Source organism: Erigeron canadensis, chromosome 6 (genome assembly GCF_010389155.1).
Source record: "Erigeron canadensis isolate Cc75 chromosome 6, C_canadensis_v1, whole genome shotgun sequence".
Lineage (NCBI taxonomy): Eukaryota > Viridiplantae > Streptophyta > Magnoliopsida > Asterales > Asteraceae > Erigeron > Erigeron canadensis.
In genome coordinates, this window is record NC_057766.1 from 942,105 (window position 1) to 1,003,052 (window position 60,948).

A 60,948-nucleotide genomic window follows, 5' to 3' on the forward strand; every position below is an offset into this window, starting at 1 on the left:
ATTAATCCAGGTCCATTTTTCAGAGACTCGCATTAGATGCGGAGGTTTGGGGTGTTCAATTCCCATGGTGTTCACATTTTGGTAATTATTTACTAAATTTATTAATTTGGGCTAATAAAAAAACTAACATATACTGTTAAAAAAAAAAAATGCTGAGATTAAATAATGCATGTTCATAAGTTTAAACTAGGATACTTTCCTAGATAATATCACAGCCCGGCCATCAGCGTGCTTTTGTTTGACTGATTGAAGCAAGTGTACTTATCTATTAACTTTGGAATGCGCGCATTTTAGATACGAGTGTCTTACCTGGACTTTGGGTTACGCTGTATGAGATTTTCGACAAGATCGAAAGCTTCCGGAATATGTTTTACCAATGAGAGATTGATGTGGTTGCAGAGATTGTTGGGGTTGCAGAGATTGTTGGGGTTGCAGAGATTGTTGGGATTGTGGTTCTTAATGTTTGTATCACGCTCATACATGCCGTCACCAAATGAGTGTCGACCACCAGTGATGCAGAAGAAAAGCAGGCAGCCATAACTGAATAAATCCACAGCTTTGGTTTGACGTTCCTTGCAAAGTGTTTCTGGTGCTTGCCAACCCGAACTGCCATAACCTATGGAAATGTGTGCCATAAAGACGATAGACATTTACAATCTATATATGTAAAGGTGTGCAACTGATACACCATCCATCAATGTTACTACAAGTCAACCTCTATGGCATAGGAAATGGTTCAAGACATGTCGTTTGATTTAGTTTTACTTGAAGTGAGATACATTTTTGTAGACTTTTATACTGTGAGGGTGTAATATGTAAATATTAGAAAGTTATTACAGTAGATGGTTGTTAGTATGATGTATATATAATTGTATTGATCTTCATTTGTTAGTTAGATGGTTGTTAGTATGATGCGAGTATACAAAACCTTCTCTCTCAATTCTTCAATGGCTAATTAACTGCCATTTTCAATGTGTATGAATTTATGTTTGTCATGTATATACATGATAAAACATAAACTAAAAGCAAATCTATTTACGTGTACTCATTTAACATGCTATTTGTTGGTTTAAATTGTGTTCATCCTATGGATTCTACACATTTTTAACAAATAAACATATGACTTGCCTGTTGCACTGGTAAAAGAAGACATATTGGGTGGTAAGACTTCACTGATTCCCAAATCTGAGATCTTCGCCCTGAGAACGATAGAGCTAACTTTGCTTATAAGCACGTTTTGAGGCTTTAAGTCTCGATGAATGATTCGACGTTCATGCAAACGATCAAGTCCAGCAACTATACCCCTACATTTGCCAATAAATATATATATGACGAGATCAAATAAAAAGGTCTTATTTACCAGCAAAATGAAACAGCTTGTACTAACCTCATTACTTTCAACAACTCAGGAGTAGGATGCTTATTGGGCTTCTTCTGTAGTTGAAAACTCTGGAATTCCGATTTCAGTTGTTGCAACCGATGGGTATTTGGATTCGTTTGTGACAATATAAACTCATGTAAGTTACAGATGCAACACTCCAGAGCAATGTAAACGAAGTCTTTACCATACACAACACCATAATATTTCACAATATTATCATGATGCCCAGATTTAATCAAATTCTCTATCTCTTTTGAAGAATGATACTCATTCACAATGCGCTTCACAGCAATCGGTTCTGTATTACGAGCATTATTTGTCTTATATTTTCCCTCCAGCACAATTGTACCGTTCCTCCCCCTGCCAAGATCTCTCGAACAATGTCTTTTACAAATGCAGACTCACCCCTCCTGTACACACACACATATTAATTGCTTGTTGTTAGCTACACGAATCAACACATAAGTATAATTTATTCATGTTTACCAGATTGAGTAGATCTTTACCTATTGTCTGGCGGGATGTCAAAAATGCCACGTAAAGTGGGATTTGTAGCTGCAGATAAGGCATTCCTATACCTATGCAACGTCACTTGTCCACAAATAACCGATCGATGGACATGGTAATACACTAGTAACACCCTCTTCGGGCCACCGTTCTGAGCATGGGATTCCATGATCGTGGAAAGCTCTTCCAAACACAAAGAATAGGTGGCATAGTTTTTGGAGAAAACAACAACAGCAAACCTTGATTCTTTGATGGCTTTGACAACATCTTGAGATATGGGTTGCATCTCGTTCTCTTTGAACTCTTTGAACACACGTTTTCCTTCCCGAAGTAGAGCATCATTAAGATGATCAGTAAAGTTGTTGCCAGTGTCCTTCTGGCTGAAACTCAGAAACACATCATATGTCCACTCTCCTGTTGTCGTTTGTGCAACATTGAAATGTGATTCATCATCAGTCTCAGGCGCTGTACTAGTCAGATCGCCCCCACTACTAACACCGCTAGGTGCTGTACGGGCTGAAACTTCTCCGACAACTTTGTTTATAGATGCAGCTAGACCCCTGTACATACATATAATAACAGTATAAATAAATATTTTACTATTATCGGCATGGTTGAATGCCTATATATGATTTATTGATGAATTTAAAAGAGACTTACCTATTGTTAGGCAGGTTATGTTGACCAGATAAATTGGCAGCGGCAGTTAAAGCATTCCTCCACTTGTTCACTTTATCCATCTCTCCCTTAAACCTGTCTTCATGCAACAGGAATGCCGCTGCGAAATCTCCATTCTGATACCGAACATTGGACGGATTGACACCGTAGAACACAGGTATCACGTGCGGACCCATCATCTGATTTTGGCATTCCATGATCATCGAAAGTTCTTCCAAACACCAAGAGGAGTTGGCATAGTTCTTAGAGAAAACAACAACAGCAACCCTTGATTCTCTAATTGCTTTCGGAAGTTCTTCTGAGATGAGTTGCCCCACACCGATCTTGTCCTCTTCGAACACACGTATTCCTTTCATAGTTAGAGCAGCGTAAAGAGGACCAACAAAGTTGTTGCGAGTGTCTTCATCACCTCTGAAACTTAGGTACACATCATATTTCCATACTCTTTTTCTTGTTTGAACAAGACTTGAAGAAGAAGCCATTGGAATTGGATTGAAGTCGTCAAGTGATTCGCCAGATGAGAGACGTGGGTGCTGGTATACCTTTGTCGGTTGTACAACACTTGAATATAAATCATCATCAGTCCCAGGCGCTGTACCAGTCAGATCGCCCCCTCTACTATCTCCTTTGGTCGTTTGTTCAACATTGGACTGTAATCCATCATCAGTCTCAGGTGCTGTACCAGTCAGATCGCCCCCTCTACTATCTCCTTTGGTCGTTTGTTCAACATTGGAATGTAATCCATCATCAGTCTCAGGTGCTGTACCAGTCAGATCGCCCCCTCTACTATCTCCTTTGGTCGTTTGTTCAACATTGGAATGTAATCCATCATCAGTCCCAGGCGTTGTACCAGTCAGATCGCCCCCTCTACTATCTCCTTTGGTCGTTTGTTCAACATTGGAATGTAATCCATCATCAGTCCCAGGCGCTGTACCAGTCAGATCGCCCCCTCTACTATCTCCTTTGGTCGTTTGTTCAACATTGGAATGTAATCCATCATCAGTCTCAGGTGCTGTACCAGTCAGATCGCCCCCTCTACTATCTCCTTTGGTCGTTTGTTCAACATTGGAATGTAATCCATCATCAGTCTCAGGTGCTGTACCAGTCAGATCGCCCCCTCTACTATCTCCTTTGGTCGTTTGTTCAACATTGGAATGTAATCCATCATCAGTCCCAGGCGTTGTACCAGTCAGATCGCCCCCTCTACTATCTCCTTTGGTCGTTTGTTCAACATTGGAATGTAATCCATCATCAGTCCCAGGCGCTGTACCAGTCAGATCGCCCCCTCTACTATCTCCTTTGGTCGTTTGTTCAACATTGGAATGTAATCCATCATCAGTCTCAGGTGCTATACCAGTCAGATCGCCCCCTCTACTATCTCCTTTGGTCGTTTGTTCAACATTGGAATGTAATCCATCATCAGTCTCAGGTGCTATACCAGTCAGATCGCCCCCTCTACTATCTCCTTTGGTCGTTTGTTCAACATTGGAATGTAATCCATCATCAGTCCCAGGCGCTGTACCAGTCAGATCGCCCCCTCTACTATCTCCTTTGGTTGTTTGTTCAACATTGGAATGTAATCCATCATCAGTCTCAGGTGCTGTACCAGTCAGATCGCTCCCACTACTAACACCGCTAGGTGCTGTATGGGCCGAAACTTCTCCGACAACTTTGTTTATAGATGCAGCTAGACCCCTGTACATACATATAATAACAGTATAAATTAATTGTTTACTATTATCGATCGGCATGGTCAAATACCTATGATTTATTGATAAAATTATAAGAGACTTACCTATTGTTAGGCAAGTTGTGTTGACCAGATGAATTTAAAAGAGACTTACTATTAACGTACAAAACCTTATTCTTTTTAACATAGTGAAATTTGAATGGTTTTTAAACATTCGAAAAGTCATGTACAGATTATAATTAAGACACTAGTTATCGATTAAAAGTCGGCCAACTATAAGTTTATTTATACCAACCTGTTTTTATAATACTTCTTCAGGGTTGGTTCTTGGTTACCATATGGTACTAGTACTTTGTATACTTCCATAAGAAGTTTTGGAAACCGGCTACTGAAATACTCATCGACTCCTGTGGGAATATTCACAAATGCACGTTGAATGTATGCTGATTGGGTATTGTAGTGATTGAACATGTTTCTTATGAGCCGTATCAAGTCGCGCACGCTATCATACTTGTACTTTTTGTGTCTCCCAGTAGCAATCTTATTGAGGAGCGTGCTATCTAACTCGACGTCCCACGTATCTCCTGCATAAGCAACTGTACCAATTTTTTGTATGTTTTGCTGGAGATCGGAATTTTCGTTCTTTTCATACTCTGCTTCTATATAATTACTGCCATCTCGGAAAAACTCAAGACGCCTCTGGGAATTCCAAAATAGAGGGTGATGGTATGCTTCTGCTGCGGTTGGTCTGGGCAACATAATACATGCAGGTCAGCGATTAATTAAACAATTCCAAGTTCATTTATTAGAGACTGGCATGTATTGGGTCATATATGTATTGGTAGGCTACCGGTCAACACTATGAGTCAAATATATACTTTGTTTAAAGATAGATTACCAAAAAAAATAACTGTAATGTCGTTAAGCCCTACCGTACTTTCTTAATAATTTGATTATATTCTCAGATATATATGTATCTAACTCCATTTATTCATCGAGTCGCCAATGGATCCTTAATGGACCAAGCTCATTCGAGACCCTGGCATAGACTAAGCTGATTATGGACTTCATACACACCAGGGCTAGAAACGAAAGTACACTTTTTCCTAGCCGGTACATCAAGCTAATGACAATTTCTGATCGAATGTCATCACCAGTTTGCTGCTTGCATTACATTATACACTGTGGCTTTACTTAACAACTCATTTTCCTCTTCTGGTCTCCCATTCGTCTCCATAACCATCAAACTAAAATTATCAGTGGGTTCCAAAGTCAGCCAACTGTAAGTTTGTTTATACCCTCGGTTTAATGTGAGATTATATAACGAACTTCAAACTTAACAGTTAAAATTAACTCTTATAGACGAAATAGAGCATGCGTTTGTAATTTTGTTATTCGACTGATTGAAGCGAGTGTACTTAATTACCTATTAACTTTGGAATGCATTTTAAATACAAGTGTCTTACCTGGACTCTGGGTCAGGACGTATAAGATTTGAGACAAGATCCAAGGCTTCCGGAATATGTTCTACCAATGAGAGATTTTTGGGATTGTGGTTCTTAATGTTTGTATCACGCTCATGGATGTCGTCACCAAATGGGTGTCGACCACCAGTGATGCAGAAGAAAAGCAGGCAGCCATAACTGAATAAATCCACAGCTTTGGTTTGCGGTTCCTTGCCAAGTATCTCTGGTGCTTGCCAACCCGAACTGCCAGAACCTATGGAAATGCATGTAATAAAGATGATCAACATTTACAATCTATATATGTGTAATGTATAAACTACAAAGAATGTACATGACGGATTTAAACAGCCACTTTGAGCTTATACAGATGACTTGCCTGTTGCACTGGTTAAAGAAGACATATTATTGGAAGGTAAGCATTTGCTAATACCCATATCTGACACCTTTGCCCTGATAGAGCTATCATCTTTGCTTATAAGCACATTTTGAGGCTTTACGTCTCGGTGGATGTAATTAATTTTGTGCAAATGATCCAGTCCAGCAACTGTATCCCTACATTAGCAAATAAAAATATGACGGCCGGGATCAAATACAGTTCCTAGAAAGGTCCTATTTACTAAGCATAATTAAGAGGCTCGGACTAACCTCAATAATTTCAACAAATCAGGAGAAGGATACCCATTGACTTCCAATGTCAGTTGCAACGACTGAACACTTGGTTTCGTTGTTGACGATATTAACTCATGTAAGCTACAGATGCAACGCTCCAAAGCAATGTAAACAAAGTCTCGATCATACCCAACATCATAATATCGCACAATGTTAGGATGATGATCGGATTTAATCAAATTGTCTATCTCTTTTGAAGCGACATCATCATAATGATCTTTCACAATGCGCTTCACAGCTGCAGGTCGAGTACCATACATTCCCTCCAGCACGATTGTACCGTTGCTCCCTTTGCCAATTTCTTTGTCAGAGACTAATACCTTAATTTTACGTTCACTTATTTCAAATTTGGCTAAGATCTGTCGAACAACCTCTTCTACATAAGCAGACTCATCCCTGTACACATATATATATGAGCATTGATTGTTGTTAGTTACATGAATCAATTAATACATAAGTACAATATATTCATGTTAAAAAGAATAGATCTTTACGTATTGTCTGGCGAGATATGGAGGCCCGGTAAATTGGTAGCTGCAGTTAAAGCATCCCTCCACTTTATTACTTGATCCACCTCTCCTTCGGCTTGTACACGAATATCTGATGCTTTGACATGGTAGAACACTGGTATCGCCCTTTGACCCATCAGATCGTGGCAGTTCATGATCATGGAAAGCTCTTCCAAACATAATGAAGAGTTGGCATAGTTTTCAGAAAAAACAACAACAGCAATCCTTGATTGTTTGAGAGCTTTCACAACATCTTCAGTGATGGTTTGCCCGGCATAGTCGTGTTTGAACACACGTGTTTCCTGAACTAGAGCAGCATAAAGATGATCTGAAAAGTTGTTGCCAGTAGTATCTTTAGCACTAAAACTTAGAAACACGTCATATGTCCATTCTCCTTTTCTTGTTTGTGCAACACTTGAATATAAGTTATCAATTGAATATAATTTATCAATTGCAACATGAGGTTGTATATGGGCTGAAATCTCTTCAGCAATATTGCTTATAAATGTAACTTCACCCCTGCACATAACATATAATAACAGCATTGATAACATGACTGTGTTTTGAATACCTACGATTTATTTGATGAATTTTTGAAGAAATTTACCCATTGTCAGGCAAGATATGTTGACCAGGTAAATTGGCAGCTGCAGTAAAAGCATCCCTCCACTTGTTCACTTTATCCATCTGATCTCCCTTAAACTTGCGTGCATGGGTCTCGAATGCCGTCGCGAAATCGCCTTTCTGGTTGCGAACATCAGACGGATCGACGTGGTAAAACACAGGTAACACCTTCTGACCGCCACCAATCTGATTTTGGAGTTCCATAATGTTTGAAAGTTCTTCCAAACACCAAGAAGAGTTGGCATAGTTTTTTGAGAAAACAACAACCACCACCCTTGATTCTTTGATGCCTTTCACCAGATTTTTAGAGATGGGTTGCTCGGCACTGGGCATGTCATCGTAGTTGAACACATTTATTTGTTTTTTAATTAGATTAACGTAAAGTTGAGCAGCAAAGGTTTTGCGACTGTCTTTACCTCTGTAACTTATATACACAACACTTGAAGTCATTAGAATTGAATTGAAGTGATTTTGCAAAGGTGTTGCTCAAATTAAGATGTTGGTGGTTATATATATATGTATATACATGGAAAAGAAAAAGAAAGAAGAATAAAATATTGATAAGTATAAGACCATGGGTATTAAGTATATTACTCGTATAAATTATGTAAAGCTGTAAGGCAATACCAAAAGGAAAATGTGTATGAATACGTGAATATTTAAAGGAAATTCGGAAAAGGAGTGTCTGCCAAAGTGATTAGTATTAGGTAGAAAGTGATTTAAGGTTGCAAAGGATTAGTTGTTACAATAATCAGTTCGCCGGTTCTTTTAATATAACATAATATATTTTTCTCTAATAACTTATCCACCAATCACAATTTTTGATTTCTTAAAATTGACTTTTGATTTTAATTTTGACTTTAATTTATATTTTTCTATATTCCATCACAAATTTACATTTTTTACTCATAAATAACTTTAATATAATAAATAAATAATAATAGCTAATATATATCAAATAGAATAATAGTTAGTATTTATCTGGCCATTAGAATAATAACTGATATACATCCAATAAAATAATAGATATATTAATTAATTCAAAATAAATAAAATTTAATGTAAATATATTAAGATTTTAAGAGTAAATATACTATTATTTTTCATTAAAGTGCTTAGTAATTGTTTTTCAAAAACACAATCAATTCATATAAGTTTCATCAAGTATAATCTAACACAAATAAAGTTATTTACAGTAAAAGTTTAAAAGGTTAGACTTAAAAAATTCAAAACATGACATTTTAATGGGAGGGGAGGATTAATATTTAATTAAATATTTAATATAACCACAATATGGACTCTAGATACCTATTTCAAACACAATAACATATGACAATATATAACATCTTTATCCTAAACACATAAGAATCACAAAGTATGGGACAATCACAAAACAATGCACTATTACCACAGAGAGTTAGTTACTTGAATTCTAAATCCAAATCAATTTGAACTCATCCATTCAAGATTCATTCTATCTTTAAATAAAAAAGATACAAAATTCTCTCATTTATTAAGTGGTTTTGCGTATTTAAAGTTTCAATTGTCACTTAAATCAAGAGTCTTAATCGTTATCAAAGAATATGAAAACAATCTTAATTGTTATCTAATTATCATAGGACATGTGATTAAAAATAAACTTATTCGTGTTATGGGTCCGCATCATGACCAAGGACATATACTTGAATGTCAAGTAGAGGATCACAAATATGTTTATATTTTAATTCTTAATTATCTTTCGTGATAATATCACATTATGAGTACAACTGGTTTCAAAAACTATATAATAGAGGAATTATTGTAACATGTGCTTTGTGGAATGATTACGACAAACAATTCATCAATATTTCTCAACTACAATGACGAACATGTGATTATTGTACTACAACTTGCAAAGTATCTGGAACCGTATATTTCAAAATTATAAGCTTTTATGACTTAAATGTATGAAGATCTAATATTGATAATATCGTAAGTCTCATGTCCAGTGTTCGATCCCGGTCTAAAATCTAGTTATTATATAACTAAAAGAGGATATTTTTATTCTGCAAACTTAATTGTTATAAAACTATAATTTTTGCTTATTTTTAAAGATACAATTATTTATTTAAATTTAAATAACATATATAATTATACTTTATTTATTTTCCTTGTGCTTAGTTAGCATCCGAAGTATTCTATAATCAGATGAACACTATTCCGTAAAATTATGTCGTAATTTATTAAATTTATATGGAATAATAATACTTAAATATGTTAAATATATATTTTTACGGATGAATATACATATTGACTATTTTTTTATGTCAATTTTATCCTTGACTCTATCTATTCATTGAATTTGCTTGATTTCATTTTTTATATAAGCTCGTTCCCTCTTTTTCCAAGAATTCATGCACTTCCCTATACTCCATAGGGCCTTCTTTAATAGGTTCATAGTCCAAAGCCTTCCATTTCCGTCAAATGACCCGGCCTCCCCTGGTTCTTCCACCGTCCGGGCTCCCCACGCTTCGCGCCTGTAGCATTTTCACCAGACGGTCTTTGCCAGTAGTGCTATCCTCCCCGCTGGCTGTATAGGCGGGTTGTCCCTCGCTGCTGCGTTCTGTTAGGCTATGGATTACAGGAACAAATGTAGTTGAATGGAACAACAGGCGGGTTACACCTTCCAATGTGCCGAGTTGTTTAAATACATTATCGATCAATCACAACTATTTTTTTATGTTGACTTTTGCTTTCAATTTTGACGTTAATTTACATTTTTTTGTTTTCCATCACAAATTTAAATATTTTACCCAATAGTTTTAATAATATAACTAGCACATTATGTTGGAACCACATTAAATGTGACCGTTACTGATCGTTTATCATTCGTGATATGATAATTGACGATAATTGAAATCCCTATGTCTAGTAACTATACGATGGGCGTATTTACTCTTAAAGACATAATATAGGGTTTCCCATTAGAACTTCAGGGACTAATGTAGCACATAATAAACACCGGGGTTAAAACTGTAAGTTCTCTTATTATAAATAGAGACTTATGAGTTACATTTTAATCTTCTAATCTTTCACATAGTCCCAAATTCTAATCCCCATCTAAGAACAATCATCTTGTTTTGGGAACCCGCAATCAATGGAAATAGTTTTTGCTCTCACAAGGTTCTCTGGATCATCAGGTACACATTATTATTATCATGTTTTCATTATGTTTACAATACGAATTATATTAATTCCAACATGTGGTATCAAGAGCCAATGGTTCTTAATCGATCTATTGATTCGTATTGTTTTGTTTTATAATTGATCTGGAACACTAAAAATCGAAAATATGTTTTAATAATGATCTCGCATGATTCGTTTGTTATTACTCCCAAGCGGATTGAGATCTCACATAATTAAACCAATTGGTTTTGTTTGTTTGTTATTACTGCCGAATAATCTTGAAATCCAAAAAAAAAAAAAAAAAATGTTTTTTTGTTTTTTTTAAGATCGTCAGCCACCACCAAGTCTAATTAATATGTATCCTGATCACAATCATTTTGATCATGAAAATGGATTCTTAAAGTTTAATTAAAATAATCGGATTAACTTTTTGGCTGCACATATACATCGGCGTTTGATATTTGTTCTCATAATTGTTGAGTTCGACAATATATTTTGTTGAATTTGATTTATTCTAATTGAATTCAATCTTATTGCATTATTGTATAAGACCTTATATTACGATTTTTGATTTAGACTTTATTGAATTCGATGAAATAAGTTAGTTTTTTGATTTAGACTTTATTGAATTCGACGTTATTTTAAGTCGATTTTGATTTAGTCCTTATTGAATTCGACCTTATTTCAAGTCGTTTTTTGATTTAGTATTTATTGAATTCGACCTTATTTCAAGTCATTTTTTGATTTAGCCTTTATTAAATTCAATAAAGTTGAGAGGGTGGGGAAGAAACCGAACACCACCATCATCACTTTGCTCCCCACCCATAAATACCTATAGGGTGTGGCGAGCTTCCACCCTGGTTACCTGTCAATCGCTACCTTGCTCTCTTACGTATTTCGTCCACCCTCAATGAGCCATTTATTACACTCTAGAATGAAGATACACAAACCTATTCCGATGATATTCATCAACAAACACAAAGTTGACTAAAAATTTTGGATGTTTAACCCAATTTACACTTTAACCAATTTTAAAATAAATTTACACTTTTTTATTTTTCATCACCAGTTTACACTTTAACCCAATTTAAAAAAAATTAATTATACTTTTTTGGTTTTCCATCACCAATTTATACTTAAAAATAATTAGTTTATACTTTTTGGTTTTACATCACCAATTTAGATATAACAAATAACTAAAAATTGTTGTTTATGTTTGTCTTAAGTTTAGACGAGAGTAAGTAACCGCACGTTGTGACGGTGAGATGGTGGGGTGATAAGTCATAAAGTGTGATAGCCAAATGCCTTAACCGTATGGGTTCCGCCCTCGGATTTAAAAATTCATCGAAAGTATATCGAATGACATATCTAATGAAAGAGCATGAAATTTTAAGAACATCTATATAATTTTTATAATTTATCGATGTACGGTTTGTGAAATAAAAGATTTTAAATGAATTGGAAGAATAAATGATTTTTGGAGGAGAGATAAAAAAAAAGTGATTGGTTAAGATACGAGGAGAGAGAAAGGGTGTTTGATAATATAGATTGATAGAAGGGCATTTCGGGGAAGTAAATGTTAAAACTTAAAGTGTTAGACATGGACTTTGTGCTTTATAATATAGTATAGATATAAGAAACTGAAAAAAAAAAATTTTAAAAAGGGTTAACTAGATTCAATATTATATGGAGTTAGTTTTCATATGTTTTTTTTCTTTAATTTTAATTTTTTTTAACTAAAGTTGAAAAAAAAGGGATTAACTAGATTTAATATTTATATGGAGTTATTTTTCATATGTTATCTTTTTTAATTTTAATTTTTTTTTAACTAAAGTTAAAAAATAAAGGGGTTAACTAGATTCAATATTTATATGGAGTTAATTTTCATATATTCCTTTCTTTAGTTTTCGTAATTATAGTTTAAAATTGTTGTTTGTGTTTGTCTTAAGTGTAGATATAACAAAATTTGTAATAAAGATGAACGTCCAACCAATCGTACAATGAACGTAGTTTACAAAGAAGTCCTTCAAAATCTGTGACGATTTGAACTTCACATAAGTCATTTACTTTGTATAGTGAATACTACGAATTCTCTATTTGTGAATACATGTTTTCAATTAGTTAATTTTCGTTCTAATTATAAACATACTTCTTCAACTTTTTGACTTATTTGATTCGTTTAATGTTTTTTTTTTAGGAAATTTATATTTATTCGATATCTACTTAATATACTTGAATTTTAATTTTTTAGTTTTGATTAATATATTTTAAGACTACTCGTTTATTGGACGGGTCTGAACACTAGTATAGATATAGATATAGATATAAATATAGATATAAATAATGTTTAATGGAGTGGATCATCATTTGTCTCACCAATCAAGTGACTCATTTGTTTGAGCAATCGAATGGATGTGTATCAACATATATTCAACAACTAAAAGAAAGCGACTCATTTAAGTATATTTGTTTCCAAATCAAGTTTTCTCGCACGTAAATAAGATAACACGTTACGACGAAATACTATTCCAACGCATTGTATGTATCATAGAAATATTCAACGTCCAAAAGTAAGAGGGTTATTAGTATATTGTCTTTAATATAATAATCTATGTATTAGTATATGTTTAGATTAGATAAAGTTCTAGGAAGTTACATAAAATTCTATTACAACGACTCCGGCTGTTTGTCCAATCAAGTGTGTTTATGTGAGTGATCTACCAAATATAAAGATATAATCCAATAATTGTTTATAGGACATCAATTTCGTAGTGATATAGATGTTAGGTGAAGTTCATAGAATCAAATATTCTATTGGAGAACCAATTAAGTTCGTAGAAAGTTCATACACAAAGTTCATATGGATGAACCATGAAATGAGATAGAGATCGAGTTCACCAACGTATTTTACACTACTTTATACTTTTAATCTAGATAGAGTTTTTTTTTTTTTTTTATGTAAAAAAGACTTCAAGCCAAAAACACCTCACATTTGTGAACGGAAATGGTTGTCAATTTGTAAGAAAAATAACCAATCGCTTTAAAATTAAAGATAATCTAGGTTTGACCTCCTGACAGTATGTCTTTTCATACGAGGTTTTGCTCCTTGGCTCTATCGTAATTTCCAAGTGAAAACTTCGAGCATCCTTAATGAGAAGTCCAAAGAAAGGTCAAGAGTATGACGAGATCCATCTTTTTATCAAGATATCTGTTTTGGTTGTTATTGATTTGATTAATTGTTATTGATTTATATGAAACACATTTTTAAAGATATATAGAAATCAAAATATAAAAGATGGTTTTAAAGATAGACATAAGTGGTGATTGATATTTCTAATTTCCGTGTTCCTATTTTATTTCTAGAGTAAGTTGTATCATGTGTTTCTTCCTTAGAGTGATAATTATTATAACTATAAATGAGATAGGTCTAAAATTGTATATTATTTTTTTTTTTGTGCAGTATAATATGTAAGTTTGTTGTAGATGACAAAAAATTAATGTAAATATATCATTCTCCTTTTGTTAAAAAATACCTTAGTGATTTTTTATAAGTATATAACAAAAACAACTCATGATTACAAATAAAGCAATAGTGTATCACATTAGTTCAAGGGTAAAATTACACTTTTTGTCAATGAACTTAGTACATTTTTCACTTTTAGTCACTAAACTTCAAAAATTACATATTATATACTAAACTTGCCACTTTTTTCACTTTTTGTCACCGTGTCAACTTTGTTACCTTTCCTCCGTTAACTTGTCCAGATTCGTTATTTTTTTTTTCCAGTTTTTGTCCTTTCCATTTATTACATTATTAAAAGTGATGATCGATTAAAAGTACATTCAAAATTCAATTATATTATATGATATAGCACAAACAAAAATATTTACGGTTAAATCATAAGGCGTTATCGATTATGTAGAGAAAAAAAATCTAGAACACGTTACTCCAGATAACCGTTACAATATCTTATTTTCATTATAGTTTAACAATAGTTAATAAAATGAATTAAGGAAAACTATATAAATTTATATAACATAAACAAAAATATTTATAGTTAAAGTAGACATAAGAAGATTAAAAAATTAAAATAGATGCATTAAAAAAAATCTAACTTTATAAATAAAAATTTCAACTAACAATTATTTCATTGTTATTCAAAAAGAAAAACAATTATTTCATCTAATCAAACTATTTTATAATCAATAAAGTAGTAAACTGTAAATATAAAAAAAAAACTGTTTCAAAACCCCTCACAAATGAATAAGTATTTTCACTAATATAACAAAACAATATCTGAGACCTGAAGTTAGGCCGGTTAATACTTTTAATAATGGAATAAATGGAAATGACGAAAAGTGGAAAAAAAAACTAACGAATCTTGGGAAGTTAACGGAGGAAGGGTAACAAAGTTGATGCGGTGACCAAAAGAGAAAAAAAAAAAACAAGTTTAGTGTATAATTTGCAACTTTTGAAGTTTAGTGACTAAAAGTGAAAAACGTGTCAAGTTTTCTTCGGTTACAAAGTTTCGTTTTCTTCCTTTGTATATTCTATGTATCGTTATCTGTCCCGGGCCAACGCCCAAGTTAAAATGCTAGTTGAAACATAATTTTCAACTATAAATGAGTTATGCATTATAATATAATATAGAGATTTGTTTGGTATAAAAAAATTTATGTACCTTTTCTTTGAGTGTTTAGAATAATTTCTATGAATTACATAGAACTATTAGGGAGGGGATTCCCTCAAGTTATTTCCCCAACTTGATTCAAGTTGGGGAAATCTTGACCCTTATCGAAAATTAAGGGCCAAGATCCAAAGATGATTCTTTGAATCTTGACCCTTGATTTTTATCCAAGGGTCAAGATTATTCTAACATGACTAGTCATCTTAGGATAACTTGAGGGAATCCCCTCCCGAAGTGTTATCACAGTTAGGCATGATAATGGTAATTTGATAAACATCTACCTGACCGGTTTATTATTGTTATATATGGATGACGTTAAATGGATGAATAGTGGATGTGAAACATATATCTATACCCCCTTATAATACATATTAGAAATCTATTTTAGGAAATTAAAGCAATTTTTTCAATATCCCCATATTTCCCTTAATTCACACATTACCTCTAAATCTATATCTCTAAACACAATCAGACAAACACTGTAACATCCCAAACTTTTCATTAACGGTTAACTTGAGTCGTTAAGTCAACACTACGTGTCCATTAAGTCTCTAGGAGATTTAATGCTTAGACGTATTTAATGTGCTATTCATGTGAGGCTTAAATGCCTTAATGATTGATGTATTAATGTGTTTAAGGTGTATTTTATATGCCTTTAAAGGTTCTTGAAGTGTTTAACGAGTTGTATGTTTTCCCTATAAGTGTTTTGAGCTAAATATGAGTCGTTTGGAAGCTTAGTGACTAGTTTTGACATAGGATTAAACTAAAAAACGGGATTAGGGTCTAGGAGATGGTCATTAGCTTCTAATTACTGATATTATTATCTTCTCTTTGAACCCTAACCGCCCCCTTTGATTCCATATCGATTCCATTGCAAAAATCTTCTAAAAAGTGTTGATTCGGGTGTGTTTGATCAAGCTTTTGCATCCTTTTTGTAACCTTCAGGTAATAGAGGTACAATAACATTGATTATATGTCTTTTCAATCATATTATTCGTTTGATTACTAGTATAGATCATTAGAGGATTAATTGATGTCAAAAACGTGTGTTTTGATCGATTCGGTAACCTAAAACATTTGTTATTGTGATGCAAATCAAGTAGGGGTTAATCAATGATTTCATTGCATCATTATGAATTTTGAGGTAGAAAAGTCGTTCATAAGGTTTGGGGTCGTTTGTGATGTGTTTGGTTAAATTTTGGAGGTTAAACAATGAGGTTTGTGCAGATTCGGGGTCAGTTGCGATGCAGTCCCTAGACTGCGACGCAATTAGTCTTCAGCGACTTAAGTTGCGACGCAGTTTGCCCACTGCGACGCATTAACGACATAACTTTTAAAGGGCCATAACTTTTGAACCTTAACTCAGTTTTGGACAAATAAGTTATCCACGTAATCGTGAAAGAATATACTTTCTAATGGTATTGCTTTTAAAGGATTATTCTAATGTCAAAGTACCTAAAAGGTTGAATTAGTGAGTGAAGGTCGAGCTGCCACCAATGTCTTTAAACATACATACTACTCCTGGATTGGCTTTGCCAATCCTTAACGACAATGAAGGATTACCAAAAGGTTTTACCATTAAGTCAGTTGTGAGAGTTGTTGTGGGGTCTTATGACCGCCAACACATAAACTTTCACCTAATGTGAGATGTGTGGCATAAGTCACACATAACTTGATGTGAACGTGAGATATGATATGCGATGTAAATGTGAGATGTGATGTGTGATGTGTTTAGGCACAATTAGGATTGAATATCTTAAGATGTTTAATGTACTGTGAGATGATGTTATGCTATGATTTGTGCCTTGATGATTATAATGTATTTCTTTCAAATATTGAAATGGACAAATTATGTGTTATCTTACTTAGCTAATTCATTGGCTAACACTTGTTTATTGAATTCTGTTGTTCCCAGGTTTAGCAAGCTTGTGAGAATTGATGAATTAAGTGTGAGGCATGGGTAGATTGCAATGTGGATGACTATAGTTTACTCATAGTGGTTGCTCGCATTAGACATTTGTTTCTTGTTTAGACATTTATGATTTGCATTTTTTATGTTGTCGGTTGTTTAATGTTGTGCAACCCACGGATTTTCATTTGAACTTATTATGATGACATTGCTAGTAACACCAATTAATACCTGAACCAAACAGATTCTTTTGGTTTGGTCTTTTAAAGTTTACTTCCGCTATCTTTTGACGCCGTTAGGCGAAAATTTTGGAAATTCATATTTTTAAACGTCAGGTGTTACAAACACTCTACCTAGATCAAACACACACTCACTTCATTCTCTCCTTCCTATTTACGCACACGCATATCAACTTCTCCCACATTGTTTTGTAGGTTTTAGGTAAAATAAAACAAGTATTAAAGTAAAACAAATAAAACAATAGGTTTTTTACATTGAAGATCACCGTGCATCATGAAAATCATTATGCATATCAATTACTTCGAGAATCTTCGTGCATCAATTTAACCATGATCTAAAAGTCAAGATTTTATCTTACTTATTTTACAATACCCAACCTCTTGTTTTGTATTATCATTATCGTTTTACCGCCGAACTCGCATGTACCAATCCTCCTAAATGTATAATGTTTAATGGAGTGGATTAATCATTTGTCTGACCAATCAAGTGTCTCATTTGTTTGAGCAATCAAATGGATGTCATATATTCAACAACTAAAGAAAAGTGGCTCATTTAAGTATATTTGTTTCCAAATTAAGTTTTCTCGCACTTGAATAAAATAACACGTTACGACGAAACACCATTCCAACGCATTTTATGTATTATAGAAATATTCAATGACCAAAAGTAAGTGGGTTATTAGTATATTCTCTCTAATTTAATAATCTTAGTATATGTTTTGATTAGATCAATTAAGTTCTAAGGAAAATTCTATTACAACGACTCCGGCTGTCGTTTGTCCCATCAACTCATCAAGTGTGTTTATGTGAGTCATCTACCAATATAAAAAAATAATCCAACGATTGTTTACGGGACATCAATTTCATAGTGATATAGATGCATGGTAGGTGAAGTTCATAGAATCAAATATTCTATTGGGGAACCAAGTTCATAGAAAGTTCATACACAAAGTTCATTTGGATGAACCACAAAAAGAGATAGAGATCGAGTTCACCAACATATTTTACACTACTTTATACTTTTAATCTAGATAGAGTTTTTTTTTATGTAAAAAAAACTTCAAGCCAAAATTACCTCATACTTGTGAACGGAAATTGTTGTCAAATTTGTAAGAAAAAAAAAATCAATCGATTTAAAATCAAAGATAAGCTAGGTTTGACCTCAAATTTATGTTAGCTTGATAGTATGTCTTTTCATGTGAGATTTTGCTCCTTTGGCTCTATTGTAATTTCCAAGTGGAAACTTCGAGCATCCCCAATTAATGAGAAGTCCAAAGAAAGGTCAAGAGTATGAAGAGGTCCATCTTTTTCTCAACCATGTTGAGTTGTTTCGTGATTATGCATCAAGAAGAGGTCAAGATTTTATATTATTTTATTTTTTGCAAAGGGCCCCCACAGCAACTCGTGATTACAAGTAAAGGAATAGTGTATCACATTAGTTCAAAGAAGTCTAAGTTTCACATTAGATTTTTTTTTCCCCATAAATCTGTTTAACGATAACTGGGTATCAATTTCATTTACAAGTATATTAACGATTTGTGCATTGTTGTAAAATATTGCTTATAAGTTACTAGCATTGTACCCGTGCGATGCGGCGGTGGTCGTGACGGCGACGGTGTGGTGGTGGAGGCGAGTGTTGGTGATGGTTGCGACGTCGAGTGCCATAGATAATTCACATAAAAGTAATTGATTTAAAAGGTTAATGGAGATATTTTAGAAAATGAAGGATTAATAGTGTAATTTAATTATTAATGTTAAGAGAATAGTGTATGTGAAAATATTTTAAAGGGTTGTAGGTGAAAATATTACATGGGAGGGCATTTTAGACATTTTCCCCATGTAACTTTCAACATGGGGGTATTTTTTTTAATATAGAGTATAGATAATATGTGTCATGACATGGTACAGTTTTAAACCTTTAAAAGGATCACCATTGGTGATGCACTTTTAAAAGAGTCTCATAAAAGAAGTTAAATTGATCAACAAATGTAAGCTTCTTTGAAGTTTCTGTGATTGAAAATCTTGGCTGATAAAAAATTGGTAAATCAAACCACCACAGTGGGTGTTTGTCTGGTCATAACAATAAAGTAGAAACATTACTTAAGAACTCCATTCCTTTTACTTCAAATATATCCAAAACAAAGAACTACCACCATAAGTTCTTGACAACCAACATAAATCCAATTGATTGCAACTTTCACTAACAGGCACCAAAGATGCACTCAAATATAAACTATCACTTCAAACACATACCCAATAACATGGCCTGTATCTATGATCATAACCCGTTGCTTATACCGGTAATACTAATACTAATAAAAAGGTACGAAATGGCTGCAGCTAGTATCCTTTTCTTGCAGTCCTTCTAACCGTCGTTTTTCTTCCCACGGTTGCATCAACTGTTCTTTCAAAACTCATAGCCAACGGTGGTTTCTTGTTTTCTTTCATGCTACTTCTCAACGAAAACCTCTAGTAGTCGCTGGCGCCACCACCTCTCTTCTCTCCACCATCGGCATCGCCATCTTCCTTGCAATCTCGCATTTTCTGACTTCCCTTGTCCCTTTCTTTGCTGACTCGACTCTAACCCCAAGATACTGTTTGGATGGAATCTTTTTCTCAGCATCATAGTCTCCTCTCTTCCTTTTCAGCCTTTCATTCCTTCTAGCCGAATACTCATAATACAACCTGCCCCTTTCGAACATAAGATTCCCATTATGAGCATTTGCAGATTGATTTGTAGTGGCGGATCCACCCAGGTTATCTTGAACCATCTTTGATAAAGCTTTTAACTCGCAAGATATCGTTTTTGGTATTCAGGACGGAGTTCAGTTTCTTCCAAGTCGGAAGACCGTTTGGGCATACAGGATTTTGTCTGATAACCTACAAAAATTAAAACAAGACAACAACGCTTAAGTTTTTATCTGTGAAATCTAATATATCCAACCAATTTCAGAAACTAAGCTTATGAAAATAAACATCTTTTCATATATTTAGTTTAAACTAAACAAACAAATTCTCGATTTTTATTTCTTTTCAACAAAAAAAGGAAGGTTCAGTCAGACATTTTCACAAACACCATGAACTTTTTTTCGTACATGTTACACCCAAAATGCAAATTTCCGTGATAAAACAGGCCCCAAAAATGCAATTAGCTCTACTTAATACTATTTAGTTCGTTTATAATAACTTTTCATTAAGATAGATAAACATATAATTTTAGTTTCATTTAATTGTATAGTTAACATTTTTTATGTTTTCATATTCTCATATTGCATTTCAAACTCCATTAGCTATTTTGTCATTTTAATGACAATATCATTTAATCATAAACCCTTGGTTACAATAGTGTATTTATTCAAATCGTATATCGTATATATATAGTCGATTCATGTAACAGTCATCTAAATAATACTCCGTACAATCTTTAAATTTGTCACGCTTTTACAAAAAATATTTTCATTTGTCCACACTTTTAGTAGAGTGTGAACAAATTAAAATATTTGTCAAGCTTTTTTGTGTGTAAAAATATATAGAAATAAAAGTGGGTAGAAATTTCTTCACACTAAAAAGTGTGTAGAATTAAAAGTTCACACTTTTTAATGTGAACTTTTATAATTATTATAATAATAATACATAATTATAATAAAAGCTATAGTAATAATAATAATAAAAGTTATATGAGAGGTTTTGCTTAAAATAGTAATTTGGGAGTAAATTTGTATCTTAGTTTCATGATGATTATAGTAAAAGCAAAAGGTTTGAAATTTGGCCACATATAAGCTGTTGATACATTTTTGTCCGTATCATTCAGAAATACATAAATTCCATTCAAGCTAAGGCTCGGTCATCACAGTGTGAGATAGTGATGGTGATACAGGTCTTGATATGTCATAAAGTATGATAGTTAAATGTCTTAGCTGTATGGGCTCCGCCCTCGGATTTAAAAATTTGTCGAAAGTATATCGAATGACATCTCTAATGAAAGAGAATGAAATTTTAAGAACACCCATATAATTTTTATAATTTATCGATGTACGGTTTTTTAAGTTAAAAGATTTTAAATAAATTGGAGGAATAAATGATTTATGGAGGAGAGAGAAAAAGATGATTGGTTGAGATTTGAGGAGAGAGAAAAGGTATTATAGTTATTTTAGGTTAATATATAATAGATAGGAAGAACATTTTGGGGAAGTACTTAAAATCAATATTGAAAATTTCAAGTTCAATGTTGAAAATCTAGGAGAAATCTGCTTTATAATATAGTATAGAAGTATAGATGAGTCAATAAATTAATTAATGTACACTTCAAGATTGTGAAACACTTCAATGTATTTCATTAAAATGAGCTTATGAAATATTAAAGCCAAAGTGTTGGTATACAAGCATAAAATATATAGCAGTACAAAAGCGAAGGACAATCAGGAAATAAAATCCGATAAAATCACACAAGGGAATAAAAATACAAGACTTTTTTCAAAGGTAAAAATATTGTTTATTTTGACCAGGTGACCATCAAACCCGGTTCAAGCACGAGAATCAAAACCCGGTTTAGGAATTTGATCGGCTGAACAACACTATTTATCTTTAATCCACCCTTTTTTTAAAATACTTCTCCAGCTTTGTTTCTTCCCCACAATGTTGTTTCAGTACTTTGTATACTTCTATAAGCAGGTTTGGAAACTTCTCTCTGAAATACGCATCGAATCCTATGGGAATATCCCCTAACACTTCTTTTATGCCTTGATCTTGATGGTTTTCCTCATAGTGACTTCGTATGTTTCTGATGGCGTCTACCAAGCAACGCACGTTATAATAGTCTTTCTTTCCGTATTTCTTAAGCAACTTAAGAAGGGTGCTATCTAAGTTGGTACTCCAGTTGCGCTCATCACCTAAAGCAATTCCTTCTAGCGCTTTCAGGAGAGCCGAATTATTGTTTTTTTGTTTTAATTTTTTACCAGAACCAACCTCAAGGTCTTCTGAATGTAGATGCTCACTGGCTTCTCGGAGAAAATCGAGACGCAAACCGGGATCCCAAAATAGAGGGTGATGGTATACTTCTGCTGCGGATGGTCTGGGCAACACAATACATGCATCAGCGATTATTAGAGATGGCCAGCATGTATTAATTATTAGGTGTGGCAGGTGGTCACCGATTTGTACCGGGTCAACATGTACCCCGGCCTTTTAAAGTGTAACTAATGTTTTAACAACTAACGATTATACCAAAACTATATACTATACATACAGCTAGCTAATTAAGAATATACTGTATTTATTTCATTCGAAAATTCAGTTACCTATATACAGATTATAACTATGACACGAGTCATGCATCTGTACGTACGTTTAACTACGTAAGTGTCTTAATTACCTGGACTCTGGGTTACGCTGTATGAGATTTTTGACAAGATCGAAAGCTTCCGGAATATCATCTAGCAATGAGAGATTGATGTGGTTGCAGTCCATCTTAATGTTTGTTTCACACTCAGGCATGTCGTCGACATCACCAAATGGGTGTCGACCGCCAGTGATGCAGAAGAAAAGCAGGCAACCCAAGTTGAATAAATCCACAGCTTTGGTTTCCGCTTCCTTGTTAAGTGTCTCTGGTGCTAGCCAACACGAACTGGTATAATCTATGATCAACAGTTATAACCTATGTGTGAACTTTTGAGTAGTGAAAGTAGGGTTCTTAATTAATAAGAATTTTGTGAAGAATAATACATGACTTGCCTGTTGCACTGGTTAAAGAAGACATATTATTGGAAGGTAAGCATTTGCTAATACCCATATCTGACACCTTTGCCCTGATAGAGCTATCTTTGCTTATAAGCACATTTTTAGGCTTTACGTCTCGGTGGATGTAATTAATTTTGTGCAAATGATCCAGTCCAGCAACTGTATCCCTACGTACGTTATTTCATAATTGCCAATAAATATCAGATACTTCCTAGAAATTAAAGGATTTACCAGCAAAACCAAACAGATTAAACGGCTCGGACTAACCTCAATAAGTTCAACAACTCAGGAGAAGGACGCCCATTGACTTCTAATGTCAATTGCAACGACTTAACAGTTGCCTTCGTTGGTGACGATATTAACTCATGTAAGCTACAGATGCAACGCTCCAGAGCAATGTAAACATACTTTAGATCATGCTCAACATCATAATATCGCACAATGTTTGGATGGCCATCAGATTTAATCAAATTGTGTATCTCATTTGAAGCGACATCATCATAATGCTCTTTCACAATGCACTTTACAGCTGCAGGTCGAGTAACATGATATCCCTCCAGCACAATGGTACCGTTACTCCCTTCACCAATTATTTGGTCATAGAAAAATGATATCTTTCCAATTTTACGTTCACGTATTTTAACATCGGCTGAGATCTCTTCAACGATCTTGGTTATTGTTGCAGACTCACTCCTGTACATATATAAAGATAAGATCATAAATTAACTGTTGTTAGCTACACGATTCGATCAATACATAAAGTACAACTTATTAATCATGTTTAAAAGATCGAATAGATTTTTACGTATTGTGTGGTGAGATAGGGTAGCCGGGTAAAGTGGCAGCTTCACGTAAAGCATCCCTCCACTTTTTTACTTTATCTCGTCCAAACTTGTAATCGTATCTGTCAAAGGTTTCTTTTAAATAACCTTTCTGTTCGGAAATATCTGAAGGATCGACATGGTAGAAAACAGGTTTCACCCTTTGACACATCTCTTTGTGGCATTCCATGATGTTGGAAAGTTCTTCCAAACACCAGGTCTTGCGATAGTTTTCAGAGAAAACAACAACAGCAAACATTGATTCTTTAACGGCTTTTGTACGTTCTTCAGAGATGGGTTGCCCAATACGGATCATGTCCTCTTTGAACACATGTATTCCTTTCTCAACCAGAGCCTCATAAAGATGATCTACAAAGTTGTAGGGAGCGTCTTCACCTCTGAAACTTATGTACACATCATATGTCCATCCTCCTTTTCTTCTTGATGCATCAATCCGAGGCTCTATATCCCCACGGGGTTGTTTATCGGCTAAGATATGTTGAACAATCTTTTCTGTAGATGCTGATGCACTACTCCTGTACATATATAATTAGATATAAGAGCATGGATTAAATGATTGTTGTTAGCTACATGAATCAATACATAAAGTACAATTTATTCATGTTCAACAGATCGAGTAGATTTTTTACCTATTATGTGGCGAGATATGAAGACCTTGTAAATCGGCAGCTGCAGATAAAGCATCCCTCCACTTTTTTATTCTATCCCACCATTCTCTAAAATAGCGTTCGTCTTCCTCATAACCTGGGTAATCCTTTTTATGAACGCGAATTCGGTTCGGATGGACATGGTAGTACACTGGTATCACCTGCTGGCCAATCTGTTTGTGGCATTCCATGATGTTGGAAAGTTCTTCCAAACACCAGTTATAGTCTCGATATTTTTTGGAGAAAACTACAACAGCAAACCTTGATTTATTGATGGCTTTCAGATGTTCTTCTAAGAAGGCTTTCCTTTCATCGAGCGTCTGCTCGACTTTGAACACATGAATTTTATTCTGATCTAGTTTAGCGTAAAGATGATCTATAAAGCCTCTGGCCTCATTATGGAAACTTATGCACACATCGTATGTCCATTCTCCATTTCTTCTTGTTGTTGGTACAACACTTGAAGAAGCAGCCGCCATTGGAATTGAATTAAATTGAAGTGATTGCTGGATGTTGTTATTTAAGTTTGTATCTGTATATATAAAGAAAAACAAAACCAACTTTTTATTGATCCAAGAATAAACCACACTTATTAATTGCCTTTTTAAGTCAAGATTAAAACATTAATAAATGTAGACATTATGGTAAAGGCAAAAACAAAATGGAAAAGTGTATGAATACTTTCAATATTGGAAGAACATGGGAAAACGAGTGGGAGACACATGATTAGTATTAGGTGAAACGTGATTAAAGGTTTGAGGGATTAGTTGTTACACTAATTAATCTTTCCGGGTTTTTTTTTCCGAAAGACATCAAAAAAACTCACCGTATAATGGTGAAGCCTTGCACGTACTCGGCCTGGACAACGAGATGTTGATCATGGGCCGTTATAAGTATTTGAAGGAAAAAATCCCAAGACCTGTCATCCCTAAGGATCGAACTCAAGACCTTAGATAAAACCTGGAATGACTCTGACCAGTTGGACCAGTTATCATTGGGTTCTTTTAAAATTTGATAAATGAATTCTAATCTTATTATTAACTACTTTACAACTACCTAGTAGTTGACCGGGTTTAATTATAGTTAGACCATACATTCTCTCGTATAGTCGTATGTAATGTGATGAAAAATTGGAAATATATTGCAAACTACTCGTCAATGGACGGTTTTAACAAAATTAAATATAGCGATAATATCTTTAGAATGTTAGAATTAGAAATGATTTTTATAAAATGTTGTAGTAAGTATTTAACTTGTAGAATATGGCCACTTATTTTAACATATAACATGTTCAAAATAATAAAAAGAAATAAAAAATAAAAAGATCTCAATGTACAATTGGAAATTAAAATAAGAATAAAAAGATATAAATTGTACCAATACGACTACTTCAATTTTGTTTTTATTTGTTATATACAAACCTACAAAAGTTATTACAATTTAACGAATATAGTCAAAATACAGTTACAATTCACTAAATAATAATACAAAATATGTATTTCATAACAAGATTGTGAGTCCAACTATTACTAGATGGTTACTGAAGACACCTCTATGTCGATGGTGAGATTTCTTTGCAACACGTTCACTAATTCCAGTTGAGATGAACAATGTACCAGGTTAAATTGGAAGTTACTTATTTAGGTGATGATAACAAATAAGTAAATACAATGCAATAAGTAAAGTACAAGAAATGTAAATTGGTGAGACAATATGTAATTTTCAATGTGTATTTTATTTATTACAATAAACAAAATAAAAGATTGTTGCGGAACCAAGATAATACACGAATGTAAATATCCTAACAACCTATGAAATACAATTGATCCATACTTGGAAATTTTCTAAGCAATCGAAACACTTAAAGTTATGAAATATCCCTTTTTACGATTGAGATAATATTGCACAAGTTCACCAAGAATATTGCAAGTATGTGTGTTTGCAAAGTTGTATTCTTGCTTGTGCAAGGACCTCTATTTATAGGCAAAGGTTTGGGCATTGGGATCCCGACTTTGATCTATAAAATGGTTGACAGCACACAAAAGTATTATTATTTAATTCTTTGTGTGTGCTAAATAAAGTAAGACAAAAGGTTACTTTATCCAACCACTTTACATCCTTGTACTTTTATCCACAGACAAAATTATTATCCGGATAAAAGGATGTAAAGTAAAAGGTCCTCCTCGTAATCAGTGTAAAGCTTTGTAACTGCATTTACACTGATGGTCTCCAGTTTGATTGATCAGTTAGAATATCAACTGGGCTTCACTGCTATTGATATTCTCTTTCTTTCACTTGATGTCTTTGACTTCAACTGGAATGTCTTCAGGTGTGTTCACCTGATTTTCAACTGGAGGAGATCTTCAGTTGCATAAACTGTACGTTGCAACTGGACCTCCAATATTTCCGGACAATTTTTCTCGTCTCCAGTTACAACTGGAGAGGCTCCAGTTTTAGCAAAACTGGACCTAACAAATTCCCCCTAATTGTCCTGAAATATTGCTAAGTTTTTTCAAACTTGTTTCTATACAAGTGTAAGTTTGAAATACTTAAGTTTGATAAAACCTATTAATTTTCTAAGGCATTTTTATAGATCATCAAATGCCTTAGGTTATGTTTTAATGTTTGTAGATTTTATCAGCTATCTAACTTGTGACTTACAATCTGGAAACTTTAATATACAATACAATTTACATAAGTTACAAGAATTGCAAAACAAAAATACAAGTAGATAGAGAAGAGGGAAAATTCAAGCAGATGGCCCTTCGCCAATTTTCCTCTTCTTAGCAACTGAAGAAATTGGTTGACGATCTTCAGCATCAAAGTTCAATCTTTCTTGAATACTTTCCTTGAACTTGATGTGGCTTTGAAGCACATAGATTCATCCTCTTTCAACCTTATTCTTCACCTGCTTGGCCTCCAACAAATTCAGCATCTCCACATGCTCAGAACGGCCATATCTATAAATGTTGGGATTCTCAGTTTTGTTCATGGGTCCATTCAAGTATTGAACCGCAACAATGAATTGATTGTCTCTTGGCTTCAAGGAGACATTCACTTCAGTTATTTTCCCAAGATGATATCTCCACTAAAGAACTTCAATTAAGTATGCACGTGCCTCAGTCTCATTATTCAGTTTGAACTAGGCGGTGCTCATTTTATGTACTGCAGCTTTGATATCATCAGCTGTGGGTTCACTAGGTTCAACCCAAGTCCTCAATTTTGCATCCCTTGGCAAGGATTTTGGCTTTGATTTACTTTTGGACTTGGGTGGATTCAACACTTGTTTGACCATTTTCTTTACCTGTTCAGTTCTTTTGAGAATCCCTTCAGTTGTAATTTCCTTAGCCTTCTCCACTGAAACATTTAAACATTTGGAATCATAATCAGCTTCCTCATCGGTATAATGCTTATCAAGCTCGACTTCCAGCATCTCTTTGAGTGCTTCAATAGTTCTTGGGTCAGCTTTGATTTTTCTATATTCTTCCAGTGAAAGGTTCAGAAGACGAGCATCAGATAAATCAAGCAAAGTTGGGGACAAGGTTGTTCTTTCACTGGCTTGATTAAACCTTATCTGTTTCTTTCTCTCTTTGATAGCATTCCCAATCTTTACAAGTTTTCTGCTAACATCTTCTGTCACTGGAGGAAGCCGATCAACATTCCCAGTTTCCAATATTAGTGCATCAGTGGCCGGCTGGGCAGATTCATTTGTCATTTTGCCTTTGCCCTTACAACATTCCCCCTATCACCAACATCTTCAAACTCTTCAATCATTTGCTCACCAGCTTCAGTACTGGCAGCACCAACGACCTGGCTAGCATCAGTACTAACCCTTAGCACAATTTCCTTACATGTGCTTGGAGTTTCAACAGTTTGGAGTGTACGAACTGATCTTTCCCCCTTGGTAGCCTCTAGTCCTATTATCATCTTACAGTTATAAACACTCTACCAAAATCTAACACACACTCACTTTTTTCTCTCCTTCCTATCTACACACAAGCGTATCAATTTCTCCCACATTGTTTTGTAGGTTTTAGGTAAAACAATGCAAGTATTAAAGTAAAACAAATAAAACAATAGGTTTTTTTACACTGGAGATCACCGTGCATCATGAAAATCATTATGCATCAATTGCTTCGTGAATCTTCGTGCATCAATTTAACCATGATCTAAGAGTCAAAATTTTGTGTTACTTGTTTTATAATACCCAACCGCTTGTTTTGTATTATCAGTATTTTTAACCGCCGCAACACGCATGTACCGATCCTCGTAAATGTATAATGTTTAATGGAGTGGATTCATTATTTATCTGACCAATCAAGTGTCTCATTTGTTTGAGCAATCAAATGGATGTATATTTTACATATATTCAACAACTAAAGAAAAGTGACTCATTTAAGTATATCTGTTTCCAAATCAAGTTTTCTCGCACTTGAATAAAATAACACGTTATGACGAAATACTATTCCAACGCATTGTATGTATCATAGAAATATTCAATGACCAAAAGTAAATGGGTTATTAGTATATTGTCTCTAATATAATAATCTTAGTACATCTACAGATTAGATAAAGTTCTAGGAAGTTACATAAAATTCTATAATGACTCCGGCTGTTTGTCCAATCAAGTGTGTTTATGTGAGTGATCTACCAAATATAAAGATATAATCCAATAATTGTTTATAGGACATTAATTTCATAGTGATATAGATCTTAGGTGAAGTTCATAGAATCAAATATTCTATTGGAGAACCAAGTTCGTAGAAAGTTCATACACAAAGTTCATATGGATGAACCATGAAATGAGATAGATCGAGTTCACCAACGTTTTTTACACTACTTTATACCTTTAATCTAGATAGAGTTTTTTTTTATGTAAAAAAGAATTCAAGCCAAAATTACCTCATACTTGTGAACGGAAATTGTTGTTGATTTGTAAGAAAAATAACCAATCGTTTTAAAATCAAAGATAATCTAGGTTTGACCTCAAATTTATGATAGCCTGATAGTATGTCTTTCATACGAGGTTTTGCTCCTTGGCTCTATTGTAATTTCCAAGTGGAAACTTCGAGCATCCTTAGGCCTTAGCCAACGGCCCGTCGTTGGACACTTCTTCACCTGTGTCGACGAGGAAGCCGTTGGCAAGGGTGTGTTCGTGAGGCTCTTCGATGGAGCTAGTTCGTTGGGTTGAAGCGGAAGGACGAGAGGGAGAGGTGCGGTGTGGGCCAGCTTTCTCTTGTTTTTTTTTTTTATTTGTTTTGAGGATAATATATATGTATATGTGTAGTATATATTTATGTATGTAAAGAAGAAAAGTTGTATTTTTTTTAATGATCAAACACATTTTATTATCAAAACACATTACAATAAAAAAGACAATACAAAATAAAAAAACATAATACTTAATAAAAACATGAAATACATAATGATAAGATTACTCTTCATCTTAATCATATTTAATTGACATTTTCCCTAAGCCACGGTAAGCGCTTTCGTTTTCCCACCACTTATCGTGTTGCGGGCATTTGACTTCCCAGGTACTTTTGTCTTCCCCGTAATTGTCGTGATAGGATTCTGTCCAAGTGCACTGGTCACCCAACGTATGACCAACTTTAAAACGTCATCGACCACCCTCTTTATCTTCTTGATCTCACCCTGCAAAAACATAGAATATGTCTCTTCCTGCTTCGAGACCTTGCGGCTGGTGCTTGTATTGCCTCAAGCTGATGCTCGCATTGTCACCTTCTCTTCCGTAGGTAACCCATTTGGTTAGAGACTTCAGTTTGAAGGAGGGTATCCTCTTTGATATCAGCCATGATTCGTGTTTTCATCTCTTGTTCGGTTAGACGAGGTCGATGAACATTCTTGTTTGATAATGAGGACGCCATTTGGTTAGAAAGGGTGAGCGAGTGAGTTTGTAAAATAATGAAAATGGGTATGCGGATGCAACTGAATTGTGCTATGGGTTGGTATTTGGAAATCCAACTAGTCGTTCAGGGATTGAAAGTGTAATTGTTTTTGAATTTTTGGCCGTTTGAGGGACTAAAATTGTAAATATTTTGAATTCGTATGTTGGAGGGACTAATTGTGTTAATATTTTAAATTTTGAACGTTGGATGAGCATCTTTTAGTTTAGCCGTAAATATTGGCTCCTTATCAGATATTTGTTACCAAAATACAAACTTAAATACATAAAACAAACTTAAATAAAATACATAAATCACACTTAACTAAAATACATCAAACAGACTTTCCCATAAAACAAACTTAATTCAAATGAAAGTGGGCAACCGTGATAATCTCCCTGAAACAATGTTCGTACCTGAAGTCCTTCCCATAATTCTGACGGTACTCCTGATGCGCCGTTGCATAGAGCATCTGATCAGATTGCCTTTGTGCATTCAATCTCGTATAGATTGCCGTAAACTGCTTACATTCATTGTGAATTTTTTGGAACTAACCTAGCAGTTGAGATTTGCCCCTTGGACGTTCAGTGGTGTTCGAGTTGAAGCGCTCAGATATGTTGGTCCAAAAAGTGGTCTGGCTTTGTAAGTTAACCATTTCACTTGATACTATCCAACACCTGCATAACAAAAGCTGTTCGGATTCAGTCCATATTTGTCTGGCCATATTAAAATAGAATGGCTTTGAGGAGGATAAAAATTGATTTGAAAGAAGTTGTCATGATTTGAAATGAGTGTGTTAAGTTGAATATAAATAGGGGAAAAAATTATATAATTTATTAAATATAAAATAAGAATAAAATAAAAGTTGAGGAAGAGTTGAGGAAGAGGTGGGGTTGGTAGTGAGCGAGGAAAAAGTGTTTTAGGAGAGAGAAAAGCTGATGTGGCAGTGAAGAAGAGCAAGGAAGGTGTCGTGGGTTGACAGAAGCCTTAATGAGAAGTCCAAAGAAAGGTCAAGAGTATGACGAGGTCCATCTTTTTATCAACCATAGCTAGCATTGTATCTGCGCGATGTGGCGACGGTTTGGTAGTGACGACACTTGACGGTGGCTGCGGTCGTGGTGGTCACGAACTATTGTTGGTGGTGGGTGTTAGTATTTGATATAAATGAGTAGTATAGATAATTTATAAGATAAAGGATTAATTGTGTAAATTAATTTATTAAGGGTAAAATGATAATTTTGCATCTAACATTTGTGTGTGTGTGAGAGAGAGAGTGATAATTATTATAAGAAAGTATAAATGAGTTGTTTCATGATTATATGCATCAAGGATAGGTCTAAAATTTTATACTATTCTTTTTTTTTCGTAAAGGGGAATGATAAATCTACAACAAGTTTTTGTCATATACAACAATGCATGCTTTATACTGTTGTACACTGTATAGTATAATACGGCGTTTATTGTAGATGACAAAAAATTAATGTAGATATATTATTCCCCTTTTAGAAAAGAATACCCCAGTGATATTTTATAAGTATATAACAACAGCAACTCATGATTACAAATAAAGCAATAGTGTATCACATTAGTTTAAGGGTAAATTACATTTTTGGTTCCTGAACTTGGTACGTTTTTCACTTTTAGGCTATGAGGAGCAAGGCTTCCCCATAAAGCCTCTCATAGGGGCATCTCATGTCATGTGGCATCCTAGTCATCATAGGGCTTTCCCCTTTATTTACTTGGAGCAATGCCTTCAAAAATAGAAGCCCCTACTATATTAAAGAATTTAACAAAATGCACCCCTACCTGACCGTACCATCCCTCCAATCAATTAAGCTTCAATCTCTCTTTCTAGATCCAAAAGTCTCAAACACATATAAAAGTACAATCTGTATTGAAAAGTGTACAATTATTGAGGGGGTGTTTTTCTGAAAATAGTAACCATGGATCTGGAATAAAGAATTGCTTTTTGACAAAAACAAAAGCTTTTGGGTCCTACCTGGTGTCATAGTACACACTCCTCCAGATCTCTCACGCCTCCTTCACCCTTCCCATTTCTCACGCATTGGCTGTTTCTCTCTCCATAACGCCCCCTACGCATTGGCTGTTTCTCTCTCCATAACGCCCCCTTGGGGCAATGTAGGGGGCGTTTCGGGGCGTTTTCGTGTGTGAAAAGTGAAATATGATGCCTTGCTCCGTTCAGTCTTAGTCATTAAATTTCAAAAATTGCAAATTATACACTAAACTTGTCACTTTTTTTCACTTTTGGTCACCGTGTCAACTTTGTCACCTTTCCTCTGTTAACTTGTCCAGATTCGTTATTATTTTTTTTCCAGTTTTCGTCCTTTCCATTTATTACATTATTAAAAGTAATAATCGATTAAAAGTACATTCAAAACTCAATCATGTTATATGATTTATTACAAATTTATATAGCACAAACAAAAATATTTACGGTTAAATCATAAGGCGTTATCGATTATTCAGATAAAAAAAATTTAGAACACGTTACTCCAAATAACCGTTACAATATCTTATTTTCATTAGAGTTTAACAATAGTTAATTAAATGAATTAAGGAAAACTATATAAATTTATATAACACAAACAAAAAATTTTATGGTTAAAGTAGACATAAGAAGACTAAAAAATTCAAATAGATGTACTAAAAAAAATCTAACTTTATATATAAAAGTTCAACTAACAATTATTTCATCGTCATTCAAAAAGAAAAACAATTATTTCATCTAATCAAACTATTTTATAATCAATAAAGTAGTAAACTGTAAACATAAAAAAAAATGGTTTCAAAACCCCTCACAAATGAATATGTATTTTCACTAATCAAACAAAACAATATCTAAGACTTGAAGTTAGGCCGATTATCACCTTTAATAATGGAATAAATGGAAAGGCCGAAAACTAAAAAGAAAACTAACGAATCTGGGGAAGTTATTGGAGGAAGAGTAACAAAGTTGACGCGGTGACCAAAAGAGACGAAAAGTGGCAAGTTTAGTGTACAATTTGCAAATTTTGAAGTTTGGTGACTAAAAGTGAAAAACGTGCCAAATTCAGAGACCAAAAGTGTAATTTATGCTTAGTTCAAAGAGGTCTAATAATAAATTTATAAACATTTTCACATAAGTTTTTTTCCCCCTAAATCTGTTTAACGATAACTGGGTATCAATTTCATTTACAAGTATATTAAAGATTTGTGCATTGCTGTAAAATATTATGAAATGGAAATGTTTATAAAATATGCCATGACATGGTACAATTATAAACCTTTAAAAGGATTAACCATAGTAGATGCACTTTTAAAAGAGTCTCATGAAAGAAGTTAAATAGATCAACAAATGATAGCTTCTTCTTTGAAGTTTTTGTGATTGAAAAACTTGGCTGATGAAAATTTGGTAAATCAAACCACCACTGTAGGTGTTTGTCTGGTCATAGCAATAAAGTAGAAGAACTTAATTCATTTTACTTCAAATATATCAAAAACAAAGAACTACACCATAAGTTCTTAGCAACCAACATAAATCCAATTGATTGCAACTTTCACTAACAGGCACCAAAGATGCACTCAAATATTAACCATCACTTCAAACACATACCCAGTAACATGGCCTGTATCTATGATCATAACCCGTACCGGTAATACTAATACTAATAAGAAGGTACGAAATGGCTGCAGCTAGTATCCTTTTCTTGCAGTCCTTCTAACCGTAGTTTTTCTTCCCACAGTTGCATCCACTGTTCTTTCAAAACTCGTAGCCAACGGTGGTTTCTTGTTTTCTTTCATGCTACTTCTCAACGAATACCTCTGTGTAGTCGCTGACGCCACCACCTCTCTTCTCTCCACCATCGGCGTCGCCATCTTCCTTGCACTCTCGTATTTTCTGACTTCCCTTGTCGCTTTTTTTGCTGACTCGACTCTAACCCCAAGATACTGTTTGGATGGAGTCTTTTTCTCAGCATCATAGTCTCCTCTCTTCCTTTTCAGCCTTTCATTCCTTCTAGCCGAATACTCATAATACAACCTGCCCCTTTCGAACATAAGATTCCCATTATGAGCATTTGCAGATTGATTTGTAGTGGCGGATCCACTCAGGTTATCTTGAACCATCTTTGATAAAGCTTTTAACTCGCAAGATATCGTTTGGTATTCAGGACGGAGTTCAGTTTCTTCCAAGTTGGAAGACCGTTTGCGCATACAGGACTTTGTCAAATAACCTACAAAAATCAAGCAAAACAACAACGCTCTATGAATCTCATAAATTTTTTATATCCAACCTATTTCAACTTATGAATATAAACACCTTTTCATATCTTTTAGTTTAAACTAAACAAACGATTCTCAATTTTTATTTCTTTTCAACAAAAAAAAGGAGGTTCAGTTAGTCATTTTAACAAACACCATGAACTGTTTTTACAACATATTACACAATATCGAACCCAAAAAATCTTCTGCCAATTTCGATATAAACTCGACAAATATGAACAACTTGTCACTAATTCAAACACCCATGAAAAAATTCATCAGTTAGTCATTTCCATAAACACCATGAACTGTTATTAGTACATTTTACACAAGATCAAACCCAAGAAATCTTCAGCCAATTTCGATATAAAATCAACGAATATGAACTACTTTTCACCAAATTAAAAACCCATTCACAAACTCATCAGTTAGTCATTTTCACAAACACCATGTAGTCTTTTTTGTGTTTGTTACAAAGTATCGATCCCAAGAAATCTCTCATAAGTACTTAACCAATTTCGATATAAAATCAACGAATATGACAACTTTTCATTAAATTTAAGAACCCATTAACAAATTCATCAGATATATAAAACAACGAAAAAAGTAATTTCTAAAAGTAGAAAGTAAATTTCACCTAGACATTTTCACAAACACCTGGAAGGATTTTATAATACAACCAATTTCAACTAACAATATCGATACCCAGATACCTTAAGTAACAAAATCAACGAATATGAACAACTTTACATCAATTTAAAAACCCCTTAAACAAATTCATCAGATATACAAAATATAGGAAAAAAATAATTTCTAATAAGAAAAAAGTAAATTTCATTTAGACATTATCACAAACACCTGTAAGGGTTTCACAATAAAACAAAATTCAGTTAACGATATCGATACCCGGATACTCGAAGTAACAAAAATCAATCAAATCTCAAGATAAATTCTTTAAAAGTACCTGATGATGGGGTTTGAATACTATTTAGGCTTTTTGAATGAAGAGGGGGACGGGGACGAAGCCTAATCGGAGATCGCAACGCTAGCGGTGGTTTTCGATCCGAACGCATCATTCTTGACATAGTAATTTTTCAGAAATTGATTTTGAGATTTGCAGATTTGGTATGGTTTTAGGCGGTTTGTAAGGATTATTTTATTCGAATAAGAAAGAAAAGTATGAAATATTTAAATGGGAGGAGCGTTTCACCAACGGCTATATTTTGATCCAACGGTCCAAGATTGTGTTTATTATTTGGAAAGATATCCTTGTAGTATCAAACAAGTTAACTTAAGTCCTTTATCTTGAAACTGTTTTACCTTTAAATCAATATTATTTTATTATAATCAAAAATAACTTAAGTTCTGATGTGCAAGAAATGTAAAAGTAAACATCTATATCTATATACATATTAAAACAATAGAAATTCTAGCTTTTTAAAGACATCTTCAATTTAAAGTTATTTTTTAAAATTGACACATGGAATAAAAGCTTATGTGTCATCTTTATAATTCTTTTACAATATTATTTAATAATAAATATCTCTAATATATGTTTTCAATTGTAAAACTCGATTACTTTCAAATCACAATATATATTCATAATAAATTTCTTAAAATTCTCTTCCTACCAAAAGATTCACTTTCCAAAACACAAAAAGAATTTGTTTTCAATCCTAAGGTTCGTTTATATTATCTAAGTTATTTTAGAATTTTTTGTTGTCTTGCATAGTATATTTTGAATTTTTTTTTTCCTCATGTTTATGGAGATATCCATAAGATCATAACCATGTTTTCTTAATATTGTTACTTAATTTTTTATTTTGCTTTTTACTTTATTTATGATGTTATTTTTAATGTTAGCTTAAGAACATCATCTTCTTGAGTTAACTTGTCATTCAATAGCAATTAGGTACATCATATCAGATATTTGACAATTAAATAAAATTATTTATCTTATAAAATTATAAAAGAAATCATAAACTTCAATGACAATTATTTTTAGGCAAAGATAAAAAGATATTTAAAAGGTAGTTTTTGATTATTAGGCATATTTCTTTTTAACAACAATTACCAGTCATATTAAATATCAAATCTTCTTTTTAACTAAAAACAAACACCATTTTATTTAGTTAATAAAATCATAACCGCAACAGAATATCAATTGATTTGTTAAAATTTATATGATTTCAAGTAACAAATGTTATAGTTAACATGATAAAATCTAAAGGGTTTTAAGATTGTGAAAACTTTCTTTAAACTAATAAATTATTATCAAAAACTACAAGTTAAATGTATGAATACATGATATGAATACATGATGCCACCACATAATATTTAGATGAGTACGTTTTTATCAATGTATATAAAACGCAAAAACAAATTACTAATAATTGTTGACATTCTAAACTTTTAGCTGACTTAATTCAACTATACTTTTAAGCAACCGTACATCGTGTGGGTAAAAGACCTAGTTATTTTATCTATAAAAGTTTAACATCTTTTATCCGATCTCTTATATTTCACGTTGTAATAATACGTAATTTAATCCAACCTTAAGTAACTTTTTAACATCTTTTATCCGATCTCTTATATTTCACGTTGTAATAATACGTAATTTAATCCAACCTTAAGTAACTTTTACATTTCTATACAAAAATTTTATCTCCGTGGTAAGTTGGAAACTATGTTACCATTTATTTTATTTGATTAGAAACTATGTTACCCTTTCTTTTATTTTATCTTTTTTGAATTAATATGAGATTACCATTTATTATAACGAGAGCATTTACCCGCGCGTTCCGGCGGTGAGATGATGGGGTGATAGGTCATAGAGTGTGATAGCCAAATGCCTTAGCCGTACGGGCTCCGCCCTCGGATTTAAAAATTTGTCGAAAGTATATCGAATGGCATCTCTAATGAAAGAGCATGAAATTTTAAGAACACCCATATAATTTTTATAATTTATAGATGTATTGAGATAAAAGATTTTGAATGAATTGGAGGAATAAATGATTTATGGATGGGAGAGAAAACAAATAATTGATTGAGATTTGAGGAGAGAGAAAGAGTCTTAAGTAAATATAGAATTGAAATATGGGCATTTTGGAAAATTAATGTTGAAACTTAAAATGTAAACAGGGCAGATCTACTTTATAATATAGTATAGATATAGATATTGATATAGATATAATGTTAACTTAAACTAATCGGTCTATAATAAATTTTAACTTACATAAACCAATATTTTAGCTTTATATTAGACTAAATGGTATGAGGGGTTTTGGAGAAGGGGGGTCTTTGGCCATGTGGCTCCAACTAAGCAAATGAGCATTCTAACAAAAATGGTGGTATGAGACATTCCAACACAATGGGGCATCTCTTGCCATGTGTCTTTGACCAAATGATTCTTTTATAAACTTTTATTTACATTTTTATTTACATATTTTTATTTATATACTTTAAATTATATATTTGTTACTATACTTTAAATTATAGGCTTGTTACTACACGTTTAAAATAACATAAAGTAAATAAAAATCCATAAAATCCATTACATAAACTAATAGAACACAATGTTAAACTAAAGAAGAACATAATTTTAAAAAGACATAAAAACTTAGACAATTTTAAAAAACTACTAGTTGTCGCCGTAATACTTTTTCCCGAATTTCCTTTTTCATGTCATCCATGATACTACGTTCTTCGTCCTCAAGATAGCTATAATCTTTCGCCATCATCTTGAAGTCCTCCCTTTTCTCCCTTTTTTCTTTAAGTAACAATTTTCTTTCACTCAACGACGCACGTTTATTACTTGATTCCATTAAGCCATGCAACTCTTGGGTAACTTTCTCAAAAACTTCCGTGTAGTCAATACGCCGCACCAAACCCGAACCCGAAGCCGACCCCGATGCGGATGACCTTTTGGCCGCGTCTCAGCCTATGGGTCGAATATACCGACCTTCAACTTCCTCATCCTCATTTAAATCAATGTTCATCTTAATCTTGGACCCTTTGCTTTGTGGATCAACGAATGAGGAAGTTTTTGACCTTTTGGCGGTTGGTTCACCGCGTGTAGCCTTTCCATCAAACTCGGCAATAATATGGAACCTTGAACTTCTCTTAACAAGTTCCCAAATAGCTATGTACGGGAACGGTTTGAGCATTGCTCCTTGGTACTCGGCTAAAACTCTTTCCAAAATTTGAGCATTGTTACTACCACTTTGATGGTTATTTTTATCTTTGTGACGAGTGTAGATTTGGTTGAAGATGGCAACTTGAGACTTTATCTTTCGCCATTTCGAGCCGAGTGAGTCTTGGTCACGGTAGTCATTTCCTTTATTTTCAAGAGTGCGAAACTTCTTCATAATTTTTCGCCAATATATCTTCTCTTTTTGATAGTTTGCTACAATTAAGAAAAATAAAACCGAAAAAATGTTTAAAAAAAAAAAAAAAAAAAAAAAAAACAGAAACATTTACAAAAAGAAAAACAACCGAATGCTTTAAAAAAACAAAAGGTTTTTTAAAAAATATAACCGAAAAGAAAGTTAAAAAAGAAAAAAAACAGAAACATTTAAAAAAAAGAAGTCGAAATCTTTTTAAAAAAAAGAAGCTTTTTTTAAAAAGATAACCGAAAATAAATTAAAAAAAAAAGCAGAAACATTTAATAAAAAAACGAAGGCTTTTAAAAAAAAGAAACAGAAACATTTTTTAAAAAAAAAACCGAAAATAAGTTAAAAAAAAGAAGAAAAAAAAACAGTAACATTTAACAAAAAAAAACTTTTTCTTTTAAAAAAAACCGAAAACAAAGAATAACAAAAAAATTATAAAAGAAACCAAAATAGTATATAGAAAAGTACCAAACTTCGGGTCCTCCGTCACGTCGAGCCAAGCTTTGGCTAAGGAAATTCTTCATCAAGTGTCCAAGGGATGGGCACCGCTTTCACCCTCGGTTCGTCGGGTCCTTTCTTTTTATGATTTTTTTTTTGTGATGGACCGACTTGCTCTTCTTGAACTTGGGTCTCTTGTATTTCAATATCCGGCGAGTGTGGTATGGGTGATGGAGTCTCGACCATCCTTTGTCGATCTAAATGAAGGTGTAAAAAATTATATAAGTATATAAAAGTGTACAAAAAGTATACAAGTATATAATTAAAAAAAATTGTACAAAAAATTATAAGTAAATAAAGTTGTACCAAACATTTGTTGTGGACTATTATAAAATTGTGGAACGGGTTGAGTTTGTCCCAAACCGAACATATCGGGCATCAGTTGCATCGGTGGCATCGGCATCGGTTGCATCGACATTTGTTGCATTTGAGCCATGTACCTTATAACCCCGGGACTATTCAAGACGTTTGGGTCGTTAACATCCGGTGGAGCATGGGTGTTTGATCTTAGGAATCCATAGTTGAAATTGTTGGGATACATGGTTTTTTTTTTAACAAAAATGATCAGAAAGTATAGAAAATAAGAGAAGAGAAGAAAGTGTAAAGAGATGTGGAGTGAAAATGAAGTTTCAATAGAGTTACAAGTGAATTTTTTTTAAAAAAAATATTTTTTTTTAGGAAATTTAATGTCAAACGGGTGAAAATTCTTGGGAAGGGAAAAAGTTAAGTTTTTGGTCAAAGGTTTTTGCCCGTTCAGTTTGGGCTTGGTTGGCATGCGAAACGCCCACTCGGGCCGATGTTCACCGCGTTTTGGCCGGGAACGGGGTAGGCAAACGCCTCACACCGTGTAGTCTTAACATATTGCCTACCTATTTGCTTTATCCCTATCAATTTTTAAGGATGGCATAAATAATCTTAAATTATTAACAAACTAAAAAAATTTCAAAAAGTAGTCATCTCCATCATCATTACTTCCCACTGGGCGAGAGGTGCACCCAACCCACTCATCAATCACGGTGTTGAGTTGACTTAAAAATGTTAGGTAAGAGGGAATACATGTCGGGTAAGGCATCGGGTACATGGAACCCGATCAGCTACACCACCCCCACCTATCGGGTAACCATCGGCTATCACAAATCGGGTATGAGTTCGGGCTAAGTAACCGAGAGCCGGGTAGCAATTTTGAACGTTAAAAACGCGTGGTCCCCCCCCCCCCTAAACGGCTAGTTGACCAGAATTTAAAAAAAAAAGCCTTTTACTTCTATATATATATATATATATATATGTATACAACCATCTTTAATATATACATAAAACACATATATTTTTCTCCATTCACCTAAATAATCACCACCTCACCTTGAAAATGTCTTCCACATCTTCCGAATCACGGACTCTCGTTGTGGAATCGGGTTCGTCATCTGAGACCGATGTTCACTTTTTGCAAAATGCGGTTCAATGGATGGACGACACGGCAAACTCTAACGACATTCAACACCGTAGATACGTCAATCGAGAACGTGAAGTCGGTCATCAAATACTACTAAATGATTGGTTTGTTGACGAACCAGAATACGACGATGTTTACTTTCGAAAAACGTATCGTATGGAGAAAACCATGTTTTTAAAAAGCGTCAATGACATCCAAGCAAATTTTCCATATTTTCAAGAAGGGTTCGATGCGCGTAGGAGAAGAAGCTTTAGGACGATACAAAAAGTGTGCTCGGCGGTACGTCAACTCGCTACGGGCAATCCGCCCGACGAGTACAATGAGTACTTGCATATGGCCGCTCGAATCGGGCGCGAGTCTCTTGACCATTTTTGTGACGCCATCATTAAGTTGTATGGTCAAGAGTACTTACGTAGGCCTACTCAACACGACGTTGCTCGCATTTTCGAGGCACACGAACAACACCATCACATGCCGGGGATGCTTGGTAGCATCGATTGTACACACGTCGAGTGGTTAAATTGTCCTAGACACTTGAGAGGACAATATACGAGAGGCGACCATGGCGTTCCTACTATTATGCTTGAGATCACCGCTTCTCAAGATACCTGGATTTGGCATGTTTATTTTGGTGCTCCCGGTTCAAACAACGACATAAACGTGTTGAACCAATCCGACTTGTATCTCACGGAGCGAAATGGCACGACCTCGGATACTTCTTTTGTCGTTAATGGTCGAGAGTACAGACGCGGTTATTATCTAACCGACAACATCTACAGCAAGTACTCGACGTTTGTAAAAGCATACCCGTATCCTACTGACCCGAAGGAGAAAAGATTCAAGAAGTTACAAGAGGCGGCGAGGAAAGATGTGGAGCGTGCATTTAGGCTTCTAAAAGGGAAATGGAAAATTCTTAGGCGTCCTCTTCGACCCATGATCAAAGACAAGATCGAGCAGTATGTTTATGCGGCTTGTATTTTACACAACATGATCATAAAAGGCGATGGCAGAGCAATCTCACCGGTTCACATAATGGACCCGCCGGTCCAACCAGTGTTCGACTATAGCGTCTTAGGTGAGCTACTAAACGAAGACATCCATCATTGTCTTCGTTATGACCTCACCGAACATGTGTGGGCTCAAGACTTGGCATTTATCGACGATAGCGTCTTATGTTTTTTTTTTCCCGTTTATTATGTATTTTTTTTATGTGTTGTGTAATGTTTGTTTAAGTGTTAAATAAAATGTTTTAAGTTAATAATATATTTATGTAGAAAAAAAAAATTTGAAAAGAAATTGAATTTGGGTAAGAATTGGATATGTGTTGCCAGTGATTTGGGTAAGAATTGGATAGAATTGGGTAGTTGTGAGTTGATGGGTTTTGATTATAAGATGATTGGGGTAAGTTTGGGTATAAAATGAGTACTCCTTCCTACCTTATGTTCTCTTTGACACTCAAAGTATCTTTTCGCTAACACCTTCCCTTCTTTCTTTCAATGTCCGCTATACAAAAGAGAAGTTTGTCATCTAGTTCGTTTCCTATCTTAACGTCGTCATCACCTTGTCTTAACAATCATGTCAGTTTTTTCTCTCAAAGACACATCCAATAACTATCCTCTCTATCACAACTACATCCGAATCTCATTCTTAATTAAAAAAGGAAATTATATAAACAAAACAGGTGAAAAGGTGATAGTCTCAAGTCTATTAAAAAATGGATGATTGCATTGATGCAAGAGATAAAGAAAGTAAAAGGAAGGCACTTGGACCTCACTCTACTCGTTCAAACTTTTTTTTTTTGTGTTTTGTTCTGTGATCGTCTCATGTTCAGTGATTTCTATTGTATTCAAGATAATAATGTTGTATATCGTCATTTGTTATTATGTTTAGACGATGTATCTAAAATTCAAATTGTGTTTATGTTAAATATTAAACTAAATATTAATATTTATAATTTGTTTATAAGTCATTAGGTTTTGAAATAAATTTTTATAGACAATATTTCGTACGTTGAAATTTTTTTAATTAATTAAATGATTATAAATTTAAAAAAAATTCTCTCAAGTTGATGGCAAAAAATAAATATTTAGGGTTAAAAAGTGTAACTTTTTGATGAAAAACAAAAAAGTGTAAATTAATGAGACTTTTTTTTATAAATTAATATAAATTATAATATAATAATATATTTCGATAATGATTATTAGAATTTTTAATTTGTAGTTAATCTAAATGATGACATAAGCGAGAATCAGTTTGATGAAATTGAGCGATTTGATTGGTTAATAAATCATTAGTTCAATTGTCTTATAGTATATATGTTAAGATTAAGATAAGGCGTAATAAGTATATTATATGATGGTTTAAAATTGTTTAATAAAAATTTTTCTTAATGTTTATAAAATGTATATCCATTCAACATTTATAATGTTATACTTGGGTTGCGGCAGGTTTATCTTGTCTAAGAGACGGATTAAGGTTGTTGGTGGTGTTTATAAAAACCACAAGGACGATATTAGCATTTAACTTAACATTTAATTGGGTTTTTTTTTTTGGATGTTAATTGGGTTTCTTATTTACTTTTATTTTCAAACCTTCAGTCGGTGTGTGACATCAGGGAAATTTTACCATATAATGATGAAGTCTTGCACGTAACCTAAACAACAAAATGTTGACTATGGTCCGCTACAAATATTCGGAGGAAAAAACCCCAAGACTTATCATCTCTAAGGATTGAACTCAAGATCTTAGGTAAAACATGGGATGCCTCTGACAAGTTGGACTAGTCTGGGTTTCTTATTTACTAGTTTGAAAAGTATTTAAATTTGCCCGTAATAATGATTTAAAATTTTTTTTTTTATAAAAGTGCAATTAAGTTATTAATATTTATTTTACAATAACTTAAATTAAATTTTTTTTTTCTAAACATTACCATTGAGTAATCCTTCTATAATGAGACAACAAACGTCAATGATTCATAATGTGATGTGATGAAAAAAACTCAGGTTTTGTTTTATATATTTAAAAGATGATTTAGCTTTTTAAATTTTTTTCCAAATAATCATTTTAAAGCATCAAAACATAATAGATAGATTCCATTAATTTTTTCCTTAATTTCATTTTTTGATTCTAATATATGTCGTTATTTTGTAATTAAAAAGATTTTTCCTACGAATGTTAGTCATGAAGGACTTTTAAATTAGTATTAGGTGCTGATGTTTAATTTTCGTTAGGTTTTTGTGGGCCAATTTGAAATGTGTGGAAATGAATTTGGACTCTCAATTGGGCTAGATTGGGCTATCGTCTACCAGTTACCATTTAGAGTTTGTTATTTGTAAGCTATTTAAAAATCAATTCCATTGATACTACTCTTGTCTGCTAGTATCTACCATCCACACGTATTAACCAACTTTAAATATATACAGTCACACATCACTCTCATCCACTCTTTTTTTTTTTTTTGTAACACACCACATCAACAAAAATTGACAAATCACACACCCAATATTAAGTTACAAATTAAAACACCCATTATTTCTTTCTTTCCATTTTTATTATCCCCTTAACAAATTGAATTACTACTACCAATAATTGAAAGAAAGAAAGAAATGGAAGGGACGATACGTTGTGATGCAAATTACGTTCCATTAAGTCCAATAAGTTTTTTGGAAAGGTCAGCTGTTGTTTATAGAGACAGACTGTCGCTCGTTTATGATCATCATGTTAGCTTCACTTGGCGACAGACACGTGATCGATGTGTCAAAATGGCCTCTTCTCTTGCCTCTCGTTTTCATATTGCTCGCCACGATGTCGTAAGTTTGTATCTCTTTTTTAATTATTACGGAGTATTTTTTTAATTTAGGAATTTTAAGGTTGCATTTAGGTATATAAAATTTTTGGAATTAGTGTAAAAGTGTAATAAACTCTATCCGTTAGTTGTTGTGCGTATCCAATTTTAAAAATGGGGGAAAACATACGTAGTGCGAGTAGAGTACGTATGTGAGGTACTGAGCACTGACTTAAATTAGTGAATTTGTAAAGTATCAAAATAAAAAAGCTTTTAATGACTTATTATCATTGTGGATACTGTTAGTATGTACATTTAATTAATTTTAGGGAGCAAAATAGATTTTATTTCTTTACGGTTTTGTAGTACTTATCATTTCCCCTTGAAAATGTACTCATTATTTTTGTTCATGATTAACGTGCCAAGTCACCGAAACTAAAAAAATAAGCCGTGTAGCAAAAACAAGTTAATTAAATACACACGATGGCATAAACAGACCTAGTTGGATACGTGTAGAAAATAAAATAGTAAGACTTTAGTTTAATATACACAACAGCAAGGTTTTTAGTGTTACTGTGTTAGGATACACACCCAGTTTGGTATTGCTCTGATAACTCAGTCGAGAACTCAAACTCGGGATCGGTTCCTCCACGAGTTGGATCCGGCTGGATCAGATTAAAAATCGGTCAACATTCAAGATTCGGGTTAACTTTGGTCAAACTTGGCCGACTCGGGTCAACTTTGGTCAATTTTTAGTTTTTATTTTTTAAAAAAACTTAACTGAATTTAGATTGGTCTAATTTTATCTTTATAAACAATTAAGTTTGAACTTTGGAGTGCAATGTTAATCTTTTTAAACGATTATGTTTTATGTTTGAAGTTTATTATATATAATTTCAAAAATACTAAGATTTATGTTATTGTAATACAAATGAGTTATCCAGATTTATTGTCAAGTATAAAAGAAAGAAACTGCTCAGTGCTGCCTTTTACGGGTTTCGAGCCCCAATACATCAACGGTGTATGGAAAGGTTAAGATGTACGCAGACCTTACTTCTACCTAAGTAGAGAGGTTGCTTCCATTTTTCTATCTTAATGGTAGGAAAGACCCTCTAACCTTTGCATAAATGAGGATCGAAACCATGACCTCTGTCTTCATAGGCCAGAGTATTTACCATTGATCCAAACCATGTTGCTTCAAGTATTTGTGCCCCTAATATCCTAGAAATGTATATTGATTAATGAACTATATTATTTTGTGAGAATTGTTTCACAATAGTTTCATTTCGCAGCTTGTTTTACCGAATATAGCACTTGAATGAGTTCAAGTTGAAGATCAGTTCTCTTAAGTGATTTAGTTAAGATTGGTCCAATTATCTATATAGGTCAATGTCTGAACTCTGAAAGACCAAACTTGGGCTGAATGAAAGCCTATGATGTCTTAATAATCTCTTATTTTGTAATTAATTACTCTGTTTTCTGTTTACTTTGGTTTTTTTAATGACATAGAAATAGAATGTTTCTATATTTTTTGTATCAAAAACTCAAAACAGGGTTCTTTTATCCTAATTTTGTTGTTTCAATATCGAGCAGGTGGCTGTCTTGGCCCCGAATATCCCGGAAATGTATGAGCTCCATTTTGCAGTCCCGATGGCAGGCGCAGTTCTTTGCAGCCTCAACATCCGTCATGATTCAGCAATGGTGTCGACTTTACTTAAACATTCAAGCGCCAAACTTATATTCGTAGATTACCAGTTTATAGATGTTGCAAAGGGTGCGATAGACATTATGTTGAACTCTATGTCTGCAGTTCCTCAACTGGTGCTGATCCCAGATTCTAGTGAGTTTTCCCTACAGCCAAAGTCGCATATTTTGGAGTATCAAACACTTTTGGATATGGGAAGTCTTGATTTTGAGATCAGAAGACCGATTGATGAGTGTGATCCAATTGCACTTAACTATACATCAGGAACGACTTCAAATCCTAAAGGCGTGGTTTACAGTCACAGAGGTGCTTATTTGAACTCTTTAGCCGCAGTTTTACTTAATGAGTTGCCATCAATCTCTGTATACTTATGGACGGTTCCTATGTTTCACTGCAATGGATGGTGTATGACATGGGCATTGGCGGCGCAGGGTGGTACAAATGTCTGTGTCAGGGCGGTGACTGCAAAAGGTATCTTTGAAAGCATATCTCGACACAAAGTAACACACATGTCTGGTGCTCCTACAGTTTTGAACATGATAATCAATGCGCCGGCCACAGAGCGGCTCCCACTTCCAGGAAAGGTATTGGTGATGACCGGTGGGGCTCCACCACCTTCCCAGGTGGTATTTGGTATGGAGCAGCTGGGGTTCGATGTGTGTCACTCATACGGTCTCACTGAGACATATGGTCCTGGAACTATCTGCACCTGGAAACCTGAGTGGAACTCGTTGCCATTAGATGAAAGAGCAAAAATCAAGTCCAGACAAGGAGTGAATCATATAGGTTTGGAAGAAGTCGATATTAAGGATCCAGTGACCATGAAAAGCGTCCCGTGGGATTCCAAGACAATAGGAGAGGTCATGTTGCGTGGAAACACCATAATGAATGGATATTTAAAGGACACAAAGGCGACACAAGAAGCTTTTAAGGACGGATGGTTTCGTAGTGGTGATTTAGGTGTGAGACATTCTGATGGTTATATTGAACTCAAGGATCGGGCCAAAGACATTATAATTTCGGGTGGCGAGAATATCAGTACGATTGAGGTGGAATCCGTGCTTTTCAGGCATCCAGGCGTTCTGGAAGCAGCTGTTGTAGCACGACCTGACGATCATTGGGGAGAAACACCGTGTGCTTTTGTGAAGCTAAAAGAAGGGTACAAGTTAAATAGTAATGATTTAATAGCATTCTGCAAGCAAAACTTGCCACATTATATGGCACCCCGAACAGTTGTGTTTGACGAGTTGCCAAAGACATCGACAGGGAAGACGCAGAAATTTCTTCTCCGGGAAAAGGCCAAGGCCATGGGGAGTTTGTCGTCAAAAGGTAAGAGCAAACTATGATGGTTGAATTTGTTGTTTAATCTATATCTATTCTTGAATAAATTGGGAATTTGTGTATTGAAAAATGAAGAGAATGTATATTGTGCTGTAACTTTTGTGAATAGTAAAATATAATTTATCTAACACTCTCCATGACTAACTTGCGAACCATTGCTTCATTTTTGGTATTATCTGACAATGATTATTGGACCATTTAGTCGAGATTCACTGTAGAAGTAGCTAAGACAACATCAGTTGGTACTTCATTATTAGAGTGATCGTGCATAACTTTTATGTTAGTCGTTATGGAAAGTTGGAAACCGGAAAGGTAGAAACATTACATACCTTTAAACTTTAATCCTTCATGAAACAAACCTATATCTTCTTTTTAACAATGAATCAACATGCCCCTTTATATTTTTATATATTACGAGAGAAATATACTCAGCCCGTTTCAGCGGTGATGGAGGTGATGGCGGGGTGGTGATGTAATGGCGGTGACGGTGATGGGGTGATCTAGACGGGCTCCGTCCTTAAATATTACGGGCTTCGCTTTCGGATTTAAAAATTCGTCGAAAGTAAACCGAATGACATCTCTAACTAAAGAGCATGAAATTTTAATAACACCCATATAATTTTTATAATTTATCGATGTACGCTTTTTAAAATAAAAGATTTTGAATGAACTGGAGGAATAAATGATTTATAGAGGGAGAGAAAAAATTTGATTAGTTGAGATTTGAGAAAAGAGACCCATTTACTTGTAACTTGTAAATTTTGTTGAGCATTTTCTTAGTTAAATATGTCCGTTTGACTTTTACAAGAAACATTAGTAACCGAAGTGTTCCAAAAGTAAATAAAATGATAATTATTTTACTGTATCGATAATCTTTTATAAAGGGAACCGCTCCTCCAATTTTTCAATAAAAGTCACTAAAAAGGACATTTACCCTTTTCTTATATTTATCATCAAGCCGGTGATTTATCTTAATCTATTCTTAATAAAATATATTACATACAAATCATTAAATATTTAAATAAGTGGTTGGAGCTCTACGGTTTGATCCTTATATCCGACAAGCCTAGAGGTCCTATATTTATTTTTTAAAACTATAACGATCTCCAATGTATTTGATAGTATTTTAGCTATAACTTCTAACTCTATGTCTAACAAAAACCAATTCAATTTACGAATTAATAATGTCAATTCACGTTCTTACTTGTAGATAAAGTTATTCCACCTATTTATATCGTTATTAAAATAAACTGCTTTTTTTTTTTACATTCAACTTTTGAATACTCAAAATACTCTTACTAATAAAATTAACACTATTCATAAACTTATTAAATACTCAACATACTTTTAATACAGTTAATCTACTTTTATATAAGACTAAGAATATGTGATTATGTATTTAAACTTGAGTATACAACTGTTCACATTTTAACATTATTATTCTTAAAAAATATAACTACCAAATTGATACGACTACACTAAATCCATCTATATAACTAAAAATCTAAATTTTGTAAAAGTAAATCAATTTTTTTTTATTAAATAAATCCAACTTTACACATCTATTAAACCACCTTCAACATTATTATAAAAAAAATTAAAATAATAGAAAAATATTGCCCGTTCCTATATTCCTTTCGGGAATCTGAAGACTGGTGGACTGCATACCGGTCGGTGGAAATTTGGATGCATACAACAATAAATATACAAGTAATCAGACCCCAAAAAAAAGTATATATAAAAAAAAGTAGAAACTGGCTTAATGAATTCGGTTGCTCGTATTTATCCACCAACATAACACCCATTTCTTTCCATTTCTATTGATTAATCAATAAATAAAAGATAGAAATGGAAGGGACGATTCGTTGTGATGCGAATTACGTTCCATTAACTCCAATAAGTTTTCTGGAAAGATCAGCAGTTGTTTATAGAGACAGATTGTCGGTTGTTTATGATCATCATGTTAGCTTCACTTGGCGACAGACTCGTGATCGATGTCTCAAAATTGCTTCTTCTCTTGCATCTCGTTTTCATATTGCTCGCCACGATGTTGTAAGTTTGAATATATAGATATATAGAATAGTGAATATATATGACCGTTAGATATTAAGTGAATCTTTACATATTAAAATTTTAATATTTATTGTATAATATATAAATGATTGGAACCCATGTGTTATATGGATTAAAAAGTAAGATCCGAGAGGTCTTATACTTAAATTTAGGTATCTAAGAGTCACATATTCCTATTTCATACTAGTAAACTAACCCGAATGCCTAGAATGAAACTTAGGAGTTCATGAAAACACCTCTCTCAAGTCTTGAACCTTGGTGGGAAACCCAAGGTATAAGTAGCTGACCAGTGAGCAATCAACCCCATTTGCAGTAATGATCAACTGTTCAGAGGTTATACATTTCTTTTCGAAATACAATATGAATTGAAATGATGAATCATTCCAAATTGGTGTTGTCTGTTTTGGGTATGAGAAATCTAGGAAAAGGTTTAAGATGATTCCCAACAAAAAGTCAACGAATAATTTGGTCATTTTGGAGGTAGTATACTTTGCTCATTTGACATTTGGGTCAAAGCGTGGTTATGTTTGGCACACAAGATTTAAAGATGCTTGACAAGTTGACATTATCTTAAATCTACATTTGCAAATGTTAATCTTTATATTGAATGATTATTAAGTAGACCAAACGTGAAGCTAATGACGGTTATGGTAGTAGCATTTGTCGTTTGGTTTGTTCACTCTAGACCAAGATTCTTTTTCCCTTCAAATCCCCCTCGTTACCATCATGTCTTAACTAAATACATATTCCGGTGTTTTGAATGAATGAAATGAGGATGTCTTTTTCTTAATCTAGAGAGGATTAGAGAACTTTTTTTCTTGTATTAGTAGGAAAATGAGGCAAAATATGGCTTAAATACACAAGTAATTGACAATCTACTAATTATATAATTATTCTTTTAAAATCTATATACAAAATAATATAACTCTATGCCTCCCATCAAAATGGAGGATGATAATTAGAAATCCCAATTTGGATAACAATTGTCAAAATTGATTAGATGGCAAAATCTTTGTAAAAATGTCCATAAGTTGATTTCACAGTAATAGATAGCTATTCTCGATCAACTCATCCATGACCCTTTCTCTTGTGAAGTGACCATAGCTCTATGTGTTTTATACCTCCACTTCTTCCTATAGACACATCACCATGGAAGTTTAGCATTGACATTGGCCAAGAAAAGATATTCAACATCCAGAACAAAATAAAAATGGTAGACGACTTTTTGGGCTTCGAACTACTTGGGGAACCTCCAAATAAGATAACATAACCTGTGATGTAATGACGAAAAATTGTACTAAGCTGCGATCTGAATAGCCGAGGTTCGTTGAATCGTTGAGTAAAACACCTTGATCACCTGTACCCTTTTAGCATTTTGGTAATTGAAGAATATTGCCTATGTGAATGTGCATACTGCATGAATTGACTTAAAGTCTGAATCACAAAAGACAAATTAGGACTTGTGTGAGCTGGAAAGTTATGTTTACCAATCAATGATCTATAAGAGGGCGTTTGGTTGACAGATGGTTTTTAATGGAATTGGAATTTGAAGGAATTGGAATCAGAAAGTTTTAAAATCTATCTTGGTGTTTGAGGTAAAGGGTACAAGAGTAAAAAACTTTATATGTTGAGGAAAAGGAGTATAATGTTTAGTATCTAAGAAACCGACCCCAATGAGCAATCCTTGAGTAAACTTTCGTCTAGTATAAATGTTCTCATGCTCAGGGTAACAAACCTTTACCCCCAAGAAGTAGTTGAGAAAACCCAATGGTGAAAGTCTGATGCACTTGAGAAACAAATTAGGATTTGAACCACTGCCAATATGTCATCAACATAAATTGCACGATAGTCATTTGAATATCACCGTTCATCCAAACGAGATTATAACCATTCCTGGACCATGTAAAGCCTTGATGAAGTTTTCAAACTATTATCACTTGTTTGCTTAAAACCATACAACAACTTTTGAAGTCGACAAAACTTTGTTGTCGGAAGTTGGAATACCAAGGGACATTTTCATATAAACGTTCTCAAAAATGTTTCCGTGAAAAATGGCATTTTTGACATCTAATTAGTTGACTTGCCAATGATTAGAAATAGCAAAAAGTTTCCATTTTGACAACCGGAGAGTAGGTATCAAAATAATCAACACCTTTCGGTTGATCTGGAACAACCAATAAGCTTTTGTAACCTTCCTGCGATTTGGGCTTAACCAATGTAAACCCATCAATTTTTTAGTGCTTTCTTGCCGGGGAGGAAGATCGCACACCTCCCAAGTGCCATTTGTATGAAAAGCATTAGTTTCTTTATTCATTTCTAAAACCCGGTCACGATTATTGAAAGCTTCACTATAAGATCTAGGCTCTTGAAATGTTAGCATGAACGGAAAAAGCGTGATGCGAAATTGGAATAACCGGAGAAAGAAACCATTTACACTCGTGTTTAGGAGTAGTACAAATTAGACAAACGAAGTCTCCCAGATGGAAGGTTGAGTTGGTGTTTGTGTAGAACAACGTACAAGAACATGAATGAAATAATTACTAAGAACAAAAGCATATGATAAATAGGTCAAAGGAAGTATTTGGACGAGAAAAACTTTGAATAGATACATCTCTGAGAAAAGATGTAAAGATTTATCTCGTAAAGGAGAACCAATTGGAAGTTGCGAAAAATAGAGTCTGGGGAAATAGAAGCATCGGTGACTACTAGACGTATGCCCGTGCAATGCGGTGGCGATGGTGCTAGTGTCGGCTGCCATGACGGTGATGGTAGTGGCGCGGCGACGGCGGCGGTGTATGTAGTGGTGTCGAAATGGGTGATGGGGGCTGTAATGGTGGTGAATGTAATAGTAAATGATGTTAAAGGTGATTAGGTCAAAGGAAGTATTTGGATGAGAAAAACTTTGAATAGATACATCTCTAAGAAAAGATGTAAAAGATTTATCTCGTAAAGGAGAACCAATTGGAAGTTGCGAAAAAATAGAGTCTAGGGAAATAGAAGGATCGGTGACTGCTAGACGTATGCTCGTGCAATACGGCGGCAATGGTGATGGTGTTTACATCCATGGCGGTGAGGGTAGTGGTGGCGGCGACGAGCGGCAGCGGTGGTGCATGTAGTGGTGGCGAGATGGGTGATGGGGGCGACAATGGTGGTGAATGTAATAGTAAGTGATGTTAAAGATGATAGTATAGTTATTTTAAGGGTTGAGGGATCTGTATTGTAAATTATTTCATTAAGGGTGTTATAGGTATACTAGGTGGGGATGTTTAAATTAGTTAATCAAGGACATATGTATTTGGGATAGTTCAAAGTTGTAATTTGAGAAAAGGGGGAGGGATTGATGCTTTATATAGTAGTATAGATATAGATAGGGATGAAGTTGTGAGAGGATCATCAAGAGGCAAGGGAGAGACAATGGAATCAAGATGTTTATTTTAATAGCGAAAAGGGTAATGTTGTTCATGAAAAACAACATGGCAACTATATATGACTTGGCGAGTTGTGAGATCAATTTAGAAAAAGTTTATGTAATTGTTGTCGGACACATTTACTTTCGACTAAACTAATACATAAATGTAGCTAATGCTCGAAATATAGGGATGGAAAATATAGAAAACGTTTTCAGTAACTGAACGCTCCCTAGAGTTTTATGGATATTGAGTCGGTGATCAGTTCTCTTGGGTGAAGTTAGAGTTACTATTGAATCAAGATTGGTTTAATTATTTATAAAGGTCAATGTCTGAAAAACCTAACTTGGCCTGAATGAAGCCAATAATGTGTTATTAAGTTGGTAATTAATTACTCTGTTTTCTGTTTACTTTGTTTTTAATAACATTGAAATAGAATTTTTCTTGATTTGATAAATCAAAAAACTGGAAGTAGCTAACTTTATTTTATCCTGATTTTGTGGTTTCAATATGGTGCAGGTGGCTGTCATGGCCCCGAATATTCCAGAAATGTATGAGCTCCATTTTGCAGTCCCGATGGCAGGTGCTGTTCTTTGTTGCCTCAACATCCGTCATGATTCAGCAATGGTGTCAACTTTACTCAAACATTCAAGTGCCAGACTTTTATTCGTGGATTACCAATTTATAGATGTCGCCAAGGGTGCAATAGATATCATGAAATCAATGTCTACAGTTCCTCAACTGGTGTTGATTCCAGATTCTAGTGGGGGTTCCCTACAGCCAAAGTTGGAAATTACGGAGTACCAAACACTTTTGGATATGGGAAGTCTTGATTTTGAGATCAGAAGACCGATTGATGAGTGTGACCCGATTGCACTTAATTATACATCAGGAACAACTTCAAGTCCTAAAGGCGTGGTTTATAGTCACAGGGGTGCTTATCTGAACTCTTTAGCAACTGTATTACTTAATGATATGCCATCGATGTCTGTATACTTATGGACGCTTCCTATGTTTCACTGCAACGGATGGTGTTTGACGTGGGCATTGGCGGCGCAGGGTGGTAAAAATGTCTGCCTCAGGGAGGTGACTGCAAAAGGTATCTTTGAAAGTATATGTCGACACAAAGTAACACACATGTCTGGTGCTCCTACAGTTTTGAATATGATGATCAATGCGCCGACCACAGAGCAGCTCCCACTTCCAGGAAAGGTATTGGTGATGACCGGTGGTGCTCCACCACCTTCTCAGGTGCTTTTTGGTATGGAGCAGCTGGGGTTTGATGTGTGTCACGGATATGGTCTCACTGAGACGTATGGTCCTGCAACGGTGTGCACCTGGAAACCTGAGTGGAACTCATTGCCAGCAGATGCAAGAGCGACAATCAAGTCCCGGCAAGGATTGAATCATTTAGGTTTGGAGCAAAGCGATGTTAAGGATCCAGTGACCATGAAAAGCGTTCCATGGGATGCCAAGACAATAGGAGAGGTCATGTTACGTGGAAACACTGTAATGAATGGATATTTAAAGGACACAAAGGCGACACAAGAAGCTTTCAAGGATGGATGGTTTCGAAGTGGTGATTTAGGGGTGAGACATCCAGATGGTTACATTGAACTCAAGGATCGGTCCAAAGACATTATAATTTCGGGTGGCGAGAATATCAGTACCATCGAGGTGGAATCCGTGCTTTTCAGGCATCCGGACGTTCTTGAGGCGGCTGTTGTAGGACGTCCGGATGATCATTGGGGGGAAACACCGTGTGCTTTTGTGAAGCTAAAAGAAGGGTATAAGTTAAATGGCGATGATTTAATAGCATTCTGCAGGAAAAATTTGCCACATTATATGGCACCCCGAATGGTTGTGTATGAAGAGTTGCCAAAGACGTCGACTGGGAAGACGCAGAAGTTTGTTCTCCGCGAAAAGGCCAAGGCCATGGGGAGTTTGTCGTCAAAAGGTAAGAGCAAACTATGAGGGTTGAATTTGTTGCAATTATCTAATCTTAATTGAAATCGGATTCTGTGTATATCGAATGCTGTATTTTGCGCAGTATCTTTTGTGAATGGTTAATATAAATAATGAACACTGTCCATGGAATAACTTGTGAACCATTGCTTCATTTGTAGGTTGGAACATAAGTATAGTAGATCTAAAGAATACAAAAGATATTTCTTGAGTATATTGAGGTTACTTGCATTGTCTGCTTGACTACCTAGTTAATTGTGTTCTTTAGTCATTATGAAAGGTTTAAACGTTACATACTTCCCATATATATATATATATTAGCCTAAGTAGTATCAAATCCGACTCTAGAGCCCATGGTTGCTATTACCCGTCAACCCAAAAGATGTGGGTTCAAGTTCTGTTGACGAGTTGTAAATATTTGTGGATTTGTGTGAGATATTTGCCTTTAAAAGAAAAAAAATTTATTTTTTGTTCAAAACAATCTAAGTCCATTATCTTTCTTAGTGATGAGCAAATCAAGCTATACTCAACCCAAAAAAGCCTGTTCTGAAGTCAGTCCATCTGTCCATGTTTAGGCAGCCTGGTTTTTGCCCCGGGTAATTTCACTTTGCTCGGTTATTAGCCTAGCCCGATTAAATCCCAAGCTAATCCCACTTTATTTTACTTAATTTGTTGTTTCATATATATTGTGAGCATTAATTTCAAGTGATTCATAGGTTCCATATCAGCTCGCATGTACAGAAACTTTTTTTTTTTTTTTTTGAACACCATTTACATTAACAATTCTTTCGGCAAAATACCGAAAGATATCAAAGAATTCATAAAATAGTTATATCAAATAATTAGGACTATTTTGCCATAGTGGCCATACTAGCTTATCCTTTCTACTACGATAGTTTATCCAAAAAATGAATAGGAAACAACATTGTGAAAGACTTCTATACTAAGAGATGTGCTACCTTTGAATATATGTAGACTGACCTATATTTGAAGTAGACGTTAAATTGTCAAATTGGTTTATTCTTGAATGGAATCAGATTCTGTGTATTGAGAAGGCTGTATCTTTTACAGTAACACCTGTGTATGGTTAAAATGATTTATCTCCAGTCTCCCAAGACTTGATAGCCAAATATATGACTATGCATACAGTGAATTAGGTAATGCATGTTCTTTCTGATCACTCTTGAAACATCGTAAAACATTCTTGAAAACATATCAGCATCTACTTAGCGTTACTCGAATTTGGCTAACATGGTTTTTGGTTGGAAGTTGAGCAGTTAGGCTTAGGCAGATAACAGTCCGAGAGAAGTTGTTACCTACTTACCATCAAGCTTGAAACAACTTTAGAAAAAGAAAATAGGTTCAATCATCACAATCATAAAGGTTCACATAAAACCAATCCTACAGAAACTTATAAAACCATAATCTTTCGTTTTCATTGCATACTGAAAAAGCTTCTGGAAAACCATTTTAATAGAACCTTATCGAGTTATACGGTGAATTGCATTCATCCTCGAAGATGAACGAGCAGATAGCCGCGTCTTTGGTAGGTCGCCTTCTTTGTTCAGGGCCTCTGGTATTCTATGGTATTCTGCATAGTATTGTTTATTCAGATTAGCACTTACATAATTACTAAAAAAAGATGATGATTAGTACACCACTAGCTTTTTACCGTACCTCACCAAATATGCTTTAAAGTGTTGTATTGAAGCATATTTGGTGGTGTATGGCTAAAAAAGGTGGTGTACTAACATCTCATATAAAAAAAGATTTATATATTAAATCATTTCAATCTAATAAGCAATCAACTATTAACATTCAAAGCAAGTGAGAGCTCTTTAGAAAACAGAGTCCCAATTTTCCTTTTATATTTCTATTTGGAGTTTTTAAAAAAAGACCAAAAGCTATGTGAAGTAAAAGAAAGAAAAGGCCACCGTTTGTTACTAAGAATCTAACAGTCACTTTTTCAATTTTGAAAAGCTAAGTTAGGTCTTTAGTATCGAAACAGATCAGGTCAGACTAAGAACCTACCATAACTATATATTAGAGATTATGTACATGACAACCATATATGTATTATCATCTATATATATATATGTTCATGAATCTCACCTGCAGGAATTTGAGCAAGATAGAGGGTGGTTTCATTGAAGATGTAGTAGTGTGCAAGGGTAAAGGTGTTCTCGAGCCGCTTTTGGGGCAGATAGAGAACCTGCAGGCCAATGGGGATGTGTTCCTTTTCCGGAATCATATGTTTCACATGGTTAATGGTGTCAAAGTTCACCACATCCAACTCGATTGTCTTTCGAGGAAGGAAAATCTTGACATGTATCTTCATCTCAATCCTTGACGTCGTCCTTGCATCATCCACAAGATGGAGAGTTGCACCTTCCTCGAGGACGCTGAGAGACTCTTGGTCAAGAAGCTCCTGTCCGGCATAGACATTGACAAGCCTCTGGCCGTCGAGATACCCAATCTGGTCCTTGATCATTTTTTTCACTAGCCTGGCGGAGAATTGCCCATGGACTAACATAGAGATAGTTTTTCCGGAGTTGGTCACGACGAAGATAGTCATATACCCCCCAAAATAAGTAACAAGATTGAGGGTGGAGCCTCGAGAAATGTTGTAGTGAGAAATCGGGGACGATTTCTCAAGAACCATCCCGGCAAAGAAAAGTATATACTGGTCAGGCAGGAGGCCAGTCTTGGTCTTCAAGTCGGACACGGTGTCAGAGGGATTGTACTCTAGACAGGTTTTCTTTTGATCAGGACCAACGAGGACGAATATCTGCGGGGAGTCCCACGACTTGATGTGCCAGTTGCAGACACGATATCCCATGTCTGTGACCGTGGCCCTAACGCTGTCAAGCGTATCCAGATTGTTAACCTCTAAGCAAATGGTGCCACCGTTGGCAGTACGCAACGACAGCTGCATCGATCGATCTGTAGAACGAACAACGACATAAGGAGGGAGATGTGTACGATATGATACGATATATATATATATAGATATATGGGGGAAGTGAGTATGGGGTTTTACCCATCTAAGCTTAGATGGGGAACCCCTCACACTTGGTTTTTATAATCATAAAATTTATGGGGACCATATATTTATTTAAAATTCAAACAAATATTAAAATATTTGTATGTGAGGGAACAACCCCAAACTCACTTTTCCCTGTATTATATATATATATAGTGAAAAGTTATTTTGAGAACCTTTTTTTTGCGAGAACCTTTGAGAACTTTTCAAATCAAGTCCAACCGATGATTATTCTTTACATAAAAATTGTTTTTTAATTGTTTTCTGAATAACTTATGTGTAATTTTGAAGTTTATAATTGTGTGGAGGCATAGATTATCATCCTTTTTACAATTATGTGGAGATTTGGATTCTTGATCACATGTGCACGAATATTGCTATGATTACATGTGATCGACTTGCATACATGTGATCATAGCAATATTCGTGCACATGTGATCAAGAATCTAAATCTCCACATAATTGTATAACGGATGATAATCCATGCTCCACACAATTATAAACTTCAAAATTACACATAAGTTATTTAGAAAACAATCAAAAAATAATTTTCATATAAAGAACAATCATCGGTTGGACTTGATTTGAAAAGTTCTCAAAGGTTCTCGCAAAAAAAAAGGTTCTCAAAATAACTTTACCATATATATATATATATATATATATATACTATAGGGTGACAATCAAATGAGAACCAACTTAAAATGAGAACAAAGGAGAACACTTAAAAACTACATTTGATGTATTAAAAGTCCATAAAATTGACATAGTGCATAACTAATTATCATTATTTAAGTGTTTAATAACACATGGATCCGTCAAAATCGAAAAAAATCACATTTTTTGTCGGATGCATCATTTTGATAATATGCATCCAAGATGGATGCACAAAACCAAAAACGTATTTTTTCGATTTTGAAAGATCAATGTGTTGTTAAATACTTAAATAATGATAATTAGTTATGCACTATGTTAGTTTTATGGACTTTTAATGCATCAAAATGATGTTTTTAAGTGTTCTTACCGTTCTTATTTTAAAAGTGTTCTCACCGGAGTGTTACCCACTATATATATATATATTGTTAACTACCAAAAACAGAAGATCAGCTAATTACTATGTGGTTAAAACAAATAAAAAAGAATGAAGAAAAACATAATGAAATATTTAACAAGAGCAGAGAAAGAAGCAATTCAATAGAAACAAAAAACAAAAATATAGGGCCTGCTACAACGAATAGTATCTGAAATTGTAATACTCACTGTATAAACCCTATCTCTAACAAACGATGTAGTAATAATTATATTTACTTTACAACACCCCTTAAACCGTTGGGATATAAAATTTAATAAAATAATTTTAATGATTAAAGTATATTATTTTTTTTCCGAACATTCACCATGGGTTGTTACAAGTATTCGGAGTAAAAAATCCCAAGAATTGTCATCTCTAAGGATCGAACTCAAGACCTTGGGTAAAACATGGGATGCCACTGACCAGTTGGACTAGTCATAATTGGCAAAAAAAATAATATATATATATATGTATATATATTATTACCTTGTTAAATTTTCTATAATATTTTCACTAACCATTTTACATTAATTACTTATACATCAATTAATAACATTATTTGACCCCCACAACCATTTGGCGCCGGCATCATCATACTGTCTCCAACGTATTGTGCTGATCCCGTCTTAGTATACACAAATAAATATGTATGAGTATGCATATTAGAGATTTGTAATATAAGCAAATTATATACTACTCTATCTATAATATAACTAAAAGCGGGGTTGGGGGTACACATGACACCCCTAATCTTCATTCTTATCCTTAATTCTCCTCTCTCCTCTTTTTCTATTTTTTTTAATTTATTATATATTTTTTACGTAAGAGATATATACATGATAAAATAAAAAATGTATATAGAACTAAAAGAGATATACTTCGTGCCACCAGGCCACCATCTATGTTACCCTCTTACTCTGTTTTTCTCTTAATTTATCATTGTTATTTTGATTATAATTTTTGAATTTGAGATTCAATTAACCGATTAGAAATCCTTACGTTTAATTAATTATATACTTTTCAAATGATATATTGTACACTTTTTGTTTCTATTTTTGTTGATCTTAACTCTAAATCGTTTATTCTAAAATTGTTGTTTGTGTTTGTAGTAAATTTAATTATAACAAACTGCAAAAATTTTTATTTAACTAAAGTTGAAAAAAAAAGGGTAAACTGGAATCAATATTTATATGGAGTTAATTTTCATATGTTTCCTTCTTTAGTTTTCGTATTGATTAAGTTGTCATATTGGTCATAGTGATTTAATATTCTTGAATTCTAATTTTTTAGCTTTGCTTAATATATT

The 60,948-nt window shown here is 34.1% G+C and overlaps 6 protein-coding genes across 6 annotated transcripts; 3 read left to right on the forward strand and 3 right to left on the reverse strand.

Moving 5' to 3' along the window:
- Positions 1-19,981: 19,981 nt before the first annotated feature.
- On the reverse strand, positions 19,982-20,296 carry LOC122602984. Its single transcript, XM_043775598.1, has one exon. The coding sequence runs from the start codon at positions 20,294-20,296 to the stop codon at positions 19,982-19,984; it is 315 nt and encodes a 104-aa protein (XP_043631533.1).
- Positions 20,297-34,116: 13,820 nt separating this feature from the next.
- LOC122605810 lies at positions 34,117-36,066 on the reverse strand. Its single transcript, XM_043778767.1, has 2 exons — positions 35,881-36,066; positions 34,117-34,888 (listed from the first exon to the last, which is right to left on the reverse strand). The coding sequence occupies exons 1-2, from the start codon at positions 35,999-36,001 to the stop codon at positions 34,350-34,352; spliced, it is 660 nt and encodes a 219-aa protein (XP_043634702.1). The 5' UTR covers positions 36,002-36,066; the 3' UTR covers positions 34,117-34,349.
- Positions 36,067-41,171: 5,105 nt separating this feature from the next.
- LOC122602986 (protein ALP1-like) lies at positions 41,172-43,778 on the forward strand. Its single transcript, XM_043775600.1, has 2 exons — positions 41,172-42,388; positions 43,703-43,778. The coding sequence occupies exons 1-2, from the start codon at positions 41,172-41,174 to the stop codon at positions 43,776-43,778; spliced, it is 1,293 nt and encodes a 430-aa protein (XP_043631535.1).
- A 1,015-nt stretch (positions 43,779-44,793) lies between these two features.
- On the forward strand, positions 44,794-48,213 carry LOC122603404 (butanoate--CoA ligase AAE1-like). Its single transcript, XM_043776096.1, has 2 exons — positions 44,794-45,064; positions 46,633-48,213. The coding sequence occupies exons 1-2, from the start codon at positions 44,861-44,863 to the stop codon at positions 48,088-48,090; spliced, it is 1,662 nt and encodes a 553-aa protein (XP_043632031.1). The 5' UTR covers positions 44,794-44,860; the 3' UTR covers positions 48,091-48,213.
- Positions 48,214-49,700: 1,487 nt separating this feature from the next.
- On the forward strand, positions 49,701-55,662 carry LOC122603349 (butanoate--CoA ligase AAE1-like). Its single transcript, XM_043776024.1, has 2 exons — positions 49,701-50,137; positions 54,085-55,662. The coding sequence occupies exons 1-2, from the start codon at positions 49,934-49,936 to the stop codon at positions 55,537-55,539; spliced, it is 1,659 nt and encodes a 552-aa protein (XP_043631959.1). The 5' UTR covers positions 49,701-49,933; the 3' UTR covers positions 55,540-55,662.
- A 1,349-nt stretch (positions 55,663-57,011) lies between these two features.
- On the reverse strand, positions 57,012-58,465 carry LOC122602987 (polyubiquitin 8-like). The gene is made up of 2 exons (XM_043775601.1): positions 57,643-58,465; positions 57,012-57,121 (listed from the first exon to the last, which is right to left on the reverse strand). Exons 1-2 carry the CDS (start codon positions 58,463-58,465, stop codon positions 57,012-57,014), a joined length of 933 nt encoding a protein of 310 aa, XP_043631536.1.
- Positions 58,466-60,948: the final 2,483 nt, after the last annotated feature.

Bases quoted from the DNA above. Each gene is read 5' to 3' on its own strand.
- LOC122602984 (XM_043775598.1), bottom strand. From the start codon at position 20,296: ATGGTTCAAGATAACCTGGGTGGATCCGCCACTACAAATCAATCTGCA.
- LOC122603404 (XM_043776096.1), top strand. From the start codon at position 44,861: ATGGAAGGGACGATACGTTGTGATGCAAATTACGTTCCATTAAGTCCA. The intron at 45,065-46,632 runs GTAAGTTTGTAT...AATATCGAGCAG, and splicing joins ATATTGCTCGCCACGATGTC to GTGGCTGTCTTGGCCCCGAA.
- LOC122602986 (XM_043775600.1), top strand. From the start codon at position 41,172: ATGTCTTCCACATCTTCCGAATCACGGACTCTCGTTGTGGAATCGGGT. The intron at 42,389-43,702 runs GTGGGCTCAAGA...GGGTTGCGGCAG, and splicing joins TATGACCTCACCGAACATGT to GTTTATCTTGTCTAAGAGAC.
- LOC122602987 (XM_043775601.1), bottom strand. From the start codon at position 58,465: ATGCAGCTGTCGTTGCGTACTGCCAACGGTGGCACCATTTGCTTAGAG. The intron at 57,122-57,642 runs GTGAGATTCATG...AATACTATGCAG, and splicing joins TCTTGCTCAAATTCCTGCAG to AATACCATAGAATACCAGAG.
- LOC122605810 (XM_043778767.1), bottom strand. From the start codon at position 36,001: ATGTCAAGAATGATGCGTTCGGATCGAAAACCACCGCTAGCGTTGCGA. The intron at 34,889-35,880 runs GTACTTTTAAAG...TGATTTTTGTAG, and splicing joins TATTCAAACCCCATCATCAG to GTTATTTGACAAAGTCCTGT.
- LOC122603349 (XM_043776024.1), top strand. From the start codon at position 49,934: ATGGAAGGGACGATTCGTTGTGATGCGAATTACGTTCCATTAACTCCA. The intron at 50,138-54,084 runs GTAAGTTTGAAT...AATATGGTGCAG, and splicing joins ATATTGCTCGCCACGATGTT to GTGGCTGTCATGGCCCCGAA.